Source organism: Canis lupus, chromosome 8 (assembly GCF_048164855.1).
Source record: "Canis lupus baileyi chromosome 8, mCanLup2.hap1, whole genome shotgun sequence".
In the NCBI taxonomy this organism is placed as follows: Eukaryota; Metazoa; Chordata; class Mammalia; order Carnivora; family Canidae; genus Canis; species Canis lupus.
In genome coordinates this window covers 36,888,095-36,959,170 of record NC_132845.1, presented here as the reverse complement: position 1 = coordinate 36,959,170, position 71,076 = coordinate 36,888,095, and the positions used below count along the sequence as shown (strand labels likewise).

At 42.6% G+C, this 71,076-nt stretch overlaps 3 protein-coding genes and 2 long non-coding RNA genes across 5 annotated transcripts; 2 read left to right on the top strand and 3 right to left on the bottom strand.

Annotated features, from left to right (window-relative positions):
* Positions 1-1,430: 1,430 nt before the first annotated feature.
* On the bottom strand, positions 1,431-14,097 carry LOC140638170 (ATP synthase F(0) complex subunit B1, mitochondrial). The gene is made up of 7 exons (XM_072834989.1): positions 13,845-14,097; positions 13,490-13,526; positions 9,347-9,492; positions 7,316-7,479; positions 6,790-6,915; positions 2,958-3,137; positions 1,431-1,732 (listed from the first exon to the last, which is right to left on the bottom strand). Exons 1-7 carry the CDS (start codon positions 13,882-13,884, stop codon positions 1,655-1,657), a joined length of 771 nt encoding a protein of 256 aa, XP_072691090.1. The 5' UTR covers positions 13,885-14,097; the 3' UTR covers positions 1,431-1,654.
* Positions 9,988-13,483, bottom strand: LOC140638172 (uncharacterized). The gene is made up of 2 exons (XR_012035344.1): positions 12,909-13,483; positions 9,988-12,760 (listed from the first exon to the last, which is right to left on the bottom strand). It is a non-coding gene; the product is annotated as an uncharacterized lncRNA (long non-coding RNA).
* A 31-nt stretch (positions 14,098-14,128) lies between the features above and the next one.
* Positions 14,129-23,142, top strand: WDR77 (WD repeat domain 77). Its single transcript, XM_072834988.1, has 10 exons — positions 14,129-14,361; positions 14,548-14,733; positions 15,928-16,069; positions 16,362-16,411; positions 19,323-19,393; positions 19,520-19,574; positions 20,062-20,133; positions 20,707-20,815; positions 21,355-21,423; positions 21,977-23,142. The coding sequence occupies exons 1-10, from the start codon at positions 14,247-14,249 to the stop codon at positions 22,134-22,136; spliced, it is 1,029 nt and encodes a 342-aa protein (XP_072691089.1). The 5' UTR covers positions 14,129-14,246; the 3' UTR covers positions 22,137-23,142.
* Positions 23,143-34,075: 10,933 nt separating this feature from the next.
* Positions 34,076-43,048, top strand: LOC140638167 (pepsin B-like). The gene is made up of 9 exons (XM_072834987.1): positions 34,076-34,235; positions 34,804-34,960; positions 36,136-36,253; positions 36,756-36,874; positions 37,527-37,726; positions 39,503-39,625; positions 41,418-41,565; positions 42,417-42,515; positions 42,743-43,048. Exons 1-9 carry the CDS (start codon positions 34,180-34,182, stop codon positions 42,893-42,895), a joined length of 1,173 nt encoding a protein of 390 aa, XP_072691088.1. The 5' UTR covers positions 34,076-34,179; the 3' UTR covers positions 42,896-43,048.
* Positions 43,049-55,171: 12,123 nt separating this feature from the next.
* On the bottom strand, positions 55,172-67,712 carry LOC140638168 (uncharacterized). The gene is made up of 3 exons (XR_012035342.1): positions 67,632-67,712; positions 62,482-62,598; positions 55,172-55,314 (listed from the first exon to the last, which is right to left on the bottom strand). It is a non-coding gene; the product is annotated as an uncharacterized lncRNA (long non-coding RNA).
* Positions 67,713-71,076: the final 3,364 nt, after the last annotated feature.

The following is a 71,076-nucleotide window of genomic DNA, read 5'->3' as shown; positions in this document are numbered from 1 at the left end:
CTGTCACCTTTCTGCTCTCTCCATGTTTTACTGATGTTCAAGGACTTCTTGAGATTAGTCTTTAAGTATTATTCATTCAGGTTAACATTTATTAATACGCTAATTATTGTGGTGGTTTGTAATGTGTCAAGTGTGTTAGGCTGAACTTTCCAGAATTCTTGTCCCTGAATGTTTTGGTTAGAGCAAGCATTCAATTCTTGAGCAACTTTAGAGGGCCGGTGTGAAGCCACAGCTATTTAGTAGCTCATACATGTTAATGCTGATGTGGGGCTCACCAGCTGTAGCTGAGCTTGCAACTTCTCAACCTTTCCCTGGATCATTCTTCAGCTTTTCTAAACTTTGGACAAGGTATGTGTGAAAAAGGACTGAGACTTTTCCAGGAGTCATACCATCAAAGCCAGAGGTAATAAAAATGACAAGGGTTTCAGTCTGTGCTTGTGATTTCTACTTGTTCCCATGTCTCCCACTTTACATCCATCTTCCCTCTTTACAGCCTGCCCCGTGGACTTCAAGCTGTTACATCAGAAACAAAGGTTAACAGCCTTGCAGAGCCATGCTTGACCAGCTCCCACAACAGCATCAAGTCCAATCCCATATAAGCCTACTTAAATTACTATACCCTAGTAGTTCTGCTTCTCTGACTGAATGCTGACAGTTACGTACAAGAAAAATGAGGCTTGTGAAATGGTACTTGTCATTATAATCTCAAAGCACCTGTGCTAGAGTCTCTATTGTTCGCATACTCTTATGCCTTTCTAGAATTTTGACTTTCTAGGAGGAAATTTTATCTCCATATGACCAGTGCAGGATGGTACTTAGCACAAATTAGGCATTTATAAATCCTTTGTGAAACAAATAATTTGGAACACCTCTATTAAAGTAACAATAAAGATGTCAATCTGATTTCTATAGCAGAGGAATACATTAGCTATCAATAAATACTGACCCGAAATCGACTGTTACATAAATTAAAATCCTAGGAAGTCAGTGAAAACAGCAGTTATCCAAATGGTACACATTTCCAAATATTTCCTATTAAAGTCGTCCTTTGTGTATAAGCATATCCTTATAGAAATGCAGACAAACCTATGGAAAGGCAGAGTTTTCTGACTTTAATGCTAGACTCTTTACGATAATTTTATGACACGTCAGGTTCATGATATTTTCTATGACATATTACTAAAACAATAAAACCAATGTGACTTGATACACATTTTCTTTAGTTATTTTAAGATTAATAAAAAGCTTTAAATTTCCTATTACCTGTTAGCCAGAAATAGTTTACCACTGAATTATCAGTTCAATAATATGTTTAGTTTTTAGCCATATGTTAAAATAGTTCAGAATATTATGCAACTTGAAAAATCTAGTTTTAACTGTCACTTATAAAGTGCAAGATAGTAGAATTAATTACAAGTTTAAGCTATAACTTGGTAATCTTAGCCAACAAATTTTATTAAAAGCAAACTGGTCTTTCAAAAGTGATCATGGAACTCAAAATACAAGCAAGAAGGATGAAAAACCGCTCACTGGCAAATAGATCATTTTAATTTTCTCACTATATGAAACAAACTTTTCATTTTAGGAAAGGTTAACAGAAAGATGTCACAGGCTAGTTAATTGCTTCTAGCTCTCTCCACCGGGATAGATGCATTTAGAGAACTGGCTGTGATTGAGCCTTCTTTGCAAGCAGCTTTAGATCTGCAATACACTTGGCAATTGTCTCCTTTTCCTGTGACAAGGAAAGAGAAATCTGTTTAGACGTCTCCAAATCACAGAAGGGCACAAAACACTGTAATTCTAAAGGATACCTCCTAGAAGATCTTGAGATTCCTACACAATCTCAAGATGACATAACAGATTACTAGGAATATTTTATGTACCACAGAGGGATGCAATTTATTCTAAGCAAATCCAGGGAATTAGTTAAAAATCCCCTGGCTCACAGCTTTTATGAGTGAAATCTATATAGAACGGGAAGCCAGATGCTGCTATAACCACGTGCCAACGATGTTAGCTTGCATAGCTAACAGCTGCTTGAAAAACAGCAGCCTAACAACAATCACAGAAATGTCAAGAATAAAAATTTGTCTCTTATTTTTTTTGTGTTTTCCTCAATTCCTAAGTATGTTACTTTTATGCAAAAGAATTTACTGGAGGGATCCCTGGGTGGCGCAGCAGTTTAGCGCCAGCCTTTGGCCCAGGGCGCGATCCTGGAGACCCGGGATCGAATCCCATGTCGGGTTCCCGGTGCATGGAGCCTGCTTCTCCCTCTGCCTATGTCTCTGCCCCACCCCCCTCTCTCTCTGTGTGTGTGACTATAAATAAATTTAAAAAAAAAAAAAAAAAAAAAAGAATTTACTGGAAAAAAAAATCCTTTAATTGTTGGTAGACAAAACACTTCTTCTAATCCCTGATGATTACAACAGAAAATGGTCATAAATATCTACATACTCTATATATTTGGGAGAGAAATCAAATCATAATAAAAAAATATATAAACTTTAGAAAAGGAAAACAAATTTAGGTGAGTAATAAACATTTCTTTTCTGTTCAAGACCAATGATGTAAGTGGCTGGGAAGAGGAAATGGAATAGAGATCATGGAATTAGGAAATGAAAGGGACTCAGGAATAACTTTATCCAGTCTATTGTACAGAGAAATGAACTATGTTGGTTAGCATTTCCTAAGTGACAGAACTTGAATATAAGTGTGCCACAGTGTTCTCAACTGTCACTGTCTCTGACAGCAAGAGACCCTTTGGTGACCAAATTCTGAGGAAGAGGAAGGCCACCAAGGTAGCTGTGCATTGTTCTGTGTTCCCAGAACAATGAAGCAGGGCGACCCCATCGTCTCTAGGCTAATGACTCCTTGCCAGCTATTCCTATTGTACCAGAGCATCAGCAGAGGTTTGTGAGAAGTCAATACAATTCCAGAAACTTCAGGACACCATGTACCTGCTGGGCAGATATGCTCTGCACCACATGCTTCTCCACCCAGTTTATCATGTGTTCTTGTTCCTTTCGACGCATCATATTCTGCACAGAGATGTGATAGTCTAGGCGATTCTTCACTTCCCTGTACACTCTATGCAGCCGTTCCCGGTAAGTGAGCTCCAGTGCCATAGCAATGTTATTCTGAAGCAAAATTAAGAATTGATGAAAAAGTCTGCATCGTTGAAGGGTCACTTCCACTCTGCGATTCCGCCGGTTAGAATACCCCACCACTTTCTTGTACTTTATGCAAAATGGTTTTATTTAATATGAATGGGTAAGAGATACATGTGCTAAACAAACTCTGCTAGGATGTGGTAAAAATATATTTAAAAGTATACACAGTGGGATCCCTGGGTGGCTCAGCAGTTTAGCGCCTGCCTTCAGCCCAGGGCCTGATCCTGGAGACCCGGGATCGAATCCGTCAGGCTCCCTGCAGGGAGCCTGCTTCTCCCTCTGCCTGCGTTTCTGCCTGTCTTTCTCTCTCTCAGGGTCTCTCATGAATAAATAAATAAAATCTTAAAAAAAAACAAAAACAAAGTATATACAGTAAGTTTCTTCCAGCCCACCCAAGGCCACCATCTTCCTGTACGTCCTGTAACTCCCTCACAGAAATTTTCAATAAACAAAATACAGGTATAGGCAGGTATGCACATGCACACACACATCACTTTTACGAATTATGACATAAAGACCCACCACAATTTTAAGTTACATTGAATTCTACTATACTGGTGTCCCGTAATCCAGAGTTTATTTAACCAAGCTCTATTAATACATTAGACTGCTTCAAATTTTTTCTACTAGAAATAATGCTACATCTGTTGTCTTTGCACTTATGTGTAAATACTTGCTCTAATAACATGTTGATTATCTACTATGTTCTACAAACTATGTGTCAATTTAGTCTTATAATCATACCATGGCATAGTTATTATTATATACAACTTCCAGTAAAGAAATTGAGGCAGATGCTATGGAATTTGTCCAAGGTTGTTCTATTTGTACAGAGCTAATAAAATGTGAAGCAAACCAAGATCTGAATACAAGGAGCCAGGCTATAAAGCCGATGCTCTTTAATTAACACTCACATTCCACATAAAATTGTGCTACGTCATTGTCCTACCAGCAACACAAATGCCTATCACTCCCTGACCAATGATAACTATAAAACCTTTTACTCTCTATTCTCATAAGCAGAAAAAATACGAATTTTAACTGTCATTATCTAAGAACATTGACATATTTAGAAATCATTTACATGTATTTATGAATGGTCTGTTTCCTAGGCTTAGTTTTCTACTGGGATATTGGTCTCTCCTAAAAGAACTACCCTTTTGTGTCATATGGAACCCACACATTCTTCCCAGTTTGTCATTTAACTTTGTTTATGCTAATTTTTATATAAAAAATTTTTGTGAAGTCAATTTAACAAATTTTCCCCTTATAGTTTCTGAATTTTTTAAATTTTTATTTTTAGTTTTTTTTAATTTTATTTTTTTTCTCTTTCAAGTTTTTATTTAAATTCCAATTAGTTAACATACAATGTAGTAATAGTTTCAGGAGTGCAATATAATGATTCGACACTTCCATAAATCACCTTGTGCTCATCGCAGCAAAGTGTACTCCTGAATCCCCATCACCTACTTCACTACCCACCCTCCCCGCCAAATAACCATCAGTTTGTTCTCTACAGGTAAGAGTCTGCCTCTTGGTTTGCCTTTCTCCTCCTCCCATGTTCATTTGTTTTGTTTCTTAAATCCCACAAGTGGAATCATATGGTATTTGTCTTTCTCTGAATTATTCTGCTTAGCAACTAATTTCTTTGCCTCCCATTACAATAAAACTCCTTGACAATTTTGACAGTTGTCTATACTCTGACTTCAATTTCTTCCCTTCTACTTTTTCTGCAAGCAACTCCCACCACTTTACTAAAATAGCCCTTATAAGGTCACCAACAACCTCCATGTTGCTAAATCCATGGCAAATTTTAGGCCCTTTATTTCTTGACCATAACAACTAGGATGACTACACACTGGAACTGTCCTTGTCACCGGTTTTCCCTCACCATGTTCTTGTCTTATAAGTGCCACCTGTCAGCTCGTGACTCCCAAATCTTCAGCCTGGAATTCTCCCCATAAATTCCAGACTCATATATTATGTAATGGTCTATACCACGTAACTCTACTTGGCTAATTGGCAGGCATTTCAAACCAATGCTACCAGACCGAAGGCTATTTCCAACAAGGCAATCAGAGTGACCCTTCAAAAGACAAGTGAGATGGTGTTACTCCTCTGCTTAAAAGCTTCAATGACTTTCTTATTCAGAGGACAGGTAAGAGTCCACAGAGAAGCCTACAAGACTTGACCCAATTTAGCCCCTGACCACTCTCTGCTTTTTCTCCTCCTCATCCATTTGCTTCAACTATTCTGGTCTCCTTACTATTCCTTGACCATACCAAATAAGCTTCCAGGTTTTGGGCCCTTGCAATTTTTCTTCGCTCTGCTGTAATACTATTTCCCCAGAAGTCCACACAGCTTGCACCAACATTTCTTCAGGTGTCTGTTCAAGTATCATATTAGAGGCCTCTCTAGACTGCCCAATAAAACTAACTCCCTCTCATTTCCTTTCCTAGTTTGTTGTTCTACATAGGACTTGATATTCTTTATCTGCTCAGTTATTTTTTTTTCTGTCCCCTTAACCCCTGGCTCGAAAGCAGACTCCATAAAAGCAGACTTTCTTTTATTCCCAAACACCTGCCAGAGTCTCACACAGGAAGAGCTCTATCACTAGTCACTAAATATTTCAAAAATAAGTAAAAATATAAAGACTACCATCTGATTCTTATGAAAGGGCTACATCTTCAAAAGTCAAATTTTGTGTGTGTACATATCATGTATGAGGTAGGAAGGATTCTCTGGTTGAAACCTAAGTATGTACAGAAAGAGGTTTTAAAGTTTCCTGAGATTTTTTAAACATTTATGTGCTTAAGAATCTTTAGGGATCAGTTTTTTAAAATCTAGATTCTTAGACAGTTCCTAACACAGGTTCTGAATCTACAAAGTCTTGGGCTGGGTTCGTAAACCTGCACCAAAGAGGACTGATACATGTGGTACTACAAACCACACTAAGAAATACTGGCCTAGATCCTTAATACTTCATATACTTTACCTTACCACCTCATTTTTCATTTCATATGTGCTTCTTTAGCATAAAATTTCAATTATAGGGCATCTCACTATAAAAGGCATAAAATAAAGCAAGGGCTCAAAGTAGGTAACAATGTGATTGTTTAAACAAAAATACCTGAGCATATTCCTAGAAATGTTTCAGAGATGAAGTATATTTTAGAATCTAATGATGCCTTGACCACAGTAAAAAAGCTTTACAGCTATCTGAATTTGGTTTGTGAATTGGAATCTAAAGTATCAGATTTCCTCACTGTAAGTATGTCAAGTAAGAGTTCCTCATAGCGAGTACATATGAAATGCACAGCATGTATTACACCTATGGCCTTAGATAGTGAATACCATTTTTTAGTCAGCAGTAATTTAATGACTACTGTCCTGTGTAGATCCAAAAATATGTTTTTATAACCTTTACTCTAATTTTAGAGTAACTATTTATCCACTTGATAGATATTAAATATCTAAATACTTGTAATTGCCAAACCCCACCTCTTTTCTAAATACTAGATGCTCAACATATTCAACCAATTCTCATAAAATTTGATTTTTGTTTTAAATGCACACAAGCGGGTTAATTTTATTTTCCTTAGAAGGTTCTGAAACCTACCCTCTGGACATCAAAAAGGTAATGGCGCTTTTGAACCAGTGCCTGCTGTGACTTCTCTGTATCAATTGCATCCTGGATCTGTTGAATGGAAGCCTGTTTCACCTCTTCTAGTTGGGCAATTTTTTGCTGCAATTATGATTTTACAACAAAGATCAGTGAAAACAGAGAGAGTAACAAAAATAGCTTCATTCTACGCTTCCTCAAAGTTATATTCCTCATTTGTGAAAATCACTCATGAAGAAACATATACTGGGAGACATGCACAAATCCTTAAAGATAATTAATTGCTCACAATAACTATGAAGTATCTTGTCAAATGAGCAGAACTATGAAAAAACTGGACAGTTTGGTAGATTTAAAAGTATTTATCTCAAATTAATAACCAACATTAACACTTATAATTTTAATCATCGTAATTAGGTTCATTTCTATATGCTTGTCCCCTAACATGAACATCAGAAACATCACTTGATGGTATGGATACTTTTAATAGTCTAAAATGAGAAATAAGGTTTACAGTTCTTACCTCACTGAGTTTGTCAGCAAATTCTCCAATAGAGGCACCATATTTTTTAACTACATAGATAAGCAACCCTATTGTTGATATGGCAGAGAAGGTCTCTGCAGTAATCACATATATTTCTTTGGACAGAGAATATAAGATAAGTCCAGTTCCAAGCACGTAGGGTCCTAAAAGAAGGAAAAATTATTTTATGATGGATATACTACATCTGAAAGGAAAGACAAAAAGTTCTACATCTGATTAGTTGAAGGTGTTATGTAATGATTTAAAGCAACTGGATTAAAAATAACCCTGTACTGAGGAGCAGTGTGGTAGCGCTGAAAAAAAGGATCTAGATCAGGGAATCTGACTCTGTAACACAGAAGAAACTGAATGATATAAATAATCTTTCAGTTTAGTTTCCTCATCTGTAAGATGGGAACAATACTTTCTTCACAGGGTGGATGAAACTGAGAAATAATGTATGTAAAGTGCCTAGTACAACTGCTTAGGTAATTTGTGCAAGACATACTATTTATTGAATGGGAACACTGGTAAGGATAAAATTTATCCGGTCCTGCCTATTTTTACTGAATAGGAGGAACCTGACACTAGAAATAAGCAAGCAAGCAAGCAAGCAAACAAAAATCCCCCCAAAGAAAGTAGTATGTATCTATTAGGATGAATCAGGATTCTCAATTCCTGTAACACCTAGTTATAATGCTTCAAATATAGCTATCTTTTTCTTTAACCAAGCTGTTGAGTTCTGAAAGGACATAAAACCATGATGTACATTTCTTTAGGATTTTCTGTTGTGCCTCAGAAGAGCTAGGGAAGGACAAAGCTTCCTCCTTAAGGCAGAATTTTACAGTGTCTCTGAGCAAAATGAATACCAAAGGATGTAACACAAGAATAAGGGTCTCAAATGTATTTTATCCAGTTTCCCATAAAAAGTTTCAATAGCTCTTTTAAAAATTTGTCTCTAATATATAAATCTTAAAGCTGAACATAAATTCAAAACTTTAAATGTGAATTTGCAAAAAAGCCTATTGTTGGTAATATTTTAATCACCTGTGGGGATCTGAGGACCCTAATGTTTCTTGCAATTTCAGTTACAGAAACCCTATTTTCGGTCACCCTCTGGAGGTTTAAAAAAACAAACAACCCTTGGCTTCCAGAATCCCCTCCTCACAGCAGTAGGAGGCACAAGAATTCGGAAGTAGGAACTTGGGTTTAAGGCCAACACATAAACTAGAAAGAATAAATCTCAGCCCATACTTTAGTTTCTAGTTCTTCTTGGTAACAAATATCTTACAGGACTGCTATGAGAATTAAATAATTTAAGTGAAAGCAGACTGCACTATGAAAATGTAAGATTGCAGAAGAGTGTATGCTTTATTAAAAGGAAAAAAAACAAAACAAAAACGGGCAGCCCCGGTGGCTCAGCGGTTTAGCACTGTCTTTGGCCCGGGATGTGATCCTGGAGACCCGGAATCGGGTCTCACATCAGGCTTCCTGCATGGAGCCTGCTTCTCCCTCTGCCTCTCTGTGTGTGTGTCTCTCATGGATAAATAAATAAAATCTTTAAAAAAAAAAGGGGGGGGGGGAACCCTGATACATATTGCCCAACTTCTGTTTTTACTTATACATACAATTTAATAAACCCTAGTTTAATACACAGCTCTTTCCACCACCTGGCGATATATTATACAGTTACTCCTTTCTATCCTGCTTATCCTATAATAGAATGTGTGTTCCTTGGAAGGCAGGCACCTCAGCTCACAGTCTATGCCTAGAAGAGGACTTGGCACAGAGCAGGCATTCAGTGACTGATTTATCAACAAATGGAGACAATGGTATAAAATCAAGTGAAAATCCCAACCACATTTACCACAGACAAATCAGGGCAACCAAATCACAACTGTTACATTGAACTACTTCCATAATTTACCTTTGACTTCATTTTTGTGCATACGCGGAAGAGGTAAGAGACCATCAAATCCTAGATAAACAAACTATACCGCCTAAATGTACTAACACTGGGCAAATGCTCACCTGTTACCCCAGTTTTGGGATAAAGGAACTGGAAGAATTCTTCGGGGATCAGGCCCAAACGAACTTTCCCTCCATATTCAGGAAGAGGGGGTACAGGTGCAAGACTCGGCTGCCCTGTGTGGAAGATCCTTGTCGCCTGCAATGCCCTAGGGGTAGCAATCACACAAATTTAAAGAGAACATAACGTATGCACAATTAGTAGAAAGAATGGGGATGAGGACTGAGGCAGTTTGCTACTGTCATAATGCAAAGAGAATAGACCAGGAATGGGAAAGTTAGGGTCTAATAATTAGCTGTGGCAGGCAAACAAGGTTGTTTTTTATAAAGATTTTACTTATTTATTCATGAGAGATACAGAGAGAAAGAGAGAGGCGGACACAGGTAGACGCAGGAGGTGGCTCCATGCAGGGAGCCCAATGTGGGACTCGATCTCAGGACTCCAGGATCAGGCCCTGGGCTGAAGGCAGATGCTCAACCACTGAACCACCCAGGCGTCCCGAGAGTAAAGTTGTATATAACTTTCTACCCAATCGATACTCAAAGCCCTTCTGTAGGTCTTAAAAGTCATGTGTCTAGCACTTTGTATGCTTATTAGAATTCCAATATATAAGAACATAGATTTTATACTCAGATTATCTGGCTTTATTATTTTTTTTTCAAAGATTTATGAGAGAGAGAGAGAGAGAGATGCGCAGAGACACAGGCAGAGAAAGAAACAGGCTCCATGCAGGGAGCCTGACGAGGGACTCGATCCCAGGTCTCCAGGATCACACCCTGGGCTGAAGGTGGCACTAAATCGCAGAGCCACCCAGGCTGCCTGATTATCTGGCTTTAAATCCTAGACCTGCCACTTGACTTTGAGCAAGTAGATTAATCTTTTGTAATCACGGATTTCTCTAGGTAGCGTGGGAATAAAGAAGGAGTTTACAGGGTTGCTCTGAAGATTTTAGGTAAAGAGCTTCAAATGGTGCTAAGCATACAGTAGAATATGTAAGCGAATACCTATTATATATTCACTGTGTTGTGAGCATCTTGATGGCAAGAACTTTGACTTGAGCATTCTCTGTGATGGGGTGCTAACTAACCATTGTGTGAAACAGACCTTTTCGGTGTGGGGTAGCTCTAATTATGTTCATCTTTAAATGTAACTGCTGTGTACATACTTGAAATCTCTATTCATTAATTCCAATTTCATTTTTCTGTGTAACACATAGAATTTCCATGTATCTGGGTTAAACATCTCTGTTCTCTCACAATCCTGACAGTTCACAAGAAGCTGCCCGGTTTTGTTTACTACAGTGAGGTAGGTATACAGAACTCAGCTCGAATTATTGTATTATCATAGACTTGTAAACTACTCTCATATTCCAACAGCCCAGGACTGCATTTTTAGCAGTTACAACATATTACCATTTCATTAAAATTACGATGAAATAAAGTCCTCATCTTTTTATTCACGCTGTCAACCTCAGTCTTCTTCAAATTCTCTATGTTTTTTATCCCCCACCTCCCCACTCAACCTCTATCCCTTTGCAAGGTAAGGACTTATATGATTTAATTGATTTTGGTTAGCTGCTTATCGTTTGAAGGTTATTTCTGCTTCCCTATGTTTTAGCTAGCCCACCAACTTTTGTAATTTGACAATCATGCTCGAGGTTCTTTCATTTATTTTTAAATTTTTATTTATTTATCCATGAGAGACAGAGAGAGAGAGAGGCAAAGACATAGGCAGAAGGAGAAGCAGGCTCCATGCAGAGCTCGATATGGGACCCGATCCCCACTCTGGAATCACGCTCTGAGCCAAAGGTAGGCACTCAACCACTGAGCCACCCAGAACCACATATTTAAATAGTTCAGGCCAAAATAAACAAATAAACAAATAAAATAAATAAATATTTCAGGCCAACTCAAATCCTCTCTTGAACTAGCTATCTTAATTTAAGCCCTCATCATCTCTGGCCTAAACTACTTAATAATCCAAACCCTGGTCTCTCTCTGCTTCTCAACAAATACCCCTTTAAACTTAGCTCCTCCAACCCGGGATCGAGTCCCGCATCCGGCTCCAGGTGCATGGAGCCTGCTTCTCCCTCTGCCTGTGTCTCTGCCTCTCTCTCTGTGTGTGACTATCATCAATAAATAAAAATTAAAAAAAAAAAAAAAAAAAAAACTTAGCTCCTCCACACTAGTGCCAATGCTTTTATAATGCAAATTTGACTTTAAAACTCAACAGGTTCAGGCACCTGAGGGGCTCAGTGGTTGTCAGGCTCCCTGCATGGAGCCTGCTTCTCCCTCTGCCTGTGTCTCTGCCTCTCTCTCTGTATCTCTCATGAATAAATAAATAAAATCTTAAAAACAAAAAAACAAAAACAAACCTAAAACCCAAAAAAACTCAACAGGCTCCAGACATCCAGGTGGCTCAGTGGTTGAGCGTCTGTCTATCTTTGGCTCAGGTCATGATCCCGGGATCAGGTCCTGCATGGACTCACCGTTGGAGCCTGATTCTGCCTTTCTGTGTCTCTCATGAATAAGCAAAATCTTAAAAAACAAAACTCAACAGGCTCTCCTGCCTACAGAAAACAAAATCTTTAACATGGCGTATATGATTCAACACCTGTCAGATTTTATATCCTCATCTTCCTTCATTCTCCTATCCTCTAGCCATACGGAACTATACATAAATAATAAATATATATATATGTATTTACACACACACACATATGGCTAAATATAGCTCCCCCCCTCCCAAAAAAAACCCCCAAAACCTGCCTCATGCTGCTCTTTCTGCCTGGTATGTCTTTCACTAAATGGCTGCCAAGCCCACCCAGCCTTCAGAACATCTCAAGCGTATCCTTTATAAAGCCCTTTCCAATCTTACATTCATTCACCTGTATGTCAGGTGCTAGGGGTATAGCAATGAGCAGTCAAGGTCCCAGGATTCACATTGTACTGAAGTTGTGGAAAGAGGAACTCTGAAGGGTTTTGTTGGGGCCTGGGGCTTATGTAATCCCTAAGGCTAGTAGAAGAATGGGCTGTTATGGGACAAGAATAGACATGTAAGAAGACTAGTTAAGAGACTACTGAAATAGACCAGGTGAAAACTGATGGGCGTTCATAGCAGTGGCAGTGGAAGAATGGTTAGAGTCCAGATATAATTTGGAGGAGACAGCCTTGCTGACATATTATAGAATGTGAAAACGAGGAGAAATTGAGTACATTCCTTGTATCTTACACTGTAATCATTTTATTTGTGACTCATTAAAATTGTTTACCTGTCTGTATGGATTCTTTTTTCTCTGATATGTTGGGAGCAATTGTAGCCTCACTTTATTGTGCACACAAAAATTAATCAGATGAATTAAAAGCCATTTTTTCAAGGCATAAAGTCATTATGTTTGGCAAGATTTAAGTCTAAGTCTGGAAGCAGAAAGAGAATTCCAAAAGAAATTAATAGGATTTATGGAACATTAATAACAGATGCCAAGACTAAGCACACGGTATATACTGAGCACTGTTTTCAGAATTTTACAGGAATTCAGTCTCTTAGTTCTAACCCATAACGTACGATTATCTCCATTTTGCAGAGGAGATCGAGGTCCCGCAGCTTGTTCAGTGGAGAAACCGGGCGTTACTGTAGCTTCGGCCCTTGCTCGAACCCGCTACGCTGGAGCTGCGACCTCTGGAGGTGAGCTCCACATACGCACGTCAGCCTCACTCATTTTTCTATCTGGTTATGTAGGTGGCAAGATAAATATTTACAGAATCCGTGAATGATTTCTCTGTAAAAGTTGGAATCTGAGAGAGTAAAAATAATATGCTTTCTGGTTTTACTTAAGGAAACTTGTTTTAGAAGCTCCGGATTCCCGCTGTAGCACGTAAGCCTAGCTGAAGGTCAAGGGCGGAGCTTCGAGGACCCCAAGCCTGGCTTCTAGTTTGGTCACAACACAGCGCTTATCCCCTTAGTCTTTGCCAGGGGACGACACGACAACGCTGCAGGCGGCCACGGAGCAGCACTGCCGGGATGAGCTTTAGGCCTTTCTAGATCACCTAACGAAGGGCGACTGCGGGCCTGCAGCTCAGAGGGGTCCCAGAGAGGTGCAGTGCGGCGCAGGATAGGGCGGAGGGAGGCGCTCTGCCCTCACTTACCCCGGGCCGAGGAGGGCTGCGTTCCTCAGACAGGGCGCTGCACATAAACAAAGCGCGGTCAGCAAAGTCAAGGTGGAGTCCGATCTGCCCCGTCCGCGCCCCAGCCCCCGCGGGGCCCGCCCGAAACCCCCGTCCCCGTCCCCGCGGGGCCCGCCCGAGACCCCCGTCCCCGCCCCCGCCTCCGCGGGGCCCGCCCGAGGCCCCCGAGCCACCCCGGCGGGGGGATTCCCACGCCACGGAGGCCCGAGTCCGCTGCGCCCTTCTGCACGCCCGCTCCTCCCACCGCTTCCAATAACCCTAGACGCGCCCCCTTGCAATCACCCTGACAATCCGAACCAGGGTGTAGGCCTCTCACCCGCTGCGGCGGCCGCAGAAAGCACCATCCGGCGCAGCATGGTCAACGAGGGTCCACGCAGGAGCCTCTGCGTCCCAATGACCCGGACCGGGCGCTCCGTCCGAGGCGGGAGCAAGATGGCCGCTCACAAGTCTCGCGAGACGAGAGCATTGCGCCCTCTGTCCATTAACTTTGCTTCGATTTTTTTTTCTCGCGATACGAGGCGTGGAGCCGGATGAATCTTTGGCCAGAGGGCGCTGCCGACGGCGGAGGGCGAGCGTAGAAGCACTTCTCGCGAGATGTAGAGCGGCCCGAGCCTGCGTAGAGGGGCGGAGGCCCGCAGGGGCACCACGTGGGGGCTGCCGGCGCCGAGCTCGGGCGGGCGTGCGGCTTGGGGTCTCGGTTGGAGTCGGAGCGGTGGCGATGCGGAAGGAAACGCCGCCCCCCCTGGTGCCCCCCGCGGCCCGCGAGTGGAGCCTCCCCCCTAACGCGCCCGCCTGCATGGAACGGCAGTTGGAGGCTGCGCGCTACCGGTCGGGTGAGCCGCCCCCCGGGCCCGGCCCTCCCCGCGCGCCCACCCCGCCGCGAGCCTCCGGCCCCCGCCCGGTCCCCCGTCCCGTCCTCCCCCCTTCCCCCCCCCGTCCCCCCCCCGACCGCCGCAGCCTGCGGTCGCCGTGGAGACGAGCGGGGCCGCCTCCTGCGCTGACGGCTCGTGCTTCCCTAGACGGGGCGCTCCTGCTTGGCGCCTCCAGCCTCAGCGGCCGCTGCTGGGCCGGCTCCCTCTGGCTCTTCAAGGACCCCTGCGCCGCCCCCAACGAAGGCTTCTGCTCCGCCGGAGTGCAGACGGAGGCCGGAGTGGCCGACCTCGCGTGGGTTGGGGACAGAGGTATCCTGGTGGCCTCCGACTCGGGTGAGTGACTCTCCCCCGCCCCGCGGGTGCGGTGACGGACGGGACGCGGCTGCACGGGCGCAGCCTTTGCCGTCCCACCTCGTGCTTCGGGGACCTTCAGGGTGCTGCTCCGAAGGAGACGTGTAGCAGGAAAATGCTTTTCCGAGATTTTGAATTGCCTGGTGGGAATTTCTAACAAAATTAAGAAGTGGATCAGAACCATTTTTCTTCCCGGTAAACTTCCCGGCATCGCCTCTCAACCCAGACCAAGGATAATCTTGGTCTTAAAGATGATGCGTAAGCAGTCTGTGCTCTTTCCATTTCTTCCCATTTTCTTCTCTTTAGATGTCTTCATTCTGCTTTGTTTGCTTTGAAAGACAAGTTCAGCAATAGAGTCTTTGGAATGAAAAAAATCAGAATTTGAAGATTGGCAGGCGTTGCATGCAAGGATAAAAGTGGGACATTACAGATGGAGCCTTGGACAATTGAGCTTGAGCACCACATATCCAAGATAACTTGGGGGGTTCTCTGTACTTACTCTGTCACAGTGCAAGACGTTCAGTTATTCACAATATTTTTAAAGGAGTTATAAGGTGTTTATTCAAATTGTTTAGTGAATACTAATGTCCAAGTAATTGGGAAGATTTAACCACACTAGACTGTGTGCTACACAGATTGCTGACACTTTATCCATGTCTCCTCGCACTTACTCTCTGGAGTTTTCTCACTGGAAGCCAGATAACGGATTTTACCAGCCATTCCATCTTTCCTTGTCTTTCTGGAAGCTTTCCTCACCAAATTGTTTGAACTATTATCAAGAAAACAGTAATGCCAGAATAAAACCAGTTGGCTTGGTAATTAGCTGAATCCTCTTGTGACAGTGGATTTTGCTTTTTTTTTTTTTTTTAAAGATTTTATTTATTTATTCATGAGACAGAGAGAAAGAGAGAGAGGCAGAGACACAGGCAGAGGGAGAAGCAGGCTCCATGCAGGGAGACCGACGCGGGACTCGATCCCGGATCTCCAGGATCACACCCTGGGCTGAAGGCAGGCGCTAAACTGCTGAGCCACCCAGGGATCCCCGGAGTTTGCTTTTATAGCGATAGCTTACTTTGTTAGTTTAGTGCCAGTGGACTCACTTGAATCCTGAAAGTGAATTACTGTCTTGGTGGTATCCACACTCATTTCCCTCAACCTTCTCCCCACACCCAACAGGTGCTGTTGAATTGTGGGAGCTGGACGAGAATGAGACACTCATTGTCAGCAAGTTCTGCAAGTATGAGCATGATGACATCGTGTCTACAGTCAGTGTCCTGAGCTCTGGCACGCAGGCTGTCAGCGGTAGCAAAGACTTCTGGTGGGTCCTTGTGCTCATTGCTCCTGTAATGAGACGTCCTTTGGGTGTCTTTACTATCCTCTTAGCCTCACCAAGTAATGTTTTGGGCTTACTGTAAGAACACAGTGATTTATTATGATATGTCTATAACATTTCCTTAGAGATACTGAAATTCATTGTGAATAGGCCTTTCCAGAAGCCCAGTAGGCAGTGACATAGGACATGTCAGTTAAAGGAAGCTCTTGTTTGAACACGTGTGTTTTTGTAGATACTGTAGGTCAAAATTAAGGATCTGTTTCCTTTTGCTTGTTAGCATCAAAGTTTGGGACCTTGCCCAGCAGATGGTACTGAGTTCATACCGGGGTAAGTGCACATTCTTTTTAATCCTGGCCTTAGCTGTTTTGTTTGTATTCTCCCCTTGGGCTCTTTGAACTTTGGGTGTTAGGGGCAGCAGTTCCTTGCCCTTTCTGCTTTATAGTTTTTTTCCAAAAAGTATATCAGGCCCCAGTATCTGTTCCATGCCTTTTCTTAATAATTTTCCTGTTTCTAGTACTGGCCTCCCCATCTTTTGGCCACATGAGACTCCAGCTCGAAGGCAAACTTTTCCACCCCTCCTGCTTCCTCACCATCAGTGGGTTCCCAAGTCCTTTGACATTTTTTTCCACCTGGTCAGTGATCTCCCTTTCCATTTCTGATGTTCCCTTTTGCTTCCAAGTTTTACTTCGCACTGATGGTGGCACTCACCTCATCTCTCCATCTGCAGTCCCTCACCTTTCATGATTTGCGTGGCTTGTGGATTAATATCTCACTTTCTTGTTATGGCAGTGGAGCCCTTCTATCTCTTGCCCTGTAAATAAAAACTGGTCTAATCAAACCCAGCCATAGTAGAGCCTTGGCATTTTCCACGTATATACTCTGAAACTTGTGAATCTTGCACTTTTGAATATTCACTTCCATAAAATTTGTTTTCCTAGTGATAACCGTCACTTTCTATTAATGTTATTATTATTATTATTTTTTACTTTCATCAATAGCAGTAGCAGCTGACTTTATTCTTAGAGCCATTCTCTATGGAGATGATGTCTAGAGCATTAATGTGTGTGTGGTTAAGAGATATAGATGCCAGGTAGTTACCTGGTTCACTCAATAGCTAAGTGCCATTCCCTGCCAATTCTAATTGCAAAGTGTATGATTCATATATGTGCCAAAGCAAAAAACTAGAAACTCCTACATATCCTGGACCTTCACTATTTATAAATCTTAGACTCTAGTGGGAGTCCAAGATTTATAAATAGTCAATGTTAAAACACTGATGCCTTTTGTTTTTTAGGTCTATGAGGGATTTTCCTGGTCTGCACTAACTCCTTCAGCACTTTTTCCATTCATAGTATTTCATCAGTTCTTTGTATTTCTGTCTTACTCCCCCCACTGAATTGCACATCCCTTGAGGGCAGAGGAACCACTTTTTATCTTTTGTATTTTCCCATGGTGCTTGTCTCTGAACTTTGCTTTCAAGTGAGTGGTCAATTTTTTTTCATTGTGTTGGCTTTTTATGGATTCAAGGGCTAGGGAAGAACTATGAAAGGTGGTTGGATTACATCCTCCTGTCTTGGGCAGAGCCATATTCAGACTATCTCCAGTAGCCTGGTAAATGCCTTCAGAGTAGGTGGTTTCCACAGCCTGTATGCATCGTAGGGCAGTGATCTTTAAAGTTTTTAGCATGTAGCCCTCCTGAAAATTTTTTGAAAAACTACCCTCTCACACATTTTTAAATTGGCATCTAATTTAAATTTAAATAGTTGCAAAGGAGGTACTTTCTGGCCATATCATTTATTGTGCACTGGTTTCAAGCACGTGTTGGTCAAGATTTTGGATTTGCAGTTTAAGTCCCTGTAACCTCTGCCAAATGTCTATCAAATAACCTAACTGGCTAAAAACCAACCTGCTTTGTTAGGCCAGCTGGCCAAATTAGACTCAACCTTCTTTTTTTCTTTTCCTTTTTTTAAGATTTTGTTTATTCACGAGAGAGAGGCAGAGAAGCAGAGATACAGGCAGAGGGAGAAGCAGGTTCCATGCAGGGAGCCTGATGTGGGACTCGATCCCGGGACTCTGGGATCACGTCCTGGGCCGAAGGCAGGCACCAAACCGCTGAGCCATCCAGGAATTCCCGCATCTCAAACTTTAATGTACCAAAGGATTACCCGAGTGCAACTCTGGGGTGGTCCTGAGACTATTTCCTAAGAAGCTCCCAAATGATACTGATGGTGCCGGTGTGCAACCATAGCTTTGAGTAACACGTCAGTTTGGTTTTGATTTTTACAGTGATTTTTTTTTTAAGATTTTATTTCTTTATTCATGAGAGACACAGAGAGGCAGAGACATAGGCAGAGGGAGAAGCAGGCTCCATGCAGGGAGCCCGACAGACTCAATCCTGGGTCCCCAGGATCACACCCTGAGCCAAAGGCCGACGCTCAACCACTGAGCCACCCAGGAGCCCCTAGACTCAACTTTCTATCAGAAAAGGTCTGACTTCATTTTTAAGTTCAGTTAAATTTGTCAGATGTGTCCTCGGGACATTATCTGTCATAGTTCTCAAAATTTTCATTGTTAGGCAGAAATAGAGTCCCAGAATACTCTAGTTGCTCGTGGTGTGTTGTGGTTTGTGGTAGCTGAGACAGGGCCAGCTCCTGCACTGAATTTTGCCGAGATGCTCTTTGGCTCTCAGGGAAAAGCCCCTTTTGTTTAATACCTTAGGGTTTCAGGCACCTGGGCATTGTACCGTGGTGAGATGTGGGGTGGCTGAGAAGTGCGTGTCTTTTCTAAAACTGGGAGGAGGGGAATGTAAAAGAGGAGGAAGGAAAGGGGCACTGGCAGACTGGAAACTTCTCAGTTCAGTTTTAGGAAACAGAACTTTGGGAAAGTTTATTTCCCTAAATGTGTCAGTGTCCAGACCTCCCTTGAAAGTTTCTCTATGTTGTCTGGAGGTGTGTGTACTAAAATCTGAAAATTGCTATTCTGGGATGTAAATTCCTTCACTCTTGTTGCCCAGCCCCTGATCTTTCTTCCTTTGTCTTTACTAATTCATTGGCTTCCCCATGCCTTTTTAGCTTTAGAACTCCATCAACATTTTCTCTTAGGTTTTGTCTGATCCAAAATCTCTCACAAAATGTGTTAGATTGCATTCATGAAATAAGGGGTCCCTTGGTGGTATCTGGGCTGCTTGGTAGTGATGCCTGCAGCTTTTCTGTCATGCTTGCCTCTCTCTCCTTCACAGCTCACTCTGGGCAGGTCACCTGTGTCGCAGCCTCTCCCCACAAGGATTCCGTGTTCCTTTCATGCAGTGAGGTGAGATACAGCCTTTCCTTCCCTCCTCACTTCTAACCACACTCGAACCCTCTGGCCACAAGTCTAGTGTGGAGGCCCGCAGCTGCTTTTTGGATTGTGAAGCTCTTTTCCTGTTCCTTCTTCTAGGACAACAGAATTTTACTCTGGGATACCCGCTGTCCCAAGCCAGCATCACAGATGGGTGAGTCTGAGAGCCGGTGGTGGGAGGGTGGTAGTAGGAACCCACCTGGAAGAGGCTTCCTGGGCCAGAGACAAAGGCAAGGTCACCAAATGCTCAGTCATTGTGGCATAAGAGACATAATCACTCACTCTCTTTCCCATTGAAGCTGTTGATTCCATTGTGTGCAGTGGGTACCAAGATGATGGGTTGGTTCGTGGGTGGCTGATATACTTTACGTTTCTGGGATGGGTAGATAAAGGGGCCAGAATTGTTGCCTTCATGTTTTATACCTGAAACCTGCCTGTGACTAGTGTCCAGAAAGGACAGGAGAGGCTGAAGGATAAATGAAGGTATGAAGATTGAGGGCAAGGACACAACTGCCTTAGCTAGCAGGGTTTGAGAAGGCAAATTAAGGTGATTCTGGGATTTGGAGTGAATTTTGTTTGAGAAGCTCCTTCCCAGAGCTGGGCTCTAAGTCTTGTTTCAGATCCCTCTTCTCTCTTTGCAGGCTGCACTGCCTCTGGCTACCTTCCTACCTCCCTGGCTTGGCATCCTCAGCAGAGTGAAGTCTTTGTTTTTGGTAAGGCGGCCTGTCACACAGCGTTTTGATTCTGGGAAGGGGGAGGATGAGAGCACGCTGACCCTGTAAAGCACAAAGCCCTGGCCGCTCAGTCTCACCAGCACACCTGAGCATTATGTAAATTCTGCCAGTGGTGAGGTGGGAAGGTGGAATGATCCAAAAGTGATTTTAGTTTGACTTTGCAAAATGTGATGACTTTTTTCCTGGTAGATTTGATTCCTGAGTATGTGCTTCAGCTCCTATGTTTTGGGTGCAGCCAGAAGTCAGTGGATCACAACAGAACAAGTGGATTGCTACGTAGAGAATTCTGTTGTAGAGTGGGGGTAGCTCTCATGCTCTCACAGCGATGAGGCTGTACCTGTGATGACATAGTTTGTGGTTAAAATAATAACTACCTCGTTCATTAATTTTCACAACCACCAGTGACTAATTATCCCCACTTTGCAAAAGAAGAAACTGATGCACAGAGTGGTTAGCTTGTGTAAGGCTGAGGGACTAACATTCAAATCCAGGTCTGGCTGACTCCAGGGCCCATGCTCTTACCCACTGTGATGGGCTCCCTGCTTTCTCTAGGTGATGAGAGTGGGACCGTCTCCCTGGTGGACACCAAGAGTGCAAGTTGTGCCCTCAGCTCAGCCGTGAACTCCCAGTGTGTCACTGGGCTGGTGTTCTCCCCACACAGGTACTGTCCTTTGTCCCCAGGGGCCTGCTGGGTATGAATGGGACAGTGCAGGGGGATGCTTATGTTTGCAGAGCATTAGCCAATTAGGTCATTCCTTAAAGCAGACAGTGCCCTAGCTGAGGTTTCAGAATGCTAAAGATCTCTTAAGACCATAGTCTTTTTTTGGGTGATGTAGTGTCTGTCTTCACATGGCTGAAAGCTGGTCTTGTTCCTGCTCAGCACCCAAAATGATGAATATTGTGAGCTTCTGAGACTGTTGGGTGGGAAAACTGTGTTTTTGGATTATTGCTAAAGCTGCAGGGAGGGACCAGATGGGATAGTTAGTTGCCAGGATAATTGTAAACTTGGCTTGTTCCATTTCCCTCATCTTTCCCAGGAACTTGTAACGTGGAGTTGAGTGGTAGCCAGACCTTAACCCAAAGTGAGGATCAAGCCACCTCCCCTGGGTCCCGTTAGGGTGGGGGCTGAGAACTAGACTGGGCAGGATTCATCTTGGAACCATGGCTTTACCTGTCATAACCCTCCCCTTGCTCTCCTAGTGTTCCCTTCCTGGCCGCTGTCAGTGAGGACTGCTCACTCGCTGTGCTGGACTGTGGCCTTTCTGAGGTGTAAGTCATCAGGAATCGGGGAGAAGAGCTGTGGTTGACTGGGTCCTTTCTGTTTTCATTAAAGTGCACCGAGTACGCTGTCTCACTCAAGGGGACTAGGTAATGGCAACCGGCTGACACGACTGTCTCCCTCTTCCTGGGGCTGACTCACAGCCAGTTCCATCCCTGGTCAAGGAGGGGTGTGGTGGCAGCTGTCCCCCAGAAAGGGGCAGTCTGCACTCTTCACATACAAGGCACGTACATGAAATGGGCCTGCTGTGGGGTGAAAGGCAGCAGAGTACTGGAATTATACTTTCTTCTTCGCCAGGAGTTACTTTCTGATCCTGGCCCATGTTACTACCTTTCTTTAGCCACCACTTTTATATGGAATTAGGGCGCAGGATCGAGTGAGAGATGAGGTTCTCTATGGATAACCACATTGCCACGCATATGGTGAAGTTTATGTAACACATCCAGAAAGGTGTCCTGGTTGTGTTGGATTCTCTCTCTTCTCCACCTTTGCATTTTCCTCTTGTCTCTCACCATGCCCAAACTTTCCTTTTTTCTCTTTTAGGTTTAGAAGCCGAGCCCACAGAGACTTTGTGAGAGATGCTACGTGGTCCCCGCTCAATCACTCCCTCCTTACCACAGTAGGCTGGGATCATCAGGTCATCCACCACATCCTGCCCACAGAGCCTCTCCCAGCCCTTGGACCTAAGAGTGTTGCCGAGTAGATTGGATTTAAGACAAAAAGCGAATCCCCCATGAGTATCCCTTTGCCCCTGCCCTCTCAGCCTGTGAGACCACACAGGAGCCTTACAGTATGCTCTACACCAGATCTGGGCAGTTAATAGGCATTGTCTCTTGGCCTGAGGGACGCTGGATTCTGGGATCCTGTAGTCATAGGGAAGACCAGCGTTCTTAAAATTGGATATGTAGGTGTGTCTGAGTGTGTGTCTGTAGATACATAGTTATTGGCGGTGGGAGGAATTAAGTCCATCTTAACGTCTTTCCAAGTTCTCCCCCCACCAAAAAAAAAAAAAAAAAAAAAAAACCCACAAAGTTCACAAAAGGGTTTTATGCTTCCTATGTAGCTGTGCATGAGGAAGTGGCCATGACTAGATGAGGTATGGGATGTGGGGCATCCCTGGATTCTTGGAAGCAGCTTATATACTACTCATGGAGATGGGAGCAACTTTATTTTTTATAGAACTTAGTCTGCCTTTTTCATGGCAGTGCTTCATTCACAAAAATCCTGCCCAGCTCATCTCAAGGAAGAGCCAGGACACTCATCATAGTTTTGCACATCTCTTTGCCATTAAACGGAGTAAAAAATGCATTTTCTGGCTGTATAAAATTTTGGCTGGTGCCTATATTATGCTCCCCCCTGCCCCCCCCCCCCCCCCCACCTCCAACCCCGGCCCATGGAATTGTATATGTGAAAGATGAATGTTTTCCTATCATAGATCCCATGGAAAAAAGTTGGGATGATGGAGAGCTTAAAGGCATTTCAGTTAAGTTAAAAACTGACACAGACTTGGAGAAAAATGTCTGCCATGATTCCCACTGAAAAACAGCTTGAGGCCTGACCTCTCCTGGCCTCTGGATCCCATTCTCTGGACATAGGAGGTCTGAATGCTGTTTTTGTGGACTCTGAAGATTTTAAAGTGCAGCATCAGAAAATCAGAAATACCAGTTGGTGAAATAAAAAGTGTTGGCTTCGTTGGCCTGTCTTTGGAAGTTAGACATATCACTATATGAAGCATCAGGATATCATGACCCAGGATTTGTGTGTGTGCTTCCCTAGCCCCTTAAGAGTAGCTAGTTGGAATTTAAATATTGGGTTACTTGGGTTGGTGGACTGGCTACTGCCAGAAGTCCTGGTTAATTACTGATTATGAAACTAAATATAATCAGTTATGTACTTTGGTGCTTTGCAAGTTTAGCTCAGCTACAGTTGCATGAAACGGGGCAGTTTGAAGGAATACGGACAGAATATTTTAAGTAAAGCTTCCATGCTTCACCCTTGCCAAACATAAGGTCTGTTGTCACAGTGACCCCAAGTAAAAACATTGGGATTTGTAGTCATGTGGTCACTAGGTTTGGGGTAAGATGGGAAGAAAGCCTTCACTATTCTTAACAATAACTTCTTGGAAGGTAATAGAGTGGGTGGGTAGAAATGCTTAAGTTCTTCACAGAGATAAACTTCTTAGCCTTCTTAGGCTTAGAGAACGTGAGGAGGGATGAAGTGGGTAGGAACTAAATTTATGCAGTCCTTTTCTTCCACTTGAGCGATGGAGAGGAAAGCAGTGAAGTTGAGAACCCAAGGAAATGTTTGTATCCAGGTAATTAAAATGACAGCAAAGAGGGAAAATTTAGTTTTAGAAAAATTCTCTTACTGTTAAAAAAAAAAAAAAGTTGGTTTGGATTCAGATCTCTGCCAATGAGAGTAATCACATCATTTAATGATTGCCACCAAGACATTTGCAAATCTGATCAAAATCACCATACCAGGTAGCAATGACCATCCCAGTTTGGGTTGAATGTGTATGTTACAGTGAGCAAAAAAGTTGGTTTAGAATAGAAAGTGACTTCTCAATTAGAGAAATGCAATAGGTATCCCATGTAGGGTGGTTCAGTGAGTCCTGGGTGTGACGCTAGTTTGAGTAGCGTGAGCATGAACTTAGTGGTGACAGTTGGGAATGGACTCATTTTACTTTGCTTAAAACTACAGGCATTCATACTGCATTTAATTTCACTGGTTCAAATGTCTAATGCTGGAGTAAATCCATTTCCCTAACTTCATCGTTCTTATTCTAAAGACCACCATCCTGACCCACTAGTCCACTGCTGGTCTGCAGTCACCACAGTTACAGGAGGCTCAACTTTTGGGTAGTGCCTGGAGCCAAATGCTGATGAAGGCTCTGTATGGTTTCAGGTGGCACCAGACATTGCTCTGATTCCCAAGGTGTCTCCTGCCCCATAGGACAGCAGCAGGCCAGGTCATTAATAGCTACATGGGCATTACTTGCTGATTCACCATCACATCATAGCAGCAAAATAACCAAATAGTACTACCTTTATTAATTTATTAAAATAATCCTTTTTTGAGTTGCCTCAATTTTTAAGCAATATGAAATTAGGGATGTAGGGATAATATAAACTTTTTAATATACAATAATTTTTAAATCCTCATGCACAACCAAAAATTGTCTCATGGCAAATATTGGAAACTGCCAAATCTATCCCATTTGGTTTTTTAAAAGATTTTTTTATTTTAAATAAACTGTCCATCACATGTGGGGCTTGAGTTTACAACCCTGAGGCCAAGAGTTTCACATTCTACCTATTGGGCCAGCCAGGTGCCCCTATCCTATTCATTTTAAAGATGTAAAATGGTAAAGATCTTTCAAGTTTTACCAATCTATAGTCAACTGTCTTTGGACTCTAGATTCAGCCAATTGATTTTGCTCAGGTCATACTTGTCCAATTTACATAGGAGTGTCATGAAAGATTTGGCCAAATGCTTTGTTAAAACCAAAATATTTCAACTCTGATCTTGCCATCTAGTTGGGTATTGTGAAATGCGGCAGGGGGTGCACTGCTGTAGGCCATTTCTTCAGGAAGCCAAATAAAAGACCTTTGTAAATGTCTTCTCATGAGAACAGGCTAAGCACTAGGGAGGAGTATTTTCAAGTATCGGGGGGTTCTGACAGAACTCAAGGGTTGAGAGCAGAGTGATCTGGCAAATGACTTTGAACATGACTGTCATTCAGCATTTACTATTCATCTGCTTTACACATGGAATCACAGTTGCCATCCTTGGCGCGGTCATCGGTGACCGAAGTAGAGGTCACTCCTAGGCATCCATTGTTACATTGTGGTGTTCTCTTTATCTTCATCATCCCAGGGCATGGAATGGTTAGGTCTGAGATCCAGCCTTACCCAGTGCAGCAGAGTAGGATCCCAGAAGACTGACCCAGGTGCAGATGATGGTTCAGACTGGCAAGCAACTTTAGCTCTGTGCTGGGGACAGCAGTAAGAACTAGTGCTGGCAGGAGTTGGGATGGAAGGGTGCAAACCTAGTGGGAAATCTCAGCGATATGGAATCTGGGGGATAGGAGGTAGCATGAGGGTAAGCTTATGAGAGGCAGGCATTCACTTCAAGGGGGTCTTAAAAATAGGCAGCAAGGGCTCCAGGTGCCTGGCAAGACTGAGTCAGGACCCAGCCTGTGGGGAACAACTGTAGTGTGTATGGTTTACAGAACAGGAAGGGAAATTAATGCAGAGACTCATTTAACAAGAATTAGGTGACTCAGGCTAGGAATTGGGAAACCCCAGTAAGAGCATGGTCATTAGTGTTAGAAACCATACCAGGGGAAATGTAACCAGTGGTACAAGTTGTTGCCCAGCCTGAACAATCACTGTTGCTCTTGAGAGGCTTGATCATCTCCTGATGCAAGATACTCAGCCCAAGGAATGGAACGTGTCACTGGGCATGCAAGTGGGACTCAAGTGGCCCCGTGGATGGTGCACAGTAAGCTGGATCTCAAGTCTGTTAGCAACAAAACTCATGTTTTCCCCACTGCCCCTATCCTATCCAAGAGAGATGAGAGAGACATACTTCTCCATGAGAGACACATACACTAGCTCTTGGGTGTATGATCAGTCTGTTCACTGGAAGCTTCTTGAGAGCAGAAACTATGTCTTGCTCACCGTTGCATCTAGAGTGTATAGTAGGGCCTGGCATATGCTAAAAAAATATTCATTTAGTACTTAAAGGAAGCAAAGATGGATGAACAAATGGAAACACAGTCTCTTTTAGGTGAGGTATTCCATCAGGCTTGCCTAGGGTTTTACTGAAATATCCTTTGTGTAACCGTTCTATACCATTTAGTGCTCTTATCCCATGATATGCAAGCAATCTGTTTAAAAAACTGATTTTTCTGATTTATTCATATGAGAAGTGATGCATATTCAACCACTAGTCATTATATTTCCTTGTGTCATTTATTATATTGACATCTGGTTAGTCTCTCAGTGACATGTGGACTAGGTGAGCTCTCAGTCTCCTGAGAAGATGAGCATCCAGCCTTCACGATTGAGACTCAAACCATGAAATGTGGGACCTCATGATCTGAGATCCTCTGTAGCAGGAAAACACTGATGGCACATAAAAGCATCTGGCTACAGGTCTATTTTGTTTATTCTTCATATTGTTGCTTTATTTTTAAAATATTGACTCAGGTATCCAGAATTATACTCCTCATGTTCCTTAGGTTCCTAACACGTTCTCAGCCCTGGCTCATATACTGGCTCAAGCATCCTTGACTCACAAAAAAATTAGATTTTTGTCTTTTCTTGAGAAGTTGAATCTTCCAACATGGGGTCTATTCTACTACATGGCCACCATTAAGTGGCTACTCGTAGTACAGTCCCTGCTCTGTTGTCTCCTGACCAAGAGACTTCGTGTTAATTGGTGTGTATCACTGGGCTTGAACTATTGTTCTAATAAAATGGAGAGTGAGCTACTCTACTGTGTCCACTTCACCCATTTATATTACCTAAACATTACCTCCCTGGAAAGTGTCAGCACATGAGTTTGAGAACCCCACTCTGCAGGGCAACTCTTTTAGCATCCTTAGTAACAGCTATTTACTGAACCCTATGACACACAAAGTCCTGAACTAACAGTTTTTCACACCTTATCTTATTAATTCCTATAAAACCTTATGAAATGAATATGAACTGTTATCTCCATTTTATAAGTATGGAAGCTGCAACTCAAAGATATACGTAGTGCCCACAATTATAAAACTTCTAACTGATGACACTGAGATTCAAACCTTGGCCTGCCTAGGTCCAAAGCTGACTTTTATCCTTTATATTACACTGCTTCCCTAACCAATCATCTCGTTAACAGTGGAATTACTGCCTCCATACGGTGTTTACTCTTCATACTCAGTCCATGGGGGGCAAATCCCAGGAATAGGGCTGAGCACTGCCCTGCCGTTGCCATGGCCCTTGGCAGACACCCACTATGTCCCTACGAGCAAAACTGCATTCTTTGTAAAGCACACTGTGGCTCTGGAAGGAAAGACTGAGACTGTTGGAGAGACTGTGACCCTTGGAAAAATGACTATGATTTCCATGCAATTATTGACCTCTGTAAAGAATGAGACCTTTGTAAAGAGGGCAGTAGCCCCTGAAATGATGACTATCCCCTCTGGAAAGATGAAAGTCACTCCTGATAGGCAGACCAAGACTTTTAAAGGAGAGAATTTGACTTCTAAGGTGAACACTGACCCCCTATTGGGTTACGTTGATCTTTAGATAGAAGCCAAAAGCAAGAGGCCATTCTCTGGCCCAGTCATCTAACCCCAGGACACATTCCTCCTGCTTTTTGAAAACCCTGTGTTCCCATTAAAGGAAACGATTTCTCTATCAACTTAATGACCCAACAAGTGCTCTCTAAAGAAAGAAAAACCCAGAAAACTCTACTGTGGGTCCAGGAGCCTAAGGTCTGTCGAAGGCAGAAGCTGGGGAAAGCCCTTGTCTTTTCTTGCAGGTCCCTGATAGGAGCTGCTTTTATCCAGACATGCATAAACCATTCATGGGTACGAGCAGGCCCCCAACCTAGTGAGTTCACCTCTTTTCTGTTGAATAAACTGAAAACACAATAATCCGTCTGAGTTCTTTGGAGTTCTTTTCTTGAAATGACTGTGCAATGTAAATGTCAGTGTCTGCCTTTCAAGTTCACTTTCCCCTACTGTTTTTTTGGAAGGAGGGAGTGTGTCTAGCCCATGCTGATGTTTTCCAGTGTGGATTATGTACTTCCGTCTCTGCCTTGAATACCTACTCCCCTCAGTGGTGGTCAGAGCCAGAATCTCTTCCAGGGAAGTTCCCACAATCCTCTTATTTCACTCCTGTGTAACATCTCCCATGAATATATCAGAACTACTGTTACCAAGGTCACTGGTGATGCCCATGCTGTTAATTGCAGTGGCGAAGTCTCAGTTCCAACCTTCCTTGCTTCCTTGAGGCAGGAGCAATATTGACACACTTGGTTACTTTGTCCTCCTTGACACACCTTCTTCACTGTGTTTCTAGGTTTTGTTCACAGTGTTCCATACTGACTTCTCCTCTTATTCCTGATCCCTTAATGTAGGGGAGCTCTAATTCTTCCTCTAGGTCTCTTTTCTTCTATATTTATATTCACACTCTTGGTGATGTCATCTAAGCACGTCACTTAAACAGCAGCAATAATATTGTCAAGAGAACAAAAGAACATCTATAACATGCTATCTTTCATGCAAGAAGAAAGAGGATATAAGAAAATACGTGTGTCTGCTCATTTATGCACAGAGTAATACAGAAAGGATAAACATGGAAATAAGGGGATTGGTACCTGTAGGAGTTGAATGGGGATGGGGTCAAAGGAATGGGAGACTGGGGAGAAGGTACAAGGGAAGGAGGGGGTTGACACTTACCTGAATGCTCATATTTGCTTAATTCTGACTTTTAGAACCATGAAAATACTTCACATGGTCCACAAAAATAAATAAAATCAAACCAAAACTGAAATATAATGAGTAACAAATATATGAACTGTACTGAAGATACAACAACATAATCACATTGAAGGAATTAGGGATGGGAAGAACTAACCTTAGTAACTTTGGAAAATAGCATTTGCCTCTATGGACAAATACGGCAGTCTTACCAAGTTTGCTGTCTATAGGTATATAAGCTAGCAATTCTGAAACTGCTCTATGTATATTCCAGAATTAAACACATAAGGAAACCTATGGTGGTAAGAAGAGCCATGCTTCTCACAGTCAAAGAAACAGTTACAAATAGGAAACAAAGAAAGGCTAGAATGAACCCTGTAGTGTTAGATTCAGAGGTATTAGAAAGGAATCATGATTTCAAAAATATATATGAAAATGAGTGCGAAAAATCAGAGAGGGTGACAAAGCAGAGAGACTCCTAACTCTGGGAAACAAACAAGGGGTAGTAGAAGGGGAGACGAGCGGGGTGATGGGTGACTGGGTGACCGGCATGGAGAGGGCACTTGACAGGATGAGCACTGGGTGTTATCCTATATGTTGACAAATCCAACTCCAATAAAAAAAATATACAAAAAAACCCACAAAAAATTTAAATGAGTTTAATCGCTAATTATTCATAAAAAGTAAAAATATATATGAATCAGATGATATAGAAATATGTGCACCTATAAATATATTCCCTGCTTTCACTACTGGAAAGAGCTAGAGTAATAACATCCTAACAGAACCAGTACCTTGAAGAGAAGGTCCCTGAGCACCCCCTTGACTAACTGAGGATAGAAGCCTATGTTTCCTGCTCCCTCTTTCCTTTACTGGTAGATAATTCTGAGTGGAAGCTGCTGTGCAGAGGACAGTGAGTGATATTTCAGGACCCAGGCTTCTACAAGACCTTAAATGCTAGTGGGAGAGAGAAGACAAGTAGTCAAATCATATACTTCTGAGAGAATCCAGCGATTGTGCGTCACAAACGTCTCATCTCATGCTGAGGAAGCAGATTCAGAGAGCTTATGTGCTAACAATGTCTTGCTGCAAAGAAGACTTGGTAAGTACAGTAAGAGAGCCTGCAGTGTTAAGGGATTGACAAGAGGTCAGAGGCACAGGTGGGTGATGGAAAAATCCCAGGAAGGGTTGGCAGGTTGGATGTGCGTGGACAGGGACAGGACACAGGCTCAATGGGTATGACTAATGAGCAGGCACCAGTCGTCTCCACATGGGAAAGTGAGCTGTGGACACGATGTTAGGAGCTTTCTTATTTGTTTTTTTAAGAGTCACCTGAAAGCTTCTCAAACACTGTCTTTGTTAAGTTAAGAATGTTGCCACCAGGAGGCAGCAGCACACAGGGTTGCATTCTTCTATGCAGGCAGCAGACCACTAGGAGAGTGGGACCAAAGGGGGGGGGGGGGGGCCTCTGCGGTTTGGCGCCTGCCTTTGGCCCAGGGCGGATCCTGGAGACCCGGAATCGAGTCCCACATCGGGCTCCCGGCATGGAGCCTGCTTCTCCCTCTGCCTGTGTCTCTGCCTCTCTCTCTCTCTGTCTCTCATGAATAAATAAATAAATCTTAAAAAAAAAGGAATTATCTTTCTACCGAAAATTAAATTGAATATAAATTTCAGTCGTTATAATTAAAGCTGATACTCTGGAGCACATTGAGGCAGAGAGAGCGTGAACACCCCAGGCTTAGATACAGGTTCAGTTCAGGCAAACCAGGCTTGAAGTCCCAGCTCCGTCTTTGATTATGTGATCATTGGGAAGTTAAATCAGCTTCTAAGCTGGTTACAATGGTTAAATGAAATATTTGCCTGGTCCAAGGGCGATAAGTGGAGGTTGTATAAGCATATCCTCTGTAGATCTTCCAGTTTCTCTCTAATAATTTGTTTCTATAAAGAAGCATTAAATCATATATATGAAATTAGAAACCCTCTGGATTTGTGCATAGCTCAAAGGCTTCAAGGTAGATTCATGACAAAGTTCCAGTTACTTCTCTCATGCCCATGACAACTTTACTTAGGGAATTATTTTGTAAACTGGCCTCTTTTACCACATCTTCTAAAAGGCTCCAATCTAGAAACTAGTACATAGGGTATCTAGAAGGCATTGAGTGTGTCATTTCTGGGATTAAAAAAAAAAATCAATGACTCCTTTCTGCTTAAGGAATAAAGTTCATGTTGCTTGGCCTGACGTACGAGGTCCACCTCACCATCCAGTCACGCCCCTGTGATCACCTAGTGCTATGCTCCAGAAGGTTTACCCAGGTGCTCCAGGGTGTGCTCCACCAGTATGAGGCATAATAATAAATAGTTTGATGGAATAGAAGTTAAAACCCTGTGGATGCTGAATATATTCTGCTTTCATGTAGTTTTGTAGAATCAAGAGTTTTCCTTTTATTTTTTTATTTTTAATAAATTTATTTTTTATTGGTGTTCAATTTGCCAACATATAGAATAACACCCAGTGCTCATCCCGTGAAGTGCCCACCTCAGTGCCCGTCACCCAGTCACCCCCACCCCCTGCCCACCTCCCCTTCCACCACCCCTAGTTCGTTTCCCAGAGTTAGGAGTCTTTCATGTTCTGTCTCCCTTTCTGATATTTCCCACTTATTTTTTCTCCTTTCCCCTTTATTCCCTTTCACTATTTTTTATATTCCTCAAATGAATGAGACCATATAATGTTTGTCCTTCTCCGATTGACTTATTTCACTCAGCATAATACCCTCCAGTTCCATCCACATCGAAGCAAATGGTGGGTATTTGTCCTTTTATTTTTACAGTCCTTTCCATTGCAAGGGGATCCTGAGTAGAAAATAATTTCCAAAGAAAAAAAGAATATAATTTCCAGAGCTAATTGGCATGAGGAGGACTGAGCAAACCCAGTGCCAGTCCTGTGAGTGGGTCTTGGCTTGCAAAAACAATGTTGGGAATTGCTCTTCTGGCCACACTAGTCACAGTGTTCTCTGACTTTGTGACACACACTGCACTCCTGGGTGCCATTGCTCAGGCTTTGCTTCTGCCTCCAGTGGCTTTTCCATTTTCCTCACTTTCTCATCTACCGTCCTGCAAGATCCTAACTCAAATGTGACCTCTTCCCTGAAGCTTTTCCATCCCCTCAGGAGCTATCACTTCTTGTCTATGCTTGCTTCATGAATACTGTTCTTATCACTCTCAATCATTCAACACATGTTTGGATGCTAGAGCCATCACATCATCTTGTAATTAGATGGTGTGTCAGTCATTAGGCAGGATGCTGACTTTACAGGATGATTTCGTTTTTTTTTTTAAATATATTTTTTTAAATTTTTATTTATTTATGATAGCCACACAGAGAGAGAGAGAGGCAGAGACACAGGCAGAGGGAGAAGCAGGCTCCATGCACCGGGAGCCCGACGTGGGATTCGATCCCGGGTCTCCAGGATCGCGCCCTGGGCCAAAGGCAGGCGCCAAACCGCTGCGCCACTCAGGGATCCCTCGTTTTTTTTTTTTTTTTATGTTTAACTATTTTAATTGATTAATTAAAAAAGGAATATATGACGGAGGACTTAATTTACATACTGGTATGAGATCCAAAAGGTGGGCTCACTTTGGAGCTAACAGAGCTTAAACTTTGGGGTTCTCACCCAAAAGGCCCCCTCCAGGACCCTGGATCTAATTTTTAATTTGCAATTTTGTGTGTGTGTGTGTGTGTGTGTGTGTTTAAAGACATCCTCTGAAGTCATATAAGCCTCTCACTCCTCAAAACCTGGATCTGCTCCCGCCACCAAAGACTGTCATGACCTAGAAGCCAGATGCCTGGCTGGGTAGTAAATGCCAATGATGGTAGTAATCGTTATAATAATGAACACTGACAGTACTAATAAGAGCAGCTTGGGTGATAGTGGTAATAATGATCATAGCAGCGACTACTGTTTACCAAGCACTGTGCTGATCTGAACAACACTTTATGCAGGATCATTTATACCCATTTAGAAGACAAGGAAATGGAGGCTTGGTGGGTCAAGAATCTTGCAGAGCAAGCTTGCTCCCACCTGCTGCTGGAACCAGTTCTTGTGGCCATGGCTCAGGCTTTATCAAGAGGCCAGAGAGCGAGGCTCACCTGAGCTGACCTTTAGAAAACTTTTGTTTTCCAGACCTTGATCCTGTGGGCTGAGCTGAATTCTGCGAAAGGGCCCCGGCCCCGGCCTTCTCGGCCTTCTCCGTGCTTGTCTTTACGGATGACCCGTGCTCACTAGTGCTGCAGAGCTGTGTGTGGGCAGGTGTGGGATTCTGTGTGTACATCTTCCAACAGTTAATACGAGTGCAGCCAATCCTCATTATTCATGTTCCTCTGTTTGTGAATTCACCTACTTACCCTTATTTGCAGCCTCCAAATCAATGCTTGTGGTACCTTCTTGGTCATTCGCAGACATCAGTCACCTGATGGGCACAATCCTGGCTGAGTTCAAAAGGGGTAACTCTCTGCCTTCTCCTTCCATCTATGTAGTAAACGAGTGTGCAGGACATTTCTGAAATTTCTTTGTACTCCCAGAGCTTAGTGCAGAAGTGAGAACTAAGCACTAAGATGGAATAAACGAGTGTGCAGGACGATTTCTGAAATTTCTTTGTACCCCCAGAGCTTAGTGCAGAAGTGAGCACTAAGCACTAAGATGGAGTAGACCTTCCATCAATGTTGGCTAATTGAGAACTAAGAAACAGAAAATACAGATCAGAGTGCCATGGGCTATGAGAATCACAGCAGAAGACTATAGATGAGTCTGATGAGAGGAACAGGAGGGAAAAGGGGAATCAGAAGTGGAGAGTCTACTGTAAATCTCCAGAAAGCACATGGACTTTGGAGCCAAAGAACAGATTGTTCTGGCAGAAGTTGCCAGCACCCATTTCCCAGTAGATGTGGGCACCAGGATCCTTCGTCCCCAGTGCATTTCACATTTGTTATCATATCGTTTGGATTCCATCAGCAAAGCCACTAATCACTTTTTAAATTGACTGCAGAGTGGACATTAAAGGCCAAGGTGTTTGCCAGAAGGAAAAACAAACAGAACCCATGGATGTGTAGGAGCACAAGCTGGTACAAGGCTAAGAAGCCCACATGCCAACAGGGGGAAAGTGCAGGGAGATCAGGGTATAAAAGAGAGACTCAATCTCCCTCTGTCTGTTCCAACTCTTGGGTGTGCCACTGTGTCCTGTGTGTCTGTGGGCCACAGAAATCAGCACCATGAAGATCCTGGTCTTGGTTTTGGTTTGCCTACACCTCTCAGAGGGTGTGGAAAGGTGTGTATAGGGATTCAGCTTTACAGTGATATTCAGCCCCAAGGCAGCATCAGAAGCTGGGGAAGAGCAAAGGCCTTCCCCTGCAGATCTCATGGAAAAGCGGGCAGATTGTGTCTTGGTACATGAACCCCAAAACCACAGGGACGAAAGACTTAAAATGGATGATGATGATGATGAAGATGATGATGAGTGTATGTAGGTGTGTGTGTGGTGTGTGTGTATGTTTTTAAAGGTACGTTGGTGTTTTGTTGGCTAAGAAAGAGGGATACAGGGCTCATGTCTCAAGTTTATAGGAGGGACTTTGGATAAACAGAAATTTATTCCTTGGAAACAATATGCAAGCAGGAAACCCCATATATACCTTGTAGTGGATTTTCAGGCTAGGAATGCTGCTGGAAATGCTGGAGTGACTGCAGTGGTCAGAACTCACTAAAATCCAGGAGGATTTCTTATAAGAGGCTCTTCTAAGAGGACTAGGGAGGTTTGGAAACTCCAGATCAGGTCATTGAAGGGATTGCTATAATGGAAAAGGTGAAGCTCACTCCTTTTGTTTGCCTATTCTCCACAGAATTATCCTGAAGAAAGGCAAGTCCATCCGCCAGGTGATGGAAGAGCGGGGTGTCCTAGAGACATTCCTGAGGAACCACCCAAAGGTTGACCCAGCTGCCAAGTATCTTTTCAATAATGATGCTGTTGCTTATGAGCCCTTCACCAACTACCTGAATGTAAGTCAAGGGGGAGGTAATGTCCATAACCTTTGGCTAATAAGCACTCTTGATACTATTTAGACCTCCCATTAGTCTGATTTTGGTCTTTTTACTAAACCTATGTCTCACCTTCCTATGGAAAGTATCTGGATAATTTTGAGTTGGTACCACTTGACACTATAGTATTTCCTTTCCTTCCTTCTTTCCTCTCATTACTGGCTCACTCTCTAAAGCTCTCTTTATATGGTTAAGAGATTCACAGTGACATATTCAAGTCAGTTGAGAGGGCCAGGAAGGAAGTCCCAGTGATGAGCTGCAGGGGAAAGAAGGAGAGCACGTGCAAAGCTGCCAGGCAAAATCTCCAGTGGCCCCAGCTGCTATATATCTTCTCTTTTGGAAACATACACTGGTACTCAGAGCAAGTATTTGAACATTCTTTAGGCTGCAGTGTCTGCTCAGGGCATCTCATCATACTGGTGTCCTGTAGGCTGTCTTTAGTGAGGTGTTACATGCGTGTCAGATCTAGAAGCCACCCTAGGGATTTCCTACCTGGATTTCCCCTTTCTATAGATGTAGAAGAAGAGGCAGGTAAGTGACGTGGCTGGCCTGAATTCACTTAGAACTGAAACTGTGTCTCAGTGAAGTTATCTTTTTGCTTTCCATGCTACGTCTCATTCTAGGTTTCCTGGGGCCTTAGCTACTGCATGACCAGAAGGAGAAGAATGGTGGGGAAATATCTAACACTGGAAGAGAAAGAGGGGTGTGTGTGTGTGTGTGTGTGTGTGTGCGCGCGTGTGTGTGAGAGAGAGAGAGAGAGAGAGAGAGAGAAAGAGAGAGAGAAACGGGGAGGATGGATGGACACTGGGAGTGAAGAAAAAAGTGATTGCTTCTCCAACTTTGCATGTTCTGGCACAGAATGATAAATCCATGGAGGTATTACGTGATACAATGTACAAAAAGCTTTGGAAGAAGATATCGTCTTGCCAGACTAATTCTCACCTAGTCAAAATCTTGCAATTAGGGACAAAAATGGGAATATTGAGGGGATCTGGTTCCAGATATGAAGGAGCACTTCTGGAAAGAGGAGAATATTTTTTGGAAAAAATGTGGTTTCTAGTGAGTCAACTTGTTCCCCCCGTCTTTAGGAGGAGCCTTGGCAGCTGAATGAGAGTGACAATCTTTTGTCTTTGCAGTCCTATTACTTTGGAGAGATCAGCATTGGGACACCACCACAAAATTTCCTGGTCCTCTTTGATACGGGCTCCTCCAACCTGTGGGTGCCCTCCACCTACTGCCAGAGCCAGGCCTGCTGTGAGTATACCACCATCACCACCCACCCATAGATAGGAGAAAAGGGTGGGGCAGAGTCAGAATTGATCACAAACTCAGCGTCAAAGTCCCAAGTTCCTGGTGCATACCCTTGATCTCATCCTCCTTAAATTCAGACCATCTGGAAATCTTGCCTTGGTCTAGATTTCACAAGTACTACAGTTCTGGAGAGAGACCGCAGAAATAGACCAAGGCTTCCATTCCTTTCTACATTGTTCTTTTTCCTCAGCTTTCTCTTATTGGCCCCAATTCCTGGCACTTTTGTATTGAGCAATCCCTTAGGAAATGGAAGGGATTGGGGCAGCATCTGTTTACCAAGGGGACAGACTTTTCTGGGGCCACAGATTGTTTTCAGCATAAAGGATCTTGAGGCTGAAGCCCAATCTCAGGCTTGGTCTGATGGTCTTAGGCCATCAAGGGTAGATGTCCTCCAAGTTTTTTGGAAAGTGTACTGACATTAACATTCCATTCTAATCTTACGCAGCCAATCACAACACATTCAACCCCAGCAGTTCCTCTACCTACAGAAACAATGGACAAACCTATACACTATATTATGGAAGTGGCAGCCTGACTGTGCTCCTGGGATATGACACTGTGACTGTAAGTGCTGTTTTCATACTTCTGTGGGTCTGCTCTTTGGTTCCCCTTTTCTAGAGCCTTCATCTATCAGAGAGTCTCATGATTACTAAATAGGTGCAAATTCCCAGAAGCTAATTGTGGGAAAGGATGCCAAAGGCCATGTAATTAAACCTTTCTCCCAAAACAAAAATTGCCACCTCTCCCCCAAGCAGTCCTGATTGCAGCAGACTCTTTACATTGTGCTTCCCTGTGACTTTGCTCCTTGGTCGTAATGTGCCCTCTGCAGTCACATGAAGCACATCTGCTTTCTCTTCCACATGATTTCACTCTAGGTATTTGAAGACCCTCCTTTCACTATTTTCTTTTCTTTACATCAATCACCCACAGTTCCTATGTCATTTGTGCACATGGATTGTTCAATATAAAACCCGCCACTGTTCTTTCACTATCTATGGAAGTGGAAATTCTAAGTCCAGAACACAATGGCCTCTGCTTCCCCAACACCCACATGGTTGGGTGTTACTGTTGTCCCTTCATCTTCCATACCCCATCTAATGATTGAGCTAAGCATGAAAAAAGCCAACTTCCTCCCCTAGAAAAGTATAGAGTCTATCCCTGTGCACTTAAGTCTGGGAAGGATCTGTCCACCTGAATTTTCTTTCTGCTTTCCCAGGTTCAGAATATCGTCATCAATAACCAGGAATTTGGTCTGAGTGAGATTGAACCCAGCAACCCCTTCTACTATGCAAATTTTGATGGTATCCTGGGAATGGCCTACCCCAACCTGGCCGTTGGGGATAGCCCCACAGTCATGCAGAGCATGGTGCAGCAGGGCCAGCTCACCCAGCCCATCTTCAGCTTCTACTTCTCTCGGTGAGCATACGGGTCCTGGGTAGGTCTTAGCAAATTAGGTGTTGTGGGGGCTTTCAGCAAATCAACATCAGACAAGGCTGAGGTTTTAACATATCCTGACACAATGAGTATAACCTGCTACCTGCATTACATGTATTTCTGAAAATTCATAATTACATTTTTTTAATATTTTATTTATTTATGACAGATACAGAGAGAGAGAGAGAGAGAGGCAGAGACACAGGCAGAGGGAGAAGCAGGCTCCATGCACCGGGAGCCCGATGCGGGATTCGATCCCGGGTCTCCAGGATCATGCCCTGGGCCAAAGGCAGGCACCAAACCGCTGCGCCACCCAGGGATCCCTCATAATTACATTTTTGAAGGGATTATATTTTTTTCACTAGAGGGGTTTTATAAAAAGATTTTATTTATGCATTTGACAGAGAGAGAGAGAGAGACAGAAAGAGAGTATGAGCAGGAGAAGGGACAGAGGGAGAGGGAGAAACAGACTCCCCACTGAGCAGAGAAGCCCAACAGGGGGCTTGATCCCTGGATCCTGAGATCACGACCTGAGCCAAAGGCAGACACCCAACTGACTGAGCCACCCAGGTGTCCCTGAACTAGAAGAATTTTCAATTCAGGCCAAAGACATAAGATGACTCTTTCCTTAAAAACAAACTACAGTCCCTCAAGTTTTAATTAGTAAATGTGGAGATTGTTGTATTTGATTGACAGAGCCGTAAAGCTTTAGAACAAGGTATATGATTACTTATTAATATAAATAATTACAAATATACAATAAAAAGGACTATAATAAATGATATTTATAATGTGTCTGACCCTATAAAGAGGTCTTGTAGTTATTACTTCACATGACATCTCAAAAATCTTGTTATTAGCTTCATTTTTCCACAGATGAAATGCAGGCTCAAACAGGTGTTCAAAATTGAGCAAGGTCTGGTAGGTATGAAGCCATGACTCAAATGCAAACATCTTGAGCACAAATCTAACACTTTTCCTACTCTACTGGCTTTGAGCTTTTTAAAAAATATTTTATTTATTTATTCATGAGAGACACACAGAGAGAGGCAGAGACACAGGCAGAGGGAGAAGGAGGCTCCTTGCAGAGAGCCTGATGCAGAACTCGATCCCAGGACCCTGGGGTCACGACCTGAGCCAAAGGTAGATGCTTAGCCACTGAGCCACCCAGGTGCCCCTGGCTTTGAGCTTTTATGGCAAACTGTACTGATTCTTCTTCCTAATCACATGATACTCAGGGTACCTGAGTTCTTCAATGACCAGCAGGCCTAGGATAGGGAACAGAAGTGGTCTGAATCCCTTTAACACTGTCTAATTACCAACCTGAGCATGGCAGGAGCATCCTCTTGACTGCACACTAGATCTCTCTCTCTCTCTCTCTCTCTCTGTCAGGCCCCATCCCAGGTGCTCCCTGAGGTCCTGAGGTATTTCTTCTTGTTCTCACTCTGACCCCAGGAGAGTTTCTCTGGAATGCTTTGATAGTTTGTTTTCACAGGCCTAGTTTCCAATTCCAACTCCTCTTTTATGGGAATAGTCTGTGTTTCCAGTTCTCTGATATTCTGGGTGTTCCTCTGAGGAGCCTCTTCTCCCTTGTGCCTTGAGCCTGGTAGAGTCTGAGAGCAGGTCAGAGGATGATACCCCTTGTGCTGTGGTTCCTCTGTGTCTGAAAGACAGAGGGATAGTTAAAGCGGAGGGAGGAGCTGCCTGAAACTATGTGAGTTATGGGAAGAACTTGTGCTCTTCTCCTTTTCTCCCCAGCCAACCAACCTATGAGTATGGTGGAGAGCTCATCCTGGGAGGTGTGGACACACAGTTTTATTCTGGTGAGATCGTCTGGGCTCCAGTCACTCGGGAAATGTACTGGCAGGTTGCCATCGATGAGTAAGTACAGAGGAAAATTCCTATGGATTGTGGATACCCCTAGGGTGTTCCTCCAGTGTGACAATATTTCCTGTTCTTGCATTGGCACAAACTTCATAAAGAATCAGCAAATCCTCATGCTCATTATTCCAGGAGCTCAGTAGACTCTGACATCTAGCTCTAGACTAAACTTTTTGACTTGTCATTGAGCCTTGTCATGCCAGCAGGTTGGTCATTCCTAGACTTCTGTGAACCCATGTCTTTGTTCCCTGAAGCTTCATTATCTCAAGTAGCACAATCTTTACCAAGTCCTTCATAAGTAAGAGTAATAGCTGTCATCGATGTTTTCTATGTGCCAGATACTGTGCTAAATATTTTATATATATTATTGTATGTGTATTTCACTGCAGCACTATAAGGTGGTCAGTAGTATATTTCATTGCACAGATAAAGAAATCAGGGCTCAGAGGTTAAGTAACTTATCCAAAGTCATACATTTCACAAATTTCCAAATTTGAGCCCAGAGATATCTGATCCCATAGCTCAGGACTATGACTCAGTTACTTCTACACTCCAGGCCTTCAGGAAATCTCCATCACTGCCAATTAAAGATACACTTCTTTGGCCTATACTCAAGACCATATATAACAGCAGGGCACTTCCTACAGGAACAGCCTTCCCACCACTTCCTGATGTGCAGCACAGACTTCACCATGTCCTTACACCTTGCCATGACTCTCTTGCTGCTTCTCTTTTGACTATATCACCTGAAGTGCCCCCCTCATGTCCTGGGTGCATCCTTCTGAGCCCAGATGAAGTCCTCTCTCCCTCGAAAAGGTCTCTTAGGGGCCCAATCTCTCTTTCAGTCCCATAGTATTACTGGCGTGTATCCCAACTTGTATCTCCTCATTTCAGGGTAGCCACAGGGACACCAGCCCAATGTGCATGAATAGACAGGGAGATAAGCAGTTGAATATCTGGCAAGTAGTTTTCTGTGCCTGGAATAGAGGGGTCTTGTCACTTGGAACAATGGCACTCACCCTTTAAGCATCTCTTCTCTGAAAAATCCTTGTCTGACCGACTACTTCTCACTCCCACAGTAGATCAAGTCCCTCCTTCTCTGGCCTCTTTAGTTTTTTCATGGAACTCACCATGGTTACAATCAAACCCTGTGTTTGATTGTGCATTTCTATTAAGTGTCTGACAGTTCCACCACACTGCCATGTCTGTTTTTGTTCACCATTATATCCAAGTGCCTTGATCCACCAACAGTACTCAAAACATACATGGACTGAAGAGGAAGGGTAGAGCTGCAGAAAAAGCTGAATGAGGAATCAGGGAGTGAATCACAAAGAACCGTATTATGGCAATCACCAGGTACAGCGATAAGTCATGACTTAATATACAGTGTAGTCTCATGCCTATTAGAATGTACTCTTTAAAAACAGATAATGTAATTAGTCCTCCTTGTATCACCATAATAGTTATAAGAGTGTCTTGCATATAGTAGGTGCACAAAGTGTGTTTATGAAGTGATTAACATCTGGCAGCTTTTGACACTGTGTGCCATGCCTCGTGTAGGTAGATTAAAGAAGATAAGACACAGTCTTGCCTCTTCAGAGCTTTCAGTCAGAGCTGAAGGGGTTACCAGAACAAGAAAACACAAAACATTACATGGACAGCTATGTCGTGGGGTGGCCTGGTTTCCTGGAGAAGGCAGAATGTTGAAGCTGCAAGTTTAGGGCAATTAGAGGGGATATGGACATGTTTGTGGCACAGGCACCTAATTCTCTTCTATTGGTGTTCCCCTCAGGTTCCTCGTCAATAATCAGGCCACTGGTTTGTGCTCCCAGGGCTGCCAGGCCATTGTGGATACAGGGACCTATGTGCTAGCTGTTCCCCAGCAGTTCATGGGCTCCTTCCTGCAAGAAACTGGAGCCCAGGAGGCTCAGAATGGTGATGTGAGTAACCAGAAGCCAAGGGTTTCTCTGTACATCCACACAGCCATAGCACAGGAGGAGGGATTTGGGCAGGGACCTGAGCCTCTGGTAGGACAGATCAGGTGGGGATACAACATGCCTTTCAGGCAAGGAGGGGTAAAGAAAGGTAGAAATACCAACTCTAATTCTGAGTATGGGCTGAATGGCTGTCAGGAGAGGTGGCTGTTCCTTTCCAGGTCCTAAGAGTACATCTCACCTTGATGTGGCCACTGTCATTTGACTATATGCAACAGAGCCAGACATATTCCATTTGTCCATTCCACTTGGGTTTTTTTCTTGTTTAGGAGTTCTTCTTTGGCTTTTGCTCTGAGCAGGCTCCTGTGCCTACCCCAGATCCCCTTATATACACTTCTGTAGTTTGCTCCCCCTGCATGCAAGAGTCTAGTATAGTCAGACTAAATCTTGGTTCTTCAGGGTGTGTGTGTATGTGTGTGTGTGTGTGTAGTACATTGACAGGTGCACACAAGCGTGGGTATGAATTTTCAAAAGCACAGTTCCACAGCGTGTGCCCATGCTTCTCTGTAAGTGGTACATTCTGGCAGTAGAATCCTGTGATCTGAAATGAGCCTAACTCATTATGGCCATATAAATACAACCAAAATCTTGGAGCTGAGATGTGTCCAAGGAGGCCCAGGAAAGTGGAAGCATCTGGTCCGTGTTGTGCCTGTGAATTGGGTTTTACCTTCCATGCTCTCAACCAACCTCTGCTGGAAGGTCAGGAAGATAGTCTCACTGGGAAAGGGGAAATCAGGACCTTAGTCTGGGCCCGCAGTCCAATGGCACTCTACAGTTCCGCTTCTCTTCTCTCTCAGTTTGTGGTCAACTGCAACTCCATACAGAGCATGCCCACCATCACCTTTGTCATCAGCGGGTCACCTTTACCTCTGCCTCCCTCTGCTTATGTCTTCAACGTACGTATGCATTCTAGTCTCCATGGATATGGGATTGGATGGCTCAAAGTGCCGTTCTGTGTCCCAGCTCACTTCTGGGCACCTATGGGAAGTCATCAGTGGCAGGGCTGAGGGTGAACAAGAGGCCAGAGACCCTATGGGTGTCATGGAATATAGGGTGGGAAGTTCCTGTGGGAAAAGGCCTTTCCATTCACCTGGTTATATCCTCATGTTCTTTGTATTTTCAGAACAATGGCTACTGCACACTTGGGATTGAGGCCACTTACCTGCCCTCCCCCACTGGGCAGCCCCTGTGGACTCTGGGAGATGTCTTCCTCAAGGAATATTATACTATCTACGACCTTGCCAACAACAAGATGGGCTTTGCCCCCTCTGCCTAGACTAGCAAGAGGCCGCTGTCTCCTCCCTCCCAGCAGGACTCTGGGGTTGCCCTACTGTTTCTCTGGGCTGACAGAAGCATTTTGGACTAGTCTGACCCTTCTATACACTAGTCTTACTTCCTGCAACTAATAAATCAAGAATCTCCAAAAATCCTTACTGTTCCTTCCAAATGTCTTCTTTGTGTTCTGCTTATAGTAGTTTCTTCTAAATTGAAAGTTAGCAATAGCTCTTTGGGGGATATGTTAATTCACCAATAGGAAAGGACATGGAGCAAAGGTTTCTGAGTGAGGATGCACAGCACAGACATTAAGGACACAGTAGTACCTACACGAGGTACTCTCGTAGAGGTGACCAGTCCTCCCAGCACTGGCACTTCCAAGACAATTTTCACTCCGTTCTTAGAAAAGAATGTGAAACAGAGTAGTCTCTAACTCAAGAATATTAAAGAAGAAAAAAGTAACCTTAGAGAATGTTTCAAACTGGCTCTCTGAGGAAACAGATCAGAAAATGGTAGTTTTTCTTGAAGGGAGTAGCACATTTTTAATGAATAGTTTCTGGTATTTTCACAGGCCCCATTCCTCCCTGCTTAATACAGATGGTCTCAAGCTGTTCGCATATACAATTCACCTGCCTGGTCCTGAAAGTTTTTGAGTTTTGAAACCCAGTCTCATTTTACAGTATAAGAAGGAGAGGCACAGACCTGTTATCATACAGGTAGTGTTAAAATCAGATCCAAAACTGTGCATTAAACATTTTTTAATTCTGTTGTTATATAATAAACTCTGCTACATGTTAGCCATGGGGGCACACAATTACAAATGAGGCATGGCGTTGGCACACTAGGAATTTTCTAGCAAGTACAACATATTGCTCTTGAGCATGTTTCCTGTCTGAAGTAAGCCCAGTAGCTGAACTCACATTCCATAATAGGTTATGAACAATCATCTGCAGTGGTTTCTTCTAATGCAGTAATGCTGCCTTTATGGAGTTAAAAACTGGTATCGCTCTGGAGTTCAAACTTGTTTCAAGAAATGTAATTAGAAGGACATACCTGGAAAGAAAGATGCAAAGAATTCTCAACCCAGATGTGTGCGGGTGGTGGTGATGGATGGAGGTATCCATTTTTCTACACTGTTGGCATCATTCCCCTCCACCAACCCATAATGAAGTTGATCTTAAGGAGTTGGGTAATGTCTGCACTTTGGCCATTCCTTTTTCTTTCCGTTGTGTTTCTTTTTATGCGAGATATGGCCTTTTTTTGGTCAGAGAGAAGGGAGCTCAGTTCAGCCCCAATTCACCTGCATTCTCATCCCTGCCCTGTCAGCCACTGTTCCTGCCTCAGTATCACCTCTATTCATGCTCTGGTGGTCGGCTGCAACTATAGAGTGCAAAGATCTTGAGATGGAGATATGATTGCTAGAAACTCTCATGAGTAAGCTGAAATTCATCAGCAGGGACTGTCCTCAGCCACTGGAGCAACATAAGGTATTGGTAAAGCCAAAGCTAGAAATTCTCTGCTCCTGGATTCTAGAAACTAGCAACCAAGAGCAGCTCTCCACAGCTTATGGTCTATTCCACCTTGTCTATCATTGTAGGATGGGGACAAGATTTATTAATGTGTGATTGTTTCCCACCTTCCCACTCTGTCCCCATCACACTAATAAAGATCTTGTCTGTCTGATTCCTGTTTCTTATTTATGTTATATGTATACAGACTGAGGGACTGGAGAAGGAAAGAGAGAGAGAGAGAGAGAGAGAGAGAAAGAGAGAGGCCACTAGGTCAAAAAAGGTAAAAAGAGGAGGAGTAAATGAGATTTTTAAAAAGCTGGAAGGGCACTTGATGGGGATGAGCACTGGGTGTTATTCTATATGTTGGCAAATTGAACACCAATAAAAAATAAATTTATAAAAAAAGAGCTGGAAGGCAACAGGGAAGAAAGAAAGAATAGAAATTATAGGTGGGGGAGACGAAAATAGAAACTTAGAATTTGGAATTTCTTGGGGGAGATGTTCCACACCAACATATCTGGGGGAGCATGTAGGAGGAAGATTTTGAGAAAAGTTGCATATACTTAAAAATTAGGATGTTTTTTAAAAATTGAGAGATTGATTTAGAGGACACGAGTAGAGGGAGGGATGAAGGGAGATGGAGAGAATTTCAGGCAGATTTTCCCCTGAGCACAGAGCCCGTGAGGGGCTTATCCAAGACCCTGAGATCATGGCCTGAGCTAAAATTAAGAGTCAGATGGACACTCAACTGACTGAGCCACCCTAGACCCCACAGATTAGAGACTTTTTAATGTTCTGCAAGAGACAAAAAAGATTGGAATTCCTTTTAAATTATTTTTGGCAGATATAATGTGTTTTTTTTTAAATTTATTTATGATAGTCACAGAGAGAGAGAGAGAGAGGCAGAGACACAGGCAGAGGGAGAAGCAGGCCCCATGCGCACCTGGGAGCCCGACGTGGGACTCAATCCCGGGTCTCCAGGATCACGCCCTGGGCCAAAGGCAGGCGCCAAACCGCTGCGCCACCCAGGGATCCTGGGTGGTTTTTAATGTGGTTTTTAAATGTAATTCATGCAGAAAGTGGCCACATGGACCCTAGTCTATGTTTGGGTTATACTTGTAAAAGTATTCTAGAGCTTTTATTTCTTATGTCATCACTACTTATGAAATATCATTCATTTGTTCATAAAGTATTTATTGAAATGTCTTTGTGTAAGTAAAATCTTCCCTGGTCCTTGACATCTTTTTGCATCTCCTCTGCCTACCCTCTCAACAGCTATGAGAGGTAATTACTGCTCCTTTCCTCCTCCCACAGCACTTTGTACCTCTGACATTGCACTACACAATGCACTGTATTTTACTCATCGCACATCTGTCTCCCCCACTCAATTATGATCTAGAGGAAAGAGACTTTATTATTCTCTTTAAGTCCCCAGATCTGACATGTCTTCTGACAACAAGTGCTTAGCAATTATATACCACCAAATTCATGATGATACAAGTGACATAAGTGCTGTTACAGTGAATGGTGCCCGAGAGTGGCAGGAAAGAGGAAGGTATCACAAAGGAAAGCATGCTAGATTTCATCTTGAACTATATGCAGGAGGGACTCACTGAGTAGAAAAAGTTAGAAAAGGGATCTCATGCAGAAATCAGCATAAGAACAGCAAAGAGGCTGGAGAATTTGTGTAAACAGCGAGTGGCAGGATATCTCAACTGGCTGGACACAAGGCACCTGAGAGGATAGCAGGAAATGAGGCATCCAAGGTGGGTTGTGGCCAGATGGGAAGGGTCTTGCTAAATGTCTGGACTTGATTCTCCAGTCAAGGGGCCCCATAACGGGTTTTAGCGGAGGAGAGACCTACGATATTTGAGGTAGAGGGCTCTGCTGGCAGGGCTCCTCTGCTGTTGACCAGCCCTCCGCTGGGCTCCCCCAGAAACTCAACTCCAGATAGATGCATAGCCTTTGTTCCCTGTGGAGCATCTGCTCTAGAACTCTGGACATTTTCCTAGGTTCATAATCATAGCTGAAAGACCTAAATAGAAATGAAAGACCCCTGTGTATCTGACCCCTAAATCCAGAATTTAGAGCCAACCAACAGTAGGTGAGCTCTTGGCTTCCCCCTTTCTTAGCTCCACTCTGACTCTGCTCTTAGTATGCAAATGTCACCAGAAATCTCAAAATCTGCTCTTCACACCATCCTGGTAGAAGTTTTGATCAAGGCCTGCTTCTGTGTGCCATTCAAAAACATGTTCAGAAGAATATTATCTTGTTGAGAAGATTTGCTCTGTAATGAGTTCTCTGAACTTGGCTACAGCAGGTGAGGGCTCTGACAACAAAATAGGCTGTGTGGGGCAGGGCTCGGGAATGGACAAAAGTAGACCTGGAAGCAGGTCCTAGGCTGGATTTCTGGTACATCCTTCTGCAGCTGTTCCCTCTTCACAGAGATAATGAGGCCCGTCTAGGCCCAGCCCTTATGTAGAGAGTCCTGGGCCCAGGCATTTGTGCTGAGCTGCAGCCATGATGGGGCATGCTGCTTTTAGCTGCTAAATCACACAGACCCTAGCCCTTTCCCCTCTTTTCTATACCCATGGGGGTCCTCTCCAGCAAGGAGCAGGGAGCAGGGATCCAGCCCCAGCTTCAAGAGGCTAAGGGCACCCGATGGGATGAGCACTGGGTGTTATACTATATGTTGGCAAATTGAATTTAAATTAAAGAGATGCAAAAAAAAAAAAAAAAAAAAAAAGAGGCTAAGGATTGGTTCGGAGTTTCCATGCCATTTCGCTCTTGTCCTGGCATGTACCCCCATTAGGCTGCTACTTTTTCAGACTGTTGTGCTCTGCCTTTTCACATGCTATGATACTGGAATTCAAGGAGTGAGGTTCTCTGTGGGTTGCTAGAAAGTGCTAAAGGAACAAAATACAGGTTTTAAAGGCCCAGAGGTGTGTTCCAGGAAGTCAGGCATTCCCTGAATATATCTACTCCAGTGCACTGCTTCTGTAGGTTCCACTCTGTGTTCCATTGCTTCTCTCTGCAATATTTTAACTAATAAAAATGTTTTCACAACCCCGTGTTCCCTTTATCTCTCCCCTTTCTCATCACCCATATCTTGCCCAATGTCAGCTGCTCTAGAGGAAGAACTAATGCTACTCTCTGTTCAGATCCACTACCTGACACCACACCATCTGGAACAGGCCTGAATAGCTGTGATTCACAAGCAGTGAGAGTTGCTGAGCAGCTGCCTTACAGGCTCTGAAGCATTCTGGGCCTCTGCAAGTAATGGTTGTTGCTCTCACTGGACATGTAGTAGATCATAGACAAAAGTAGATGGACTGGAGCTTGACTTAAGGTAATTGGTGAGAGGTAAGTATGCAGTCATTTGGAGCCGTAGTCACTACACCAGGTGTATGGGCCAATGGTTTAATTAAGAGACATTTATTTAGTTCTGAGTGTATGTCCCTTCAGTTACCTCACTACATCCTTGCAACAAAATTTTGAAGTAGGTTTTACTCCTTCCATTTTCATCAGTAAGCAAATGGAAGTCGGAGACATGTGATAAAGTATCCAGCATCCTGCCCCTGGAAGTGGAAGAACCACACTTCAGGTGTAATAATATCTTCCCCAGGCCCATACTCTTTCTAGTTCACCACTTACTAGGTGAGGGAGAATCCAGCACCAAGATCCCCTCCTCACCAGGGGTGGTTTAGGCACAGGCTGTGCAGAGGAAAATCATTTGCGGGAATTCCTGGGAGCTGAATGGGCTAATGATAATGATAATTATCCAGCAGAGCCATGGGCTTGCAGCTTCCCTGGGAAGCCCCCAGCTAAGTCACGGAATCATTGCTAGTGTTTTTACAGGTCTGGCTGTGTTGCTGCAGCAGTGGCTGAAATGTGTCATGAGTGTCTTTTTATCTGATAAGGGTGTTTCCACCATCAGTTGACCTCGATATTTGAAAATCTGAGGAGTTTGCGTTGTCATCTTCCATCTCCCAAAGGACATTCAAAGTTATTACAAAAAAAAAAAAAGAAGAAGAGAAAAAGAAAAAGAGAGAAGAAAGAAAGAAAGAAAGAAGGAAAGAAAGAAAAATGAGAAGGGGATGTGGAGAGAGAGAGAGAGAGAGAGAGAAAGAAACGGAGAGCTACCTCTACTTCACTCTGCCATGGCCCTCACATCCTCATTCCTTTGAATAGAAGATGGGAGTGAGGTCTGCTGAGGATCAAAATGATCCTTGCCAGGGTGTAGGATTAAGGTAGCAATAGAATGGGCTAGTTTAGACAGGATCCATCACTAACTCTTCAGAAGTTAGAAATCTTCAGGGACTCCAGGGGCCATTTTTATCCTCTATTTATTTGTTCTCACTCCATTCCCAGGTCCTTGAGAAGAGGGTTTGGCTTATAGTCTTACCTCATCAAGCTGGCCCATCTTATGCCTTCCTCACATCTCTAGCCTTAAATCCAGAGCAAGAACTGGCATCCCCACAGTATTTCTGGGGATCTTCCCCAAGAAGACCATGAAAGAGACCCAGGGCATGGAGATGCCAGGTTTCAAAGACTCCCGATTCCTCATCCCTGGTCTTCCCATCCAGGTGTAGCCATGAAACTTGTGTGTTACTTTACCAGTTGGCCCCAGTACCACTCAGGTCCTGCCAAACACATGTCAGAGAATGTGGAACTCTGCCTGTGTACGGACCTTATCTATGCCCTCACTGCTTTTTTTTTTTTTTTTTTTTTTTTTTTGCCCTCACTGCTTGATCAAGCACAAGATCATGCCCTGTGAGTGGAATGGTGATGTTCTGTAGCCCAGTTCCAGGCCTTCAAGCAGTGGTCAGTACTTTGTTCTCGCATATCTAAGAGAGTCATAGGTCAGACACTCTGGGTGAACTTGAAATCCAATTCAAAGGTAGTTTTGGGGGCCATCTCCCCACTCAAGGCTAAAGTACACAATATGGAAAGGGTAACTCTGGAGAAGAAGAAAGAAAATGTCAACTGTAAAATCAAAATGAGTTCCTTCTCTGCAGTAATTTTATCTTCTAGAAAAATTGGCTTCATTGGTCTAATCCTCTATTTCTCGTTCCCTACTTTTACTTCTAAACTGGAAGCCCCTGTCATAGTCTGGTCTCTGTCCTTCTGAAACTTCTTAGACAAGGGAAGTGAGCAAGAGAAAGTCCAGAATTGCCAGAGGGATTTAAAAGGAAAGTAGCTTTGGAAACTGAAATTCACCTCAGGGAACTTTCTAGAAGAATTACCTTCCTCCTGAGATCAGAATGGAAGAAGTCAACCCTATTTGGAAGATCCTATTTTCTGTTTTCAAATAGGTAGTGCAATGAACAATTTGAGGGGCCAGTGGGGGAGGTTTCAACCTACAGAGTCTCATGGGTGTCTTTGGGGAAATGTTCACCATTCCCTCCATGATAATGTCTCCAGTCATAAAGCAAAGTTCTCTACAAAATCCTACTTGCATATTGTGTAAGAGGAAGGCTCTCTTCCACTCAGTCTGGCCTCTGTCCTTCTGATCCAGAAAGAAAAAGGGTAGATCTTTGACCTGAAAACTTGTGTAGGTGCACTAATATGAATGGTTGGCATGAAGTTGATCCCTAGAGAGGCAGGAGGAGGATCCCAAGAGAAGAATTCTTCCAAGAGAAGAATTCCTGATCTTGGGAAGATGAGCTGAAGCCAGTTTGAAGGTGAAGAAAAAGGTGATTGAAGGGGGCACGAAAGATCTGAGAGGTATATCTGCAGGAGATTTTCTAGGACAGGGAAAGAACTAGAATTGGGAAATGAGAAATTTATCTTAAAATAGGGGCTAAGTGGAGTCCAGAGTTTTTATTCCTAGGATCATAGGTTGAGGAAAGGCTGAGAACTAGAGGTAGAGAACCAATATGAAGGGTTGCTCTATGGAAAGAATCTGTGACCTACACATGACCTATGCATAGTATATACTTGATATTTATTTGCAATACTTCAGTTTATTTTAGTAACTATTTCTTGAGCATGCATTATGTGTTAAGTACTATGGCAGGCACTGAAAATATAAATCTGAGATATACAAGGATTAAGGAACTACAGAAGAGAAGCTCTTAAGAATATAGTCTCCTCCTATTTCAATTAAAGCAAAGAATATGGATAGGGGGACATTACCAGTTCAGGAAACTCATGAAGGATACTAGATATCATTGAGATACCTCAAGGATATTAAATATTTATTGAATTGCATAAGACACATTTTGAGACACTGTAAGAAAAAAAAAAGATGAATAAGAGAGTCCCAGGAAGCTTCCTGTCTAGTGGAGAGACAAACATATACACACCCAACTGAATCCTGTAATGGGTAAATGCCATGATAGAGCATGCATAATGTGATAAGAAATTGTGAGAAAATAATGGTAAATTCTGCCATTTTCTGGAAGGACATTGTAAGTGAAGGGACTTGCATGAACAAAGGTATAGAGTGTGACAGTATAGAGTGTTTGGTCGAACTCTGAGGAATCAAGCAGCAGGAAAACTAGATCCTAAAAATAGGAAGAGAGAAAGAGGGAGGGAAGAATTAATGGACATTCTGCGAATGGAGAAATTGTCATTCATTTTTCCTTGCTGCTGAATTATGATGCTTTTCCTGAGGGGATTTGGGAGTTGAGGAGAGGAGAGTCACCTGGAATGTGACTGATGAATGTTGCAAGAAGACCCTAAAATAACAGGGTGGTTCATTTGCAAGCACTAAACACCAGTCTAGTTTTATTGCTCTCTAGGCTCTACTCCTATAGATATGATATCAAACTATGGGGAGTAGAGGCTAGAGATGAAAGTAGAGTTAAGGACAGTGCTTTATGGGCTGCTCATAGTTCCTCTGATATTTCTTGGAGCTTGGAGAAAGAAGGAAGGGGAAAGGTGATGGTATCTGAGTGCCATCAAGGATCATGCCTTCCTCCTTTGATACATTTAGACCAGAGGAAGCAAAAGTAACACAAAGAAAGGCAAGATTGACCTGAGGCAGAAGGAAGGAGATTCTGAGTGTTTATACCCATTTTATTCATAAGGGAGGAGATGAAACCACAGCTGTCCAAGAAGAGGAACTTTACTCCTTGTACTGCTGATAAGGGTAACAGAGATCTCAACCTTTTGCCATTGGAGGGTCATCGAGGGCCCAATAATGTTGCTGGCATAGGCTTTTAAGGAGGAGAAGGTAGAGCTAACCATAGTCAGTGATAATAGTCCACTAACTTAGGTGTGTAAGGAGTGGGTAGCTTCACTCACTCAAAGCCTCACTCACCTTGGCAATTCTTCACTGGTAACCAAAAGGGGATCTGATGGTACCTGTAGGCACACTTGCCTCTGAAATCCCAGCCTCAGGCCAAGTCTTCATGCTTATGGGAGGCAGCTGACCCCTCAACAAGAGAGAGTTCACTTTTGAAACTATGATAAATGTTCATTTCTATTCCATAGAAAGAAAGGGTCCCTGCATGTTATTGATTACCTACAATGTGCTAGCTGTTTTACATAAGATACTCCATTTGATTCTTATAATAAGCCTAGAGACTGAATTAAATGAAGAATGCGTGTGGAATATATGTTCAACAAATGGCAGTTGCTGTTATTATGAAATATGTACTATAATTTCCATTTTCTAATGAGGAAAGTGATGCTAAGAGAGGTTGCTTTACTTTCTGAGGACACATAATTAGTAAGTGGTGTAGTAGGATTTGGCTTACAGGTTTTAATAATTCCAAAGCTTATGCTCTTTCAACCATACCTTATAGACGCTCAGTTTCTAAGAATATTTGTCATTCCCAGAGTCCCTTAGACAGGGTGGGCATGGTTTCCTCTTTTAGACAACAATGTGGCTGTATATAGTGAAATTATATAAATATGTATGTGTACTCTTTAGCCTCCAATTCAAATTCCTGGGTGTTTATTGGAATGACAATATAATCGAAGTATTTATATGTAAAGGTGTTTCTTAAAGTCTTGCTTATAACTGCCAAATATTAAAACAATGAGGAAATAGTGTATTAAATTATAACCTATAAGCACAAAAAGATATTTTCAATCATTAAAAATAAGTACAAAAATTAAGCATTAATATGAGAAATCTTTATTTCCTATTTAAAGTGAAATGAAAAAAAAAAAACAAAAAAACAAAACAAAACCACCTAGGGTATAGATGGTTTTTGTACCGGGATAGTAGCCTTGTAAATGATGATGGGTGTGCAAAGACTGGAATTAACATGCCAAAAGGATGAGTTGCTTTATGTTTGTGATTTATTTTGAAACTTTCTGATAATATTGCATCATGCTTCCGATAATTTTATAGTGTTTTAAAAGACTCACTGCTGGATTGATAAACTCCTACACCACAGGTGATATCTCTGAGAGCCAATGGGTTTGGTGGTGCTAGTGTTGGGCTCATGACTTGGATGGCTTCCTGGGAAACTTCTGCAGTAAGGGATCATAACCTCTGACCTTTAAATGCAAACTTCTGCTGGTCCTGCAGACACCAGGTAATTGGAGAAACATATGTATACTTCAAACTATATTTTTTTAAAAGATTTACTTATTAGTTTATTCATGATAGGCAGAGAAAGAGAGAGAGAGAGAGACAGGCAGAGGGAGAAGCAGGCCCCATGCCAGGAGGCCGACTTGGGACTCGGTCCCGGGACTCCAGGATTGCACCCTGGGCCAAAGGCAGACGCTAAACTGCTAAGCCACCCAGGGATCCCTCAAACTATACTTTATATAGTTCAAGAAACTATAGTGTTGTGTCATGGATGCCCAAGGAAGCAGAAGCATAAGACAGTATCAGGTCTGAGGATTTTAATTCATTTTTAGCAGAGAAAAATTTAAATTTTTAAAAAGGTGACATATAATTTATTTCTCAAACTGGAGTACTTATTTTTTTAAATTTAAATTTAATTTGCCAACATATTATAACACCCAGTGCTCATCCCATCAAGTGCCCTCCTCAGTGCCCATCATCCAGTTACCCCATTCCCCCCACCAACCACCCCTTCCACAACCCTATGTTTGTTTCCCACAGTTAAGAGTTTCTCATGGTTTGTCTTACTCTCTAATTTTTCCCACTCAGTTTCCTTCCCTCCCTTATAATCCATTTCACTATTTCTTATATTCCATGTATGAGTGAAACCATATGATGATTATCCTTCTCTGATTGACTTACTTCATTCAGCATAATAGCCTCCAGTTCCATCCATGTCAAAGCAAATGGTGGGTATTCATCCTTTCTAACGGATGAGTAATATACCACATCTTCTTTATCCATTCATCTATCAAAGGACGTTGTGGCTCCTTCTAAGTTTGGCTATTGTGGACATTGCTGCTATGAATATTGGTGTGCAGGTGTCCTAGCATTTCAGTACATCAGTATCTTTGGGGTACTTGTGCAATTGCTGGGCTGTAGGGTAGCTCTATTTTTAACTCTTTGAGGAACCTCCACACTGTTTTCCAGAGTGGCTGTACCAGTTTGCATCCCCACCAACAGTACAAGAGGGCTCCTCTTTCTCAACCTGGAGTACTTCTGAGTGGATAGTGTAACCTTGTACAGTTCACAGTAAATTGGAATGGATCATCATCCTATGCCAGGACTCACGAAGCATTGCACCAAGCATGGGACATAACGATTTAAATGATGTAACATGAGAGTCAACAACCTGAACATGAAGAAAATTGATGGCTTCTGATATTCAATAATTTCTCATTTGAAACTTGAGATGGGCTGTTAAGGCAAATTATTGAACAAAATCTGGGGAAACTATGCATTTTCTAGAAACCTAGTAAATACAGTTTTCCATCTGACAATATGTTATACAAGATTACTGGCTTGCTGTGGTGAACTTGAGACTAACTCGTTTTGCCAATCAAGAAATAGTTATTGTCTAATTCTGCAAAGAAATGAAAAACTAATATTTATGAGACTGGATATTTTTCCTGGTCTAGTGGGTGAAAGAAGTTAAACTAGTATTCTCTTCACTTCGAACAAAGCATCCCACAATAATCTTCAACTCTGCCCTAATCTTGGTGAATATGCCCCCCCTGCCCCATCTGGCTAGGTTTGAACTGAGAAGAAGAAAGTAAGTTTCTAATCTCATGTGTAGATGTGTCTTCAAAGTTTTCATGGGCTGCCACTAGTGGTGTTCTGTTGTTAAGTGTGTAGGCTGTGATGCTCCAGAGCCTCCTAAGTCCATACTTTTCAGCACATTCTGTGAAGGCAAAGCTGATGGGATTGGTGAGGACTGTAGAGATATACCCAGGTTTTCTGAGTGTACTAATGGCAACACTATGGCCAGAAGATGTCCAGATGGCCTTGTATTTGACCAAAGCCACTCATGCTGTAACAGGCCTTGAACAGAAGAATGAGGCTGAGGGGTACCTGGCTGGCTCAGTTGGAAGAGTATGCGACTCTTGATCTTGGGGTAGTGAGTTTGAACCCCATATTTGATGTAGTGATTGCTTAAATAAATAAAAACTTAAAAAAAGAGGGGTGGTAGGGGATGAAGCCTTTCTAGAGTTTATTTCAATTCAATAAATACATGAAACATGATGTTGTTTTGCTAATCATTTCTATTATTCTCTTTCTTTTATCATTACCATTTAGAAAGTCATTTTCATGTTGGATACTCCATGAAGAGAATTAAACAGACATGATCCCATTTGTTTTATAGATTTGCACCCTAAAAGAGAATGTGCTCATAGCTAGAAAATACATTTTATTTTATTTTTGTTAAGATTGTATTTATTTATTTGAGAGAGAGAGAGCATGAGCAGGGGGGAGGGGTAGAAGGAGAAGCATACTCCCACTTGCTAAACAGGAAGCCTTATGTGGGATTTGATCTCAGGACCTTGCGATCATGACATGAGCTGAAGGCAGACACTCAACTGACTGAGCCACTCAGGTGCCCTAGAAAATACATTTTAAACAAATAAATTGACAACCCATTTACCTCAAGCCAAAAATAACTTTATCTTTATTTTACTCTATTTCTCAAACTGAACTCATTTTCTGCTGAATCAGTTCTCCCTCAAAACTTCTCAATGAACTCTTCTTCTCCCAGTCACTCATGACTGCTAGCTGATTGATTATATTCTCCACCTTTGCAGGAGGCCTTCCTGGACCCAACTTGACCATTTACAGAGATTAGGTAACTGACTTACTCTCAACCATTTTAATATTGGCTCTAGTCATTAACACTTTAATTTCCTCAATATTATTTCATAAATACTATCCTATGGCTTTTGCACACTCTCCAACTTCTCACTAGAGAACCAGGTAACAATAGAAAAATCTGTACATGTACAGAGAATGCAATGAGCATTCTTTAAGTTACTTTATCCTCATATAAAGAGCCAGTATAGTGAGCTCCACTGCCTTCATCTCCAGGATTGTTGGAAACCCATTTCTCTTGCTACATCATGAATTCACATTAATTTGCCAGTCTTGAAAACTAGTTTCTGGAGTCTTTGTAAGATGAAAGATCTTTATTCTGAGTCTCCAAGAATAACTTTAAAAATTAACTCTTCCCATTATCTCACTAAATCCAGAGATCCTCTAGCCATGCATCTTAATAGTCATACTAGCTATTGGGCACTCTTTTTTTTCTGTATAACTAACTGTACACAACTTTACATGTTAACACAGTTAATTTCCACAATAACCTTATACAAAAGGTATTACTGTCTACATTTTATAAATGAAACTGAAGGTTGGAGAGATTAAGCCACTTGGCCAAGATCAAGTCTCTAGTACATGACAGAGAAGGTGTTCAAACAACTCTTTGATTTCATCTCTGTGACAAGGATTCACCTTTTCTATTTAGGGTTGGGCAGTACCCATGATTCCTGATTTCCAGGGTATTGCTTCTCTACTATTCTCATAAAGAACTTATTCCAGCTTTACCTAAATATGGAATGGTTGTGTTGTTTTCTTTCCACAGATTACCACTGATACACAGGTGATTCAAATCATAAGCAAACACTAGGAGGCGTTCTATCAAGTACAACTTGTTTTTAGCCACTCTGCACCGAGCAAAATGACTAGAAGGAAGAACTCACCACAAAAGAAAGAATCAGAAACAGTATACTCTCCCATAGAGTTAAGAATTTGGATTAAAATTCAATGTCAGAAAGCCAATTCAGAAGCACTATTATAAAGCTACTGGTGGCTCTAGAAAAAAGCATAAAGGATTCAAGAGACTTCATGACTGCAGAATTTAGACCTAATCAGGCCAAAATTAAAAATCAATTAAATGAGATGCAATCCAAACTGGAGGTCCTAACAATGAGGGCTAACGAGGTAAAAGAATGAGTGACTGACATAGAAGACAAGTTGATGGCAAGGAAGGATGAGGAGGAAAAAGAGAAAAACAAAAGATCATGAGGAGAGATTAAGGGAAATAAATGACAGCCTCACAAAGAAAAATCTACATTTAATTGGGGTTCCCGAGGGCGCCGAAAGGGACAAAGGGACAGAGGACCAGAAAGTGTATCTGAACAAATCATAGCTGAGAACTTCCCTAACTTGAGAAGTGAAACAGGCATTCACATCAGGAGATAGAGAGATCCCACCTAAAATCAATAAAAACCCTTCAACACCCTGACATTTAATAGTGAAACTTGCAAATTCCAAAGATAAAGAGAAGATCCTTAAAGCAGCAAAAGACAAAAATCCCTAAACTTTATGGGGAGAAGTATTGGGTTAACAGCAGACCTCTCTCCACAGAGACCTGACAGGCCAGAAAGGGTTGGCAGGATATATTCAGGGTCCTAAATGAGAAGAACATGCAGCCAAGAATATTTTATCCAGGAAGACTCTCATTCACAATAGAAGGAGAGATAAATATAGTCAGGAACTGAAAGAATATGTGACCATCAAACCAGCTTTGCAAGAAATATTAAGGGGGACTCTGTAAAAGAAAGAGGAAATCCAAGGAAACAATCCACAAAACAGGGACTGAATAGGTATTATGATGACACTAAATTCATATCTTTCAATAGTAACTCTGAGCATGAATGGGCTTAAAGATCCCATCAAAAGGTGCAGGGTTTCAGACTGGATAAAAAAGCAAGACCCATCTATTTGCTGTCTACAAGAGACTCATTTTAGATGTAAGGACACCTGCAGCCTGAAAATAAAAGGTTGGAGAACCATTTACCATTCAAATGGTCCTCAAAAGAAAGCAGGGATAGCCATCCTCATATTAGATTAATTAAAGTTTATGCCAAAGACTGTAGTAAGAGATGAAGAGGGACACTATATCATACTTAAAGGATCTATCCAACAAGAGGACCTAACAATCATGAATATTTATGCCCCAAATGCGGGAGTTGCCAAGTATATCAATCAATTAATAACCAAAGTTAAGACATACTTAGATAATAATACTCTTATACTTGGAGACTTGAACACAGCGCTTTCTACAACTGAAAGATATTTTAAGCACAAAATCTCCCAAGAAACAAGGGCTTTAAATGATACACTGGACCAGATGGATTTCACAGATATCTACAGAACTTTACATCCAAACGCAATTGAATACACATTCTTCTCAAGTGCACATGGAACTTTCTCCAGAATAGACCACATGCTGGGTCACAAATCAGGTCTTAGCCTATACCAAAAGATTGGGATCATCCCATGCATATTTTCAGACTATAATGCTTTGAAACTAGAACTCAATCACAAAGAAGAAATTTGGAAGAAATTCAAACACGTGGAGGTTAAAGAGCATCCTGTTAAAAGATGAAAGGGTCAACCAAGAAATTAGAGAAGAATTAAAAAGATTCAAGGAAACTAATGAGAATGAAGATACAACTGTTCAAATCTTTGGGATACAGCAAAAGCAGTCCTGAGAGGGAAATACATCGCAATACAAGCATCCATCCAAAAGCTGGAAAGAACTCAAATACAAAAGCTAATCTTGCACCTAAAGGAGCTAGAGAAGGAACAGCAAATAAAACCTTCACCCAGCACCAGAAGAGAGTTAATAAAGATTCGAGCAGAACTCAATGAAATAGAAACCAGAACAACTGTGGAACAGATCAACAAAACCAGGAGTTGGTTTTTTGAAAGAATTAATAAGATAGGTAAATCATTAGCCAGCCTTATTAAAAACAAAAGAGAAAACACTCAAATTAATAAAAAAAAGGTTGAAAAAGGAGAGATCACCACCAATACACAAAGGAAATACAAACGATTTTTAAAACTTATTATGAACAGCGATATACCAATAAATTAGGTAATCTAGAAGAAATGGACGCATTTCTTTAAAACCACAAACTACCAAAACTGAAACAGGAAGAAATAGAAAACCTAAACAGGCAGATAATAAGGGAGAATATTGAAGCAGTCATCAAAAACCTCCCAAGACACAAAAGTCCAGGGCCAGATGGCTTCCCTGGGGAATTCTATCAAACGTTTATAGAAGAAACCATACCTATTCTACTAAAGCTGTTTGGAAATATAGAAAGAGATGGAATACTTCCAAACTTGTTCTATGTGGCCAGCATCACCTTAATTCAAAAACCAGACAAAGACCCCACCAAAAAGGAGAATTATAGACCGATATCCCTGATGAACATGGATGCAAAAATTCTCAACAAGATACTAGCCAATAGGATCCAACAGTACATTAAGAAAATTATTCACCATGACCAAGTGGGATTTATCCCTGGAATGCAAGGCTGGTTCAACACTCGTAAAGTAATCTTGTGATAGATCATACCTATCACAAAAACAAGAACCATATGATCCTCTTAAGAGATGCAGAGAAAGCATTTGACAAAATACAGCATCCATTCCTGATCAAAACTCTTCAAGTGTAGGTATAGAGGGAACATTCCTCAGCATCTTAAAAGCCATCTATGAAAAGCCCACAGCAAATATCATTCTCAATGGGGAAGCACTGGGAGCCCTTCCCCTAATATGAGGAACACGACAGGGATGTCCACTCTCAGCACTGCTATTCAACATAGTACTAGAAGTCCTAGCCTCAGCAATCAGACAACAAAAGAATAAAAGGCATTCAAATTGGCAAAGAAGAAGTCAAACTCTCCCTCTTTGCAGGTGACATGATACTGTACATAGAAACCCAAAAGACTCCAACCCAAGATTGCTAGAAGTCATCCAGCAATTTGGCAGTGTGGCAGGATACAAAATCAGTGCCCAGAAATCAGTGGCATTTCTACACACGAACAATGAGACTGAAGAAAGAGAAATTAAGGAGTCAATCCCATTTACAATTGCACCCAAAAGCATAAGATACCTAGGAATAAACCTAACCAAAGAGGTGAAGGATCTGTACCCTAAAAACTACAGAACACATCTGAAAGAAATTGAGGAAGACACAAAGAGATGGAAAAATATTCCATGCTCATGGATTGGAAGAATTAATATTGTGAAAATGTCAGTGCTACCCAGGGCAATTTTCACATTTAATGCAATCCTTATCAAAATACCGTGGACTTTTTTCAGAGAGTTGGAACAAATCATCTTAAGATTTATGTGGAATCAGAAAAGACTCCAAATATCAGGGGAATATTGAAAAAGAAAACCAGAGCCTGGGGCATCACAACGCTACATTTCAGGTTGTACTACAAAGCTGTGGTCATCAAGACAGTGTGGTACTGGCACAAAAACAGACACATAGATCAATGGAACAGAATAGAGAATCCAGAAATGGGCCCTCCACTCTATGGTCAACTAATATTCCACAAAGCAGAAAGACTATCCACTGGAAAAAGGACCATCTCTTCAATAAATGGTGCTGGGAAAATTGGACAGCCACATGCAGAAGAATGAAACTAGATCATTCTCTTAAACCACACACAAAGATAAACTCGAAATGGATGAAAGATCTAAATGTGAGATAAGAATCCATCCAAATCCTAGAGGAGAACACGGGCAACACCCTTTTTGAACTTGGCCACTGCAACTTCTTGCAAGATACATCTATGAAGGCAAGGGAAACAAAAGCAAAAATGAATTATTGGGACTTCATCAAGATCAAAAGTTTCTGCACAGCAAAAGAAACAGTCAACAAAACTAAAAGACAACCTACAGAATGGGAGAAGATATTTGCAAATGACATTTCAGATGAAGGGCTAGTATCCAAAATCTAAAAAGAACTGGGGGTTATTCTGTATGTTGGTAAATTGAACACCAATAAAAAAATAAAAAAAAATAAGAAAAAAGAACTTATTAAACTCACCACCTAAGAAACAAACAATCCAATCATGAAATGGGCAAAAGACATGAACAGAAATTTCACAGAGGAAGACAGACATGGCTCACAAGCACATGAGAAAATGCTCTGCATCACTGGCCATCAGGGAAATACAAATCGGAACCACAATGAGATACCACCTCACACCAGTGAGAATGGTGAACATTAACAAGACAGGAAACAACAAATGTTGGAGAGGATGTGGAGAAAGGGAACCCTGTTGCACTGTTGGTGGGAATGTGAACTGGTGCAGCCACTCTTGAAAACTGTGTTAAGGTTCCTCAAAGAGTTAAAAATAGAGCTACCCTAGAACCCAGCAATTGCACTGCTGGGGATTTACCCCAAAGATACAGATGCAGTGAAACACTGGGACACCTGCACCCCAATGTTTTTTTTTAATTTTATTTATTTATGATAGTCACACACAGAGAGAGAGAGAGAGAGGCAGAGACACAGGCAGAGGGAGAAGCAGGCTCCATGCACCGGGAGCCTGACGTGGGATTCGATCCGGGGTCTCCAGGATCGCGCCCTGGGCCAAAGGCAGGCGCCAAACCACTGCGCCACCCATTGATCCCCCACCCCAATGTTTATAGCAGCAATGTCCACAATAGCCAAACTGTGGAAGGAGCTTCCGTGTCCATCGAAAGATGAATGGATAAAGAATATGTGGTTTATGTATACATTGGAATATTACTCAGCCATTAGAAACGACGAATACCCACCATTTGCTTCAACCTGGATGGAACTGGAGGGTATTATGCTGAGTGAAGTAAGTCAATCAGAGAAGGACAAACATTATATGGTCTCATTCATTTGGGGAATATAAAAAATAGTGAAAGGGAACAACGGAGAGATAATGAGTGGGAAATATCTATGAGGGTGACGGAACATGAGAGACTCCTAACTCTGGGAAACAAACAAGGGGTAGTGGAAGGGGAGGTCAGCGGGTGTTTGGGGTGACTGGGTGACAGGCGCTGAGGGGGGCACTTGATGGGATGAGCATTAGGTGTTATCGTATATATTGGCAAATTGAACTCGAATAAAAAAAAAGTGTCAGTCGCCCAACCGACTGTTCACTCAGTGGCTCTGATCTGTCTTTATTTTAAGATGTGACATTTTGTTAATAGTATTTTTTGTATTAATTTTTACTTTTAAAAATTATATTAAATGTTGTTTCTCTTGCAAATAAATAAATAAATAAATAAATAAATAAATAAAAGTTTTGCCAAAAGCCACCAGAACCGGACACCCCATCAACATTTAAGAAACAATTAAAAATTCCGGAACATAGGAAAAAGCTTCCCAATTCATTTACATTTCACTCAAACCTGATAAAGATAAAGAGTCAGCAAATATTTGTTGACTATCTATTATATCCCTGGTAATTCTGGGTCCTGAGGATCAGGGAGGGGCAAATAAAATACCTAAATTTTTTCTTCTTTGTGGCTCTCATAATCCCTCAGAAATAAATCATGTTCCTGGGTGGGAAAATTCAACATTGTCAATTTTCACAGATCAATATCTTAATGTTCTAATTTAAAATCTCAAAGGGTATATGTGTGTTTATTTGATAAATTGATTATAAGTTTCATCAAGAAAAATACATCAATGAAAGCGATCAAGAAAATATTTCTTAAAAAAAGAAAAGTAATAAAGACATCTCCATGAGATATCAAAAATGTTATATAAAGGATTTTTGTATTAGTGAGAAATAATAGGAAGTTCAGAAATACTTTTGTATTTATTGAAATTTATTTGATATTTTTCCTTTCAAGCTACTGGTTTCCCTTAAATGGTGCACTATTTTGCTTTTTCCCATATATCAGTGGGTATGCATGATTCAGTACCTGTACAGTCAGAGTTTTGGGGTCTTCAGGTAGTGATGGAAGTAGGAGGTAGATGGTAAGCTGAATGTTTCACTCTCAGGAGATCAGAAAGATTTTCAGACCAATTTTCAGGATACTCTAAAATGGAAAGAAAAATAAAGGTTTTCTCTTGAGGGAATCAAACAGTGGCAAGTAGTAAGGTATGAGAATTTGGGGGATCCTCGAGATTAATTTTTATATAATTGTTGTAAAACTCTCTTAATTTTCCAGAGAGATCTTGAGCTGGGTTACTTGCCCTTCTGTATGCCAATGCATCTCTTTACCTATCAAAGGAGAATGAATGTTGGGGAGTAATTTAGATAATGGAGGCTCTATAGATATGATGTATAGGCAGGTGACTCCTAACCTGAGTTGTAAGTATGTACACAGTGGATGGTAAAGCATCTGGGTGGAGTCAAGTCAGCAAACTGAGGAAGTGAAGCTAATCAGGACCTCTACCAACAAGATGGGTCTGAGGCAGGAATCAGGTCCAGAAAAAGGAAAACAGTAAAACTGGATTTATTGAGCACTCTCCATGTGCCAGGCACATGTCCCTGGAAAGCACTGGGTATGTTGACAAAATGTGGAAACTCTACTAAAAAAAAGTTTAGTTGAGTGGATCGGATGCTAGGGAGGCTGTGTAGGCAAGCAACCCAATTTGGGCTGTTGCCCCTGCTGAGTAATTCTATGGTACTCGGCAACATTTCGATTTCCCCCACTAGTCTCTGAGTTCCTGAAGAGTAGGGATGGTGTCTCAATTTTTGAATCCCAGTATTTAACATAATACCCTCACACAGTGGGCATTCAAAAACTGCATGTCAGTGTGGACACCAGCTTCCAAAATGGCCTTCAGTGATTCTTGCCTGCTGGTTCTTTCCCATACTAAGACTAGCTTATCTAAGTACTAGAATACTGTGGATATATTGCTCCTCTTGGGATCATGCTCTTCCTTGGATCACTTACCCTGGGAGAAATAGCTGCCACTCTAGGAGCCCTAAAGAGAGGTCCACAGAGAGATACTGAGACCTCCTGCCAACAGCCAGCACCAGCTTGCCAGCCGTGTGAGTGAATCAACTTCAAAATGGCTCCTCTGGATTTAGTCAAGCCTTCAATGACTATTCCAGCCAATATCTTGACTGCAACCTGAAGTTCTTATGACAGAATCCAATCCAGAACCACTCAGCCAAGCTGCTCCTGAATTACAGAAACCATATGAAATAATAAATATTTCTTATTGTTTTAATAGCTACGTTTTAGGATAAAACCAACTAACTTTTATCAAGCACCTACTCTGTGTCAAATTCTAGGGATCCAAAGATAAATTTTGCTCTGGGCATATGAGTCACCTTCTTCCAGAGAAGGCTAAAAGGAAGTGAGATGCACTGAGCCAAATTCTTGGCTCAGCCTAAGGATCTGCTTTCAGGCCAAACTGGCAGCGGTCCCTACACCTGTGTCCACTCTTATCTGCCTGGCTGGCTTAATTCCAGTTCTAAGGGAGCACAGCTGTTGGCAGTGGCAAATATATGGCTCGGGGTCATCAAGGTGTGAAAAAAAAAAAAAAGCACTGACACCTGCATCAAGGTGAGGAAAAATAAGCCTTGACACCTGGGTAGTACTGACCACCCTCTTCACCAACATACTTCGCCCTCCCCTGATCTGTTTTTCATAGAGAGTCAGACTCTACCAAAATTAGGTCACGATGTTCCTTACACCTATTGCCACTACCCCTTCCAGAATGAGGAGAAGGGGGCATAGGTACAAGGTCCACATTTCTCTGGTAGTAATTGCCCTCTCCTTATCCTTGCTCTGGGATGTAATAAGAGAAGGCATTTAGCAGCTGCAGCATCCTATGGCTGCCCTGTCTTTCCCCTCCAGAGCTGTGGCAATAAAAGCAGAAGGGGACCCGGGAAGAAGTTGAGCAGGGCTAACTGTGCTCTTTCATGAACTGGATTCCTCCCAGGACCTTTGCTACTGGCCTTGAGTGTAGGGCCCAGTCCTGCAGAAGGAAAACTACATTCTTCAATTAAATGCTCCGGTATCTCAACTCAGCTCCTTGTATGCTTTTTCTGGTGCTGGCTTGGTACCATGATTTCCAGCACAGTGCTCTTCATTCTCTCTGTGGGTTTCCACATCCCTAAGGGAACTTGGCCTCAGTGCTGAGTTAATGCTTTCAATTATAAGCAGTTGTGTCAGATTAGCCAGGTCTTCTGCTGAAGGGGTTCTGCTGGCTTTCTCTCCACAGTGGGGGTTGGTGCTTGTTCTCATGAATCTGGGATGGGTGGAGATATGAACATGAAAGCCTTGAGGACCTGTGGTCATAAGATGGCAGCTATGCTGCTCCCACAGTGATAAAGAGGTCTTCTCTTCTACAGGGCTGGGCCAGGAAGCTGACTGTGACCAAGGTTGGTGTGGAGGCATAATGGGAAGATGCCGCTCTGGGTCTCCTACTCTTTTCACCCTTCTTCCTTCCCACAGGTGGGGAGGGGAGCTCCCCGGAAATGGGGTGGTAGGCATCTGTTTCCATGAGGCTACTACATGGAGTCTCTCCCACCACATGCCCTGGGCTCTGGGCAGAGGAACTAGAAGTCTAGCCTTCAGACTGATATAATGGAGCCCTAGGAAAGTCCCCAATATATCCAAAGGCCTTGAGCCTTCAAAACTCTGGAAGTCTCCTGGGTGGCAGGAGGTCCCAATATTGGAGCCTGTCTGGTGACTTCCTGTTTTTGTATTTCTTTTTTTCTTTCTTTTCTTTTTGCAGGTGTGGCTGTTCTGCTGCAAGGACATGTGAGTCAAGAATAACACCACCTCCCTCTTCCTGAAACTCACTCATTTTCCTCTCCTTTCTTCCAATTCTGCACTCCCTTCTTCCATAATGAAGTCAGGACTAGAACCACAAGCCACCAGCCACTTTGCTGGATTCCAGAATGTCAAAACTGAGAGACAACAGAGCTCATCAAATCCAAAATGCCTCACTTGATAGATGAGAAAACTAAAGCAAAGAGAGGGGAAGTGACTTGTCCTTCATTACTCAGCATCAGGATTTATCCATATGTTCTGATGCCAACATCAGTGCAGTCTCAATTACTAGCAGCCTATATTGGTCTTTGTGTTGTCTTTTCACCTCTCAAACTTCACCCACTTTGTGGTACCTAGGCATTGGGCTATGGGTGTGAGACAAGACTAAGGTCCAGACTGGGGGACTCAGAAGAGGAGAGTAAGGACAGCATGAGCTTTGGAGTGAGACTGTCTGGAAACAGTACATGCACAATAAAGATTTGGGGAAAGAATGGATTATTGAACTGGTAATAATCTTAATCTTTCAGTTTTGAGAAATTTTTCTGAGGCTCATCTAAAAATGAGGACAATATTTCTCTCATAGGACCATTGCAGGAATTAACATTTAAGCAAAACAATGTGTATAAATCCTCTAAACAAAGCACCAATCCCATCATATGCCTCTACAAAAGGTAGCTGTTTTACTGATAATGAACTTGAACAGCATGTGAAGTATTCATACAAGGAGTGCTATTATCCTGGTTACTTGCTTCTGTGATGACAATTTTATTTTATGTGTTGGTACTAATTGATTTTTAAAGCTTTCTGAGTCATAAAAGGTGCTCAGATTCTGCTGAAAAAAGTATCATGAATGTTTAATAAGTTCTCCCACAGGCATAGGAAAGGAGCATAGCAGTATCTACTGGGGACCAGGCTAACTTGAAGGTAGCCCTTCCCCCTTGCAGAAGTCATCAGTAAGCGAGACCAACAGTGGAGCTTTACACTACAGTGACAGATGCTTTCTCCTTACAGACCCAGCCTATAGGCCAGTGTCTTACTTTAACAATGGGCCCTTGTATCAACAGAACCAACCAAGTTCTTCCCCACAGATGCAGGCTCACATCTGTACACATACCTAGTATGTGCCCTCACTGGCATAAATGACAAGACTGTTCCCTAGGAATGGAATAATGTTAATGTCCTGTATCCTGAGTTCTGAGCCTGGAAAGAACAGCCTGTGGAATTGAATCCACAGTGAGTGGGAGAGGAGGAATAATAGAGAGCCCAAGTTCAGTCTGTAATTCATTCTCAAATATCATAAGATTCTGGCAGACAAAACCCTTTGCAGATAGTTTCTTCCTGAAAAGGAGACATAGTGTCTGACACACATGGTAAACTATGGTGTAAACACTACATTAGCAGATGGGGGAGGGGTACTTGCCACGTGGGATTTTATTTTTATTTTTATTTTTTTAAAGATTTTATTTATTTATTCATGAGAGACACAGAGAGAGAGGCAGAGACACAGGCAGGGGGAGAAGCAGGTTCCATGCAGGGAGTCCGATGTGGGACTCGATCCTCCTACCGGGATCACGCCCTGAGCCTAAGGCAGATGCTCAACCCAGGCATCCCGCCATATGGAACTTTAAAGGTCATACTTAGGCCCTGCCCATTTTGAGTCAAGAATGAGGAGAGAATGGTTACTTTCCACAATGTCTGCATCCTGCAGGCTCACAAAAATCTCACTTGAATGTTCCCCTTTGTTTTTTTCTGCATCAAAGGAGATCTAGTTGACTTGCTGGCCATTGGTAGCTGGAACTTTGGCCCTTGGAAATAAGAGTCTTTCCACGGCTAGGGCATGAGGGTGAAGGCAAGAGAAAGAGTCCTTCAGGCTGGGTGGAAAATAATGGTGCCAGAGGAGACCTGGAAATGGATATTGCAGAGGGGAAAGAAGCTGGTGTCTCAGAGAAACTGACATCTGCTGGTGGGAAGGGCTGGTGGCGGCAGCAGATGTAGAGAAATAGCAACAGAAAATGGAGAGTGGGCCGTCAAAACACTCAAAGGATCATAGAAAACAAGGAATAGGGGAGAAGGGGCTTGGTGATGGAGAAGCACCCAGGCCGATAAGAATGCAGAGCCCTAGGCTTGTCTTCTGGGAAACAATCAGAAAGGATTGGGGGTCTCACAGGCATTTAGGCTTGGAGTTGGACAAAGAGGATTATAAGATTAGATCTGACTTGCTTATAGAGTTGCCCGAGTCAGTGGTAAGTCACTATTTAATTATGAAAATGGTACATTTCCACAATTGTTTTTAAAATTAGATAGCACAAAGTAATTTGACATACAAAATAACTTACCCCTGTTTCTTTCTTCTTCTCTTCCCAGGTTCTCCAGAGATAACCATCCTGGAAGTGCAGTGTTAGAATGAATTGCAGTGACTGCTTTTCTTCTTGTTCTAACAGCTAAGTAAACTTTCTGGAAGTTACCTATCAGCTAGCAAGCTAATTCTCACCTATAGTATTTCATCCAAATTTTTTCTGCCTAAAGTATCCACTCCACCAATATATCTTTTCCTTATCTTGCCCACAAATCACTTAAATAAAAAATCTGGATATGTTAATCCCCCCAAACTCCAACATCTCCCCCTGCCCTTAAGATACCCAATTTGTGCTAGTTTACTTTCATTAAAAACAAAAACAAAAACAACTTCCTAACTATAAAATACCTGAACTAGGAAAAATAGATAAGGAGTTTGTGATCTAGTTTACAAAGGGTTCATCATAGGCTTAGTATAATCAGGAACAAACCTAGTGTTTATGCATATGTTAATAGGCTATAAAGATACTGACTGTGGCAGAGGAACTAAATATTCTAAGATATTAAAGCACCTCCAAGTAAAGGATTCATAATATATTTAATAGCACATTCCTTGGGGGTCAGAAGAGCTACATTAAATGTATTCACAGATTGAAAATTACATCTTAATTTTGGAAACAGTAAATATTTATTTATTTATTTATTTTATTATTATTTTTTAAATAATAAATTTTTTTTTAATGATGTTCAATTTGCCAACATACAGAATAACACCCAGTGCTCATCTCGTCAAGTGCATTTTTATTTTTTCTTTTTTTTTAAATTTTTTTTTAATTTATGATAGTCACACACAGAGAGAGAGAGAGACAGAGAGAGACAGAGAGAGACAGAGACACAGGCAGAGGGAGAAGCAGGCTCCATGCACCGGGAGCCCGACGTGGGATTCGATTCCGGGTCTCCAGGATCGCGCCCTGGGCCAAAGGCAGGCGCTAAACCACTGCGCCACCCAGGGATCCCTCGTCAAGTGCATTTTTAAAGATTTATTTATTTATTCATGAGAAACACACACACACACGCACAGAGGCAGAGACATAGGCAGAGACATAGGCAGAGGGAGGCAGTGGGACTCGATCCCGAAGCCCCAGGATCATGTCCTGGGCTGAAGGCAGATGCTAAACCACTGAGCCACCTGGAAACAATAAATATAAAACAATGAACGTCTTAGGATCAAAGGCAGATAGTATCTGTACCACAGCCCCAATACAGAAAATGTACACATATCTTTGATCTTACAAATAGAAAAATACTATTCAATGGGTCCTGAAGAAAAAATAGTTTAAGTTAAAAACACTTATATGTTGAGTAAATTAATATTTCTTAGTTCATCTTAACTCTAAAAATCCAACAGGAGTTATTACAAAGTGCATAATAAAAACTGATTTCAGACATGGTGTGGGAAGATTTCAGGGGTCTGCTGATGTTAATATAGATCAACTCTCTGCCTAGATTAACCACCATCCACAGCTGTCAACCACAAAATGTTCTTCTGTTCTATTACTGACTTTCTTTGTGACCATGAATTTGATGGCATCGATTGAATATTCAATGCAATTTACTGTCTTGATTAAGGTGAGAATGGAGCACTCCTTCTGTGTCTTCTTGTAGAGAAGCTAGTGTCTTCATGGATTTTCTATAGCAGTTGCATTTCCTGGGGATAGCCAAGGGTGCTGCCTTCAGTACACTGGTTAAGGTACTTGGGACTGCAAGCAACAGAAACACTCTCTGGCTAGCTTAAGCCAAAAAGGAATTTATTGGAAGGGTATAAGTATGTAAGAATTCAAAAAAGTTTTATTGAATTGAGAGAGTGGAACAACTTGTATCTTTCATCAGTAAGTATTTATTGAATACCTTCTGTAATCCACGTACTATGCATCACTATGGAGATAGAGCAGTGAACAAGACAAACATGATTTCTGCTCTTGTGGGTCTTACAAGTGTAGTGGAGGATAGAGAACAAAAAAAATGATTAATAAATTTAATTTTTTGGTATTTTTTTATTGCAGTTCGATTTGCCAACGTAAGTATAACACCCAGTGCTCATCCCGACAAGGGCCCCCCTTAGTACCATCACCCAGTCACTCCATCCCCCCACCCACCTCCCCATCCACTACCCCTTGTTCTTTCCCAGACTTAGGAGTCTCTCATGGTTTGTCACCCTCACTGATATTTCCTGCTTATTTTCTCTCCTTTTCCCTTTAATCCCTTCACTATTTTTTATATTTCCCATATGAGTGAAACCATATAATGTTTGTCCCAAAGATACAGATGCAGCGAAAATCTGAGACATCTGCACCCCAATGTTCACAGCAGCAATGTCCACAATAGCCAAACTGTGGAAGGAGCTTTGGTGTCCATCGAAAGATGAATGGATAAAGAAGATGTGGTCTATATATACAATAGAATAGTACTCAGCCATTAGAAATGACAAATATCCACCATTTGCTTCAATGTGAATGGAACTGGAGGGTATTATGCTGAATGAAGTAAATCAGTTGGAGATGGACAAATTTTAAAAATTTTTAAAAAGAAAAAGAAATAGAGGGAGGAGGGGCAAGATGGCTGAAGAGTAGGGTCCCCAAATCACCTGTCTCCACCAAATTACCTAGATAACCTTCAAATCATCCTGAAAATCTACGAATTCGGCCTGAGATTTAAAGAGAGACCAGCTGGAACACTACAGTGAGAAGAGTTCGCGCTTCTATCAAGGTAGGAAGACGGGGGAAAAAAGAAATGAAGAAACAAAAGGCCTCCAAGGGGGAGGGGCCCCGCGAGGAGCCGGGCTGAGGCCGGGGCGAGTGTCCCCAGGACAGGAGAGCCCCGACCTGGAGAAGCAGGAGCTGCACCAACCTTCCCGGCGGAAAGGCCTCGCAGGGAGTTAGAGCACGACCCAGGAGGGCGGGGATGCCCTCAGGCTCCCTGGGACACTAACAGTCACCTGTGTGCCCAGGAGAGTGTGCCATACCCCACGGCCGAGCTCCCTAAAAGCCTGCAGCGCGCACGGCGGGACCCGGGAGCAGCTTAGAGGGGCTCAGGCGGTGGCTCCGCGGAGGGTGCTGCGCGGCCGGGAGCGCGAATCCAACAGCACAGGGCAGGGAGCACAGGGCGCCCGACACAGCCCGGGATCCGGCCTCCCCCCGGGAAAGGCAGAGGCCTGGAGGGCCCAGGACAGCAAGGACTCTCCTGCCCCAAGCTGAGCAGAGCAGCGGCCCCGCCCCCCGGAGCCTCCAGGCCCTGCAGATGGAGTGCTTCAGAGTTCCTGTGGGGGCTGAATCCAGGTTTACAGAGCTGGCCGCCGCAACCGTGGTTGTTCCTCCTGGGGCCTAACGGGGTAAACAACCCCCACTGAGCCCTGCACCAGGCAGGGGGCAGAGCAGCTCCCCCAAGTGCTAACACCTGAAAATCAGCACAACAGGCCCCTCCCCCAGA

Bases quoted from the DNA above. Each gene is read 5' to 3' on its own strand.
- LOC140638170 (XM_072834989.1), bottom strand. From the start codon at position 13,884: ATGCTGCGCCGGATGGTGCTTTCTGCGGCCGCCGCAGCGG. The intron at 9,493-13,489 runs GTAAGTGAGGGC...TGCTACCCCTAG, and splicing joins GCAGCCCTCCTCGGCCCGGG to GGCATTGCAGGCGACAAGGA. The intron at 3,138-6,789 runs GTAGGTTTCAGA...ATTTTGCTTCAG, and splicing joins ACCTTTTTGATGTCCAGAGG to AATAACATTGCTATGGCACT.
- WDR77 (XM_072834988.1), top strand. From the start codon at position 14,247: ATGCGGAAGGAAACGCCGCCCCCCCTGGTGCCCCCCGCGGCCCGCGAG. The intron at 14,362-14,547 runs GTGAGCCGCCCC...GTGCTTCCCTAG, and splicing joins GGCTGCGCGCTACCGGTCGG to ACGGGGCGCTCCTGCTTGGC. The intron at 21,424-21,976 runs GTAAGTCATCAG...TTTCTCTTTTAG, and splicing joins GACTGTGGCCTTTCTGAGGT to GTTTAGAAGCCGAGCCCACA.
- LOC140638167 (XM_072834987.1), top strand. From the start codon at position 34,180: ATGAAGATCCTGGTCTTGGTTTTGGTTTGCCTACACCTCTCAGAGGGT. The intron at 34,236-34,803 runs GTGTGTATAGGG...TATTCTCCACAG, and splicing joins CTCTCAGAGGGTGTGGAAAG to AATTATCCTGAAGAAAGGCA. The intron at 39,626-41,417 runs GTAAGTACAGAG...TGTTCCCCTCAG, and splicing joins TGGCAGGTTGCCATCGATGA to GTTCCTCGTCAATAATCAGG.